The following is a 72,089-nucleotide window of genomic DNA, read 5'->3' as shown; positions in this document are numbered from 1 at the left end:
CACTTGGCATTCTTCTTCACGTTGACCACCTCAAGTCCTCCAGATTTCCTTATTTTGCATTTGTTTATGGAGGACTCCTGTAATAAGTACAGGACATAAAGAGGTGAATGGGGGTGTTGTAGCACGTAAAACTAAATTTTGCATGGTCTGAAGATCTCTTCATGGAGCCCAGATCCCTCCTTGTTCTTGTTAAGTTCAAGAAATAAGCTTTAACTTTGCTTTGATTAATGAGTAGTATTGAAGCTGTAGTCTGCATATTTCTTGGTTTTGTCTGTACAGTTAAGCTTGGAGAAGGTCTTGTTACTGGGATCAAGGTCCCAGATAGTCATTGGGAGACCTTTTATACCAAAGGCTTTTGTTCATACAGTTGTTGAAGAGCAGGTAACTCATTGGATTAATGTGGGACTGATCTCTTTTGTTTAGGTTTAGAATCGAATGATACTGATATTTCTTTGCAATCATCATTTGCACCTGCAACAGCAGGTGCTAGATGCCAAAGTTATAATTTTCAAAAAGAAGAGGAGAAAAAACTATCGTAGGACTGCAGGTCATCGGCAGGTATGGGTATCAAACAACGAGCACTCCATAGCACAATTATTATGTGTGCATCAAGCTGACTGGTTTTGTGAGTGAAAACTACGCAATGCCAAACTGTACAATATTAAATTTATCCCATAAATCAAACTGTAAGCTCTTTACAGACAAACACCTGCTTGTTGTGGAGATCATGTCCATGGTTGTGTTGGCCAGGTGGTCAAGATGAGCCTGCCAGTATGTGCAATCATCTTGTCTGGAACGGGCCTTTGTGTTGGCCATTTTCCACTTGAGCTAAAAGCACATTTTTCCAATGGTGACAGGAGCTGACTCACCTGTGGATTCTTGACATTCGAGGACTTGGGGAGGCTCGGTATCGCCTAGGTGGTCATCTCTTTGCATGTGTTGAGGTAGCCTACTATACAAGCTTGTAAGGACATGAATTATCCCAACAAAAGGACGTGTGAGAGCTGAAATCTTGGGGTTTGTCAACTCTGATCATGGCCAAAGGGAGCCTTGACATGAAAGTATCAGTTTGTCGATCTTTTTCGATGAAATATGATCATTGTTGGCATCTATTTTCTTTCCTAATACATCAAGTTGAATGTGCTATTTTGGCTTCTACAAGTGTGCACGGCTTGCTTTCAACTGCGTGTGATGGCTTGCTTTGTTTATTCAACCTGTTGGGTTAAGACAATGGTTCTTGGCAATGAGGAAAGCAAGGCCGAACTGCATGCCACCCGAGCTCATGTGAGCTGTCCGTAGGTGGCATTATGGTGCCACTGCATTAAAAGGTATCTTTTCTGAGCCAAAATTCGTTTGAATGGGATCTGCTATACTAGAGTGGTTTTGGAGGGTTGTTTTAAATAATGATTTATCGTATGATTGCTACTTAAAATGGTGTCTATGTTGTGGTAAGTATGCTTCAAGTTCTTCGGTCTTGCTGTACTATGAAAGGTAATTTTCCACTTATTCTTGGCAATGAGGAAAGCAAGGCCGAATTGAATGCCACCCAAGCTCACTGCTGTCTGCAGGTGGGGCATCGTGGTGCCACTGCATTAAAAGGTATCTTGTCTGAGCCAGAATGTGTCGGAATGGCATCTGATGGTAGAGTGGTGATAATTCTATTGTATCATTGTTTACCAAAATGGTGTGTATATTGCAGTAGTGTATTTCTTCACTTGAGCAAAGCTTGAAGTTTTCAATGCTTTCAAAGCTTGAAGTCAAATGTCACTGAACTGGACTTCTTGACAAGGGGAAGGCTCTATTGCATTGGTCCAACCTAGGTAAACTGGATGGTGAAGATAGGAGTACAATCAAGATCTACATGTTTGCAATAGGTTGGAATGGCCCAAGGTGAGGGGATTGACATGTCCCTCCAAGGGAGAATGCCAACACTGGAGCAGACATGAAGATGCAGTAACTAGCAGGTGTTTTAAAACTAAGCATGAAAGTGGGCAGTCCGTGACTTGGTAAACACCCTCATAGTAGATTGGAAAAACCAAAAACAATCTCAAATAGAACTCCATGACTTAGTAACACCCTTGGAAGAAGCAGCTCTTGGGATAGGAAATTACGGTATGCAAACTTGAAAAGAAGAAAAAGCATCAGGATAGGGAACCTTAAAAAGAAAAAAAATGCTGCATGAGAATATACAGAGAGGAAACCTTGGTTGCAAATCAAATGTAATTTTGGCAAAGTGGCAAAGTTCAAAAGAGTAGGTTTCCTTTTATAATGGAGTTAAGATTAATCAAAAATTATTTCCTTGGTAGGACAAAAGCTACATAAGAACAGGGTGGAGCTTTTGATGTTTGATGCATAGCATAAGCTTTGAGGGAGTGTCACTAACGTTTATGCATTGGAGCACAATCTGATAACTGGTAGGATGAGAGTGAGAAACGCATCCCTACTTGCTTTTTTTAAAATTTGGTTTGCTATCCACCAAGACATCAATTGTATTTCAAAGTATCATGAAAGAAGAGCAAGTTTGCAGGTTTTGAATCAAGTAAATCGTAGTGCTATCAGAGTTATTGAATACGAATTCATTGGCCAAGCATATGTCTAAATGGATGCAAAGGTTGACCACGAATCGTGCGAACATAGGCTCTTTTTGAAAACTCATTCTCAACAAGTGCCACTTACATTGTCTTGTGGTAGGTTAGAAAACACCCAGGAGCTTGAACGTGCTGTTGTGGATGCATTGCATGACAGCAATAGACAACAATAAAACATTAAAATTTAGCATGATTGAAAATGTAGTGGTTTATACTTGTGAAGTTTTTGTTTGTTGACTTAGTAGTGCTTGTGTGTGTGAGAGAGAGAGGGCAACGTTGTTTTGTAGAAGTAAGATTTACTTTCAATATTACTTCGAAAGTAAAGTCGGGACAACTGGTTGTGCTGCCTTACAAAGGATGGAGGTGAAATATGCATTGGTCTTTGGTACAAGGAGCGGAAGCACATTAGAGGATCTTGGCTTCCCCTAGACTTCAAAAAGGACCTCATGAAATTTGTGTATTAATTGATAGTTCATCATGGATCCTCGTTTTATAAGGGCTTTCTCAAACGGCAATAGAGTAGGTAGAGGAGTGAGATGTGTGATAACATGTTGCAATGTTATGTCCAAAAAGCAATACCTGATAAGGCCTCAGAAAGGTTGCGAATCATAACTTGAAATATTAGGGACAACGGCACATTTCTTCAAACCATAATTTAAAACAATTATATGCTTTGGGTCCATTATCTTCTACGCAAAGAGTTGTTAATACAATCGTTAGTTTTTCAAAGATTCCCCCCTCTAATTCTGAAAGATTCTTGTCTACAAATTTGCCATAAAAAATGTTTTCAACTCTATGCTTTTGGGATGAAGCTTCGGCTCGAGAAGACCAAGATGGTGTTCTTCTCTAGTATGAATAAAGTTTCCCCCATGTGCTTCATGCTAGAGGAGGCTTGTGGGCAGGAGAGGGGGTTGTAAGTAGCTTCATTTTTTGGTGCATGGGAACCATGAGTCGGAGTTTCAAGCATTAAAAATTTGGCAAGACGAGGTTAGCTTTGGTGTAGTAGAGACTATATGGATAGGATTTGTTCCAAGCTTATTGTTGGAGGTTTTGGGATGTAATATGTTCACAGTCCACTGTTGGGGGATAATGGGTGCAGTGGCTTCTGCTTATAAAGAAATTAATGACAAACGTTTCTCTCTTTCTTGTCAAGAAAATAATAACAGAAACGTTTCTTTGTTCGAGTCCACGGATGGCTCCAACTGCCCTTGACCTTTGCTCGAAAAAAAAACAAAAATTTAGTGCGTGCTCGGTTGGAAAACAAAAACAAAAAATTTAGTGCAACCTTGGCTTGAAAAAAAAAACAAAAAACTTATTGCATTGGTCAAAACCAAAATGATAAACACAAATGTCATTTGTTTGTTTCCAAACTAAATGCACATTTGAATACATGAGGTTTAATTATTGCACTTTGGAAGTATTTGCTCGTTGAAGTTTATCAACAAAGAATGCATCAATGTACTATAACACCATAGTCTTTTTTTACTACTATCCCATTAAAAATATCCTCAAGGGAATTATACATTCAAAATGCGAGATCTCAAAACAATCATCAATCTTAATGGGATGGACAAAGTTTTAAAAGCAAATCTCATTGCGACTTACTATAGGGATAGAACTATCACCTATTGTAGGCTAGCGTTCGTCCTATCCGTCATGCAGCCCCTAGGCAGCATCAAACCCAGGTCCTCATCATGGAACCCAATGGTTCTATGGAACAAATGTATTCTCCCGAAAAAAAAAGAACTATCACCTACTAAGTTCATCTCATCTAGCTTTAGCTTCTTAGACTAGCCATGGTTAGCAATATTACAGGCGTCATTTCTCCATAAACCTACATTTGTTGGTCTATTCATTAAGCTCAAAAGTTTGACGGCCATGCCTTTCAATAGACGGAATAGTAGCAGAAAGGATAGGGTCGCCTTCCTTATTTATGCCTTCTTCTATAGATAAAAAATCTTGGTCACTTTTGACCAAAATATAAGATCATCTTGCTTACAAAAGTAGAGGTGTGACATTCAAGCCACTCACTTGGACACCCAAAGCTTGATGAATAGTAGAGCCCACTTCATGTTTAGAGAAAAATTATATTAACACCAGTATCTGATCTCAACATGACGTCTAAAAAAACCAATTATACAATCAATATGTAAGATCATAAACTTAGTAAGTATGCATATTAACTACATAACTCACTAATTGTAATATTACAATCAATATGTAAGATAATAAGCCTTAGTAAATATGTACATTAGCTAGATAATTTACTAATTACAGTATTAGAAATCAACGACGATCACATGTATGATCATTAAAAAGTTCAAAAGAGGATATTATCAAATTGATTAGAAAACAAAAGATTATCCTTATTTCATATAACCTTACTTAGAAGTCGAGGAGTTGGGGAGGCTCGGTCTGCAATCGCCTAGGTGGTCATCTCTTTGCATGTGTTGAGGTAGCCTACATGAATTATCCCAACAAAAGGACGTGTGAAAGCTGAAATCTTGGGGTTTGTCAACTCTGATCATGGCCAAAGGGAGCCTTGACATGGAAGTATCTGTTTGCCGATCTTTTCCGATGAAATATGATCACTGTTGGCATCTATTTTCTTTCCTAATACATCAAGTTGAATGTGCTATTTTGGCTTCTACAAGTGTGCACGGCTTGCTTTCAACTCCCTATGATGCCTTGCTTTGTTTATTCAACCTGTTGGGTTGGGACAATGGTTCTTGGCAATGTGGAAAGCAAGGCCGAATTGAATGCCACCCGAGCTCATGTGAGCTGTCCGTAGGTGGCATTGTGGTGCCACTGCATTAAAAGGTATCTTTTCTGAGCCAAAATTCGCTTGAATGGGATCTGCTATAGTAGAGTGGTTTTGGAGGGTTGTTTTAAATAATGATTTATCGTATGATTGCTACTTAAAATGGTGTCTATGTTGTGGTAAGTATGCTTCAAGTTCTTCGGTCTTGCTATACTGTGAAAGGTAATTTTCCAATTATTCTTGGCAATGAGGAAAGCAAGGCCGAACTGAATGCCACTCGAGCTCATGTGAGCTGTCTGCAGGTGGGGCATCATGGTGCCACTGCATTAAAAGGTATCTTGTCTGAGCCAGAATGTGTCGGAATGGCATCTGATGTGGTAGAGTGGTGATAATTCTATTGTATCATTGTTTACCAAAATGGTGTGTATATTGCAGTAGTGTATTTCTTCACTTGAGCAAAGCTTGAAGTTTTCAATGCTTTCAAAGCTTGAAGTCAAATGTCACTGAACTGGGCTTCTTGACAAGGGGAAGGCTCTATTGCATTGGTCCGGCCTAGGTAAACTGGATGGTGAAGATAGGAGTACAATCAAGATCTACATGTTTGTAACAGGTTGGAATGGCCCAAGGTGAGGGGATTGACATGTCTCTCAAAGGGAGAATGCCAACAGTGGAGCAGACATGAAGATGCAGTAACTAGTAGGTGTTTTAAAACTAAGCGTGAAAGTGGGCCGCTCGTGACCTGGTAAACACCCTCATAGTAGATTGGAAAAACCAAAAACAATCTCAAATAGAACTCCATGACTTAGTAACACCCTTGGAAGAAGCAGCTCTTGGGATAGGAAATTACGGTATGCAAACTTGAAAAGAAGAAAAAGCATCAGGATGATAGGGAACCTTAAAAAGAAAAAAAATGCTGCATGAAAATATACAGAGAGGAAACCTCGGTTGCAAATCAAATGTAATTTTGGCAAAGTTCAAAAGAGTAGGTTTCCTTTTATAATGGAGTCAAGATTAATCAAAAATTATTTCCTTGGTAGGACAAAAGCTACATAAGAACAGGGTGGAGCTTTTGATGTCTGATGCATAGCATAAGCTTTGAGGGAGTGTCACTAACGTTTATGCATTGGAGCACAATCTGATAACTGATAGGATGAGAGTGAGAAACGCATCCTTGCTTGCTTTTTTTAAAATTTGATTTGCTATCAGAGCTATTGAATACGAATTCATTGGCCAAGCATATGTCTAAATGGATGCAAAGGTTGACCACGAATCGTGCGAACATAGGCTCTTTTTGAAAACTCATTCTCAACAAAAGTGCCACTTACATTGTCTTGAGGTAGGTTAGAAAACACCCAGGAGCTTGAACGTGTTGTTTTTGTGTGTTGGATGCATTTCATGACAGACAACAATAAAACATTAAAATTTAGCATGATTGAAAATGTAGTGGTTTATACTTGTGAAGTTTTTGTTTGTTGCCTTAGTAGTGCTTGTGTGTGTGAGAGAGAGAGGGCAATGCTATTTTGTAGAAGTAAGATTTACTTTCAATATTACTTCGAAAGTAAAGTCGGGACAATTGGTTGTGCTGCCTTACAAAGGATGGAGGTGAAATATGCATTGGTCTTTGGTACAAGGAGCGGAAGCAAATTAGAGGATCTTGGCTTCCCCTAGACTTCAAAAATGACCTCATGAAATTTGTGTATTAGTTGTTAGTTCATCATGGATCCTCGTTTTATAAGGGCTTTCTCAAACGGCAATAGAGTAGGTAGAGGAGTGAGATGTGTCATAACATGTTGCAATGTTATGTTTTAGAGGCTCCCAAAAAGCAATACCTGATGAGAGGCCTTAGAAAGGTCGCGAATCATAACTTGAAATATTAGGGACAATGGCACATTTCTTCAAACCATAATTTAAAACAATTATATGCTTTGGGTCCATTATCTTCTACACAAAGAGTTGTTAATACAATCGTTAGTTTTTCAAATCTTCCCCCCTCTAATTCTGAAAGATTCTTGTCTACAAATTTGCCATACAAAATGTTTTCAACTCTATGCTTTTGGGATGAAGCTTCGGCTCGAGAAGACCAAGATGGTGTTCTTCTCTAGTATGCATAAAGTTTCCCCCATGTGCTTCATGCTAGAGGAGGCTTATGGGGCAGGAGAGGGGGTTGTAAGTAGCTTCATTTTTTGGTGCATGGGAACTATGAGTCGGAGTTTCAAGCATTAAAAATCTGGCAAGACAAGGTTGGGATGTAATATGTTCACAGTCCACTGTTGGGGGATAATGGGTGCGGTGGCTTCCGCTTATAAGGAAATTAATGACAAACGTTTCTCTCTTTCTTGTCAAGAAATTAATAACAGAAACGTTTCTTTGTTCGAGTCCACGGATGGCTCCAACTGCCCTTGACCTCCTTTACTCGAAAAAAACAAACAAAAATTTAGTGCGTGCTCGGTTCGAAAACAAAAACAAAAAATTTAGTGCAACCTTGGCTTGAAAAAAAGACAAAAAACTTATTGCATTGGTCAAAACCAAAATGATAAACACAAATGTCATTTGTTTGTTTCCAAACTAAATGCACATTTGAATACATGAGGTTTAATTATTGCACTTTGGAAGTATTTGCTCGTTGAAGAATGCATCAATGTACTATAACACCATAGTCTTTTTTTACTACTATCCCATTAAAAATATCCTCAAGGGAATTATATATTCAAAATGCGAGATCTCAAAACAATCATCAATCTTAATGGGATGGACAAAGTTTTAAAAGCAAATCTCATTGCGACTTACTATAGGGATAGAACTATCACCTATTGTGTGCTAGCGTTCGTCCTGTCCGTCGTGCAGCCCCTAGGCATCGAACCCAGGTCCTCATCATGGAACCCAATGGTTCTATGGAACAAATGTATTCTCCCGAAAAAAAAAGAACTATCACCTAAGTTCATCTCATCTAGCTTTAGCTTCTTAGACTAGCCATGGTTAGCAATATTACAGGCCTCATACTTGGATACAATTTTCTCCATAAACCTGCATTTGTTGGTCTATTCATTAAGCTCAAAAGTTTGACGGACAGGCCTTTCAATAGACGGAATAGTAGCAGAAAGGATAGGGTCGGTTTCTTTATTTATGCCTTCTTCTATAGATAAAAAATCTTGGTCACTTTTGACCAAAATATAAGATCATCTTGCTTACAAGTAGACGTGTGACATTCAAGCCACTCACTGGGACACCCAAATCTTGATGAATAGTAGAGCCCACTTCATGTTTAGAGAAAAATTATATTAACACTAGTATCTGATCTCAACATGACGTCTAAAAAAACCAATTATACAATCAATATGTAAGATCATAAACCTTAACTACATAACTCACTAATTGCAATATTACAATCAATATTTTAGATAATAAGCCTCAGTAAATATGTATATTAGCTACATAATTCACTAATTGCAATATTAGAAATCAACGACGATCACATCTATGATCATTAAAAAGTTCAAAAGAGGATATTATCAAATTGATTAGAAAACAAAAGATTATCCTTATTTCATATAACCTTACTTAGAAGTTCAAAACAACACGTTAAGATTACCAAAGTATTGAATGAAAGCTTCCCCTAGTTCATCTTGCAACTTACCGAATCTGTTACATATCATCAGAAGTCGATCTATGTATTCTCAAACTTCAAGATTAAATGTATGATTAATTGATTAAAAAAAGAGAAAAAAAAACTCTAGCTGCAATTGAATCAAATGAGGCGTGTTGGATCTCTCCTATGAAGCTAGAGCCGCCTCAAGGCTAGTCTAGATCTAGACTTCAACAAGGCATACTCAAAAAATTAAGTCATGAGCCGTCTTCAATTGTTATATAGGTATTTGGTGCTATTTTTATCCTCTCTCAAAAGCCAATTGGCACATGGACATCAATCCATGTCCATGTCCATGTCCATGTGTGAGGGATGTAACATAATTTCCCCCATTAAGAGCTCAACCTCGAAAAAAGAGTGAAGTCAACTGGATGGATCCATCCATCCATGACTCATTCAAAATCCAAAGTCCATAGATGCACTAGGGAATCTTTGTGTTGAGATATCAAACCTAACAATAGTGTTCCAATCTCAATAGCGTAACCATCCTTTGGGCTTATTTGGATTACCCCAAGTATTTGACTTCTCTAGAACTCTTTAGCAAATCATACATGTTCTCTAACTTGATGATAGCTTTCAACATCCATAGTTTGGTAGAAACCTTTAAGTCCCAATACTCCCCCGATGTACTTAATATTAGTCCTAGAGTCAATTACTCAATGTCAACTATAAATTTTAGAGTCTCATACTCATATCTGTGTTTATGCCCTCGAAAAGTGCCATTCTCTTATCGATGGTTCCCTCCATGCATTCACGAGTGACCCACCTAACATAATTTGAGAAACCACACTGAAATCTCACTTTTTTATTACCATTAACCTACACGATGGAGAGGAGAATCTTTTTTTTTTACTACTATTAACATACATGATAGAGAGGTTGAGATAAAGCATTGAAAAATTTCTTAAATCTGAAACTTCAAACCTTCACTAGGATGCCATAGTTCAGAGTTTGAGTACTTCTTTGTCCAAATTAGTGTCTTGCTAGAATCATTTTGTTCTCAATGTGAATTGATGTTGAAAGCTAAGATCATTAAGCTGTGCAAATGTGGAGACACATGTGGTTGCGCTTGTTGTTGTGCAAAAGAGCGAAAAATGATAAGTTTCCTCAAGGATTTCAAATATGGGAATTAGGAACATAAGATTCTTTTAAAACCTGACAGTTGGAAGATCAAAAGCACTTTTCTTTGCAAATTTAATAGAAAATCTACTGAACATTTGATCAACACTTTTTGCAAGTTTTTGCTGCCCTATGCTTTGTTGTTCTTGATGAATCTTCAAAGCATGTTAAATGGCATCTACAAAAAAAAAAATCTTCACATACTAAATATGAATACAAATGTTAAAATCATTCTAAATCATTATAGCTTACCTCTCTCCTCTTTGGTCTTTTGGTTCTCTCACGTTGCCTTTAATTCTGCACAAATCTGACATACACCCATCTTGGTCTTTTTGGGAATTTTCAAGTGTGAAAAGTATTGCCTCCAAATATAAAGGAAAGATAGAACCGAGAGAGTGTTTGCTAGGGCATCCCTAGATGATTCTACGTACAAAATTGTAAATTTCTTATTGAAAGTGTCAAGAAGACGAGTGAACCTAGAATTCGAGATTATTTCTCTATTCACCATCACAAAGTTTTATAACCATTATCGCACAAAAAAAAGTTACGGAGTTTCATGTGAACCAATGCCAAGCTTGAATCCTCAAAACTTGAATATGTTAATACTTTTTGAATCCTTACATTACCAATTGCATGAACTAGAAAAAAAGCATCTTCGACAAACATTGATGGTAAAAATAGTATACTTTAGTGAAGAGCTACCATGTAATATGGATATTTTCAACAACATAAGAAAGAAAGAAAGAATCTTTGCTTCATGTGAGAACTAACCCATTCAGTGATCAAGGCCTATAACTTCTAAACCACATGATACAATTGTGACTTTGGCTAGTCAGGTTGGTGTTGTAGAGAGAGGATGTGTAACGCCTCCGCTACGACTGCGTCTTCCTCAAGCCGCCATAGCCTAGGCGTGGAGAAGAAGAGAGGGTGGAAGTCGGTTCACCTCCCAACCATATAATGACGAGTTAGGGTTTCTCGTTGGGTTTTATACCAAAACCCTGGCCTGTGTCCACACCTCCTAGCCCGGCCGCCCATCTTACTTAAGAGCCGTGCTAACTTAGATGTGTACACACATGGACCAAACCCTAACGCCCATTAACCCCTGAACCCCGCTAGCACTAATAATACTCTCGAGACTCCGAAAGCTATTAACTTATGCTAGGGTTCGACTTCCGTAGGACCATAGTCCTGACATTACTCCCCCCTTCGAAAAGAGTTTTCGTCCTCGAAAACAAAAGTGGGGAAACGTTTCCTCATCACACTAATGTTTTCCCAAGTGGAGCCTTCCTCTGGACGGTCCTTCCACTTGATAAGAGCTTGTTTCCGAACTTGGTGGCGAGTACGTAACATGTGATAATCCAATACTCTTTCTGGTTCATGAGGCAGTATTGGGGGTTCCACATATTCGACCAAGAAAGAATCATCCACCGGCCTTTCATGACCCATAAGGCGTTTCCTCAAACGGCTTACGTGAAAGATAGGATGAACCTTGGAATGTGCTGGTAACTCAAGTTTATAGGCTACTGGGCCCACCTTCTTGAGTATCTTAAACGGTCCACAAAATCGGGGCGACAATTTTGGTACGGGACCCGTTTTTAAACTGATGGAGTTTTCTGGTACCTTCAGAAACACCCAATCAGCTTCTTGAAAGTGAAGTGGCCTACGTTTCTGGTCCGCAAACTTCTTGTAACGATCTTGCGCTTGACGAACATTTAATCGTGCAAGGCGCAACATATCCATATGGTCTTGGATAAAATCCTTAACCTGACTGATTTTCTCATTCGCCAGTCCCACCGACACTGGTGAACGTGGCTGAAAACCATACATCAACATGAAAGGGCTAAAGCCTGTCGAGACATGCTTTGCACTATTGTAAGCAAACTCAAGAATAGGCAAATAAGACTCCCAATCAGATTGTTTTTTGCTGACATATGCCCGAAGCATATCTTCCAGCACTTGATTAACCCGTTCAGTCTGACCATCTGTCTGCGGATGATCAGCTGTACTAAGGTTCAACATAGTACCCAACTTACTGAATACTGCTCGCCAAAAATGGCTGTTAAACTTGCGATCGCGATCACTGACAATATTGGATGGTAAGCCATAAAGTCGGTAAACATTCTCCACGAAAAGGCGTCCCAATTCTGGAGTTGTAACTGTTTTCTTAGTAGGCACAAACCGACAAAGCTTGGTTAATCGATCCACGATTACCCAAATGGCATCATGTCCACGATTCGTTGTGGACAAGCCCGTTATAAAATCCATAGAGATACTTTCCCACTTTCCGTCAGGAATCTCTAATGGATGCAGTAACCCGCCAGCTTTAAGACGTTCTGCTTTGTTCACTTGACACTTCTGACACTGCAGAACATAGTCAGTAACATCCTTGTGAAGTCCAGGCCAATAGAAATGCTTTCTTACGAGAGCATACGTTTTGCGAATGCCCGCATGACCTGCACTTGGACTATCATGACACTCAAAAAGAATTTGGCGCCTAGTGTCTAAGTCCAATGGAACACAAACTCTCCCCTTGTGGAGTAAGTATCCATCATCGATGGAAAAGTTTTTCCATCGCTGTAGTTCATCTTGTGATAAAGAAGAACCATGTGTGGAAGAACTGGAAACACTACCGTTTGAGTGAGAGGGACCCCTCATTTGAACATGATTCCACACCTTTGAGTATGTTGAATCCTGCTTGCATTTGCCTCGTAAAGATTCTAACAATTCGCTTTTCAACTCTGTGAATAGCAGCGAATTAATCTCCGGCATACGACTCAAGGCATCAGCTACAATATTGTAACGTCCTTTGCGATAGCGTAGTTTGCAATCATACTCCTGAAGGATCTCAGCCCATCTGGCCTTTCGACCCTGCAAATCTGTTTGGTTCATAAACCACTTTATGCTTTCGTGATCAAAAACAAGCTCGAATTGTGCACCATATAAGTAATGTCGCCATTTTCGTAAGGCATATATGATGGCAAAGAGCTCACGCTCGTAAGCTGAGTAGTTTTGTTGAGCACGATTGAGCTTCTTGCTCTCATAGGCAACAGGATGACCATCTTGAATGAGAACCGCACCCACTGCCTTAGCACTGGCATCCGTTTCAATCACAAATGGTTTTTGAGGATCCACAATTGCCAAGATGGGAGCTGTAGCCAAAGCAACTTTAAGCTTATCAAAGCTACGTTGTTGCTCCTCACGCCATTGAAAGGTAATTGCCGCACCTTTCAATTGATCAGTCATGGGAGCGGCAATCTTTGCATAACCGTTCACATATTTGCGATAAAATCCTGCCATTCCCAAGAAGATTTGAAGTTCTTCCTTACTTCGAGGTGTTGGCCATCGCATAATAGCATCAACCTTACTAGCATCCATAGCAATTCCGTCTGCAGAAATTACATGACCTAGGTATTGTATGCTATCCTTGAGAAATTCACACTTACTTTCTTTCGCGTAAAGTGCATTCTCGCGTAGTAACTGAAAAACTTTTCGTAAGTGTTCCAAATGCTCTTCTAAAGTCGAACTATAGACCAAAATGTCATCAAGAAAGACAATGACAAATTTGCCTAAGTACGGCCTTAGTACGCTATCCATAAGCGTCATAAACGTTGCCGGGGCATTAGTAAGCCCAAACGGCATAACCAAAAACTCATAGTGTCCAAAGCGAGTTCGGAACGCAGTCTTGGTTATATCATCAGTGTTAATACGCACTTGATGATATCCTGAACGTAAATCAATTTTAGAAAAATACTTCGCACCGTTGAGTTGATCAAACAACTCATCTATCTTAGGTAGCGGGTATTTGTTCTTAATGGTTACCGCATTCAAGGAGCGATAATCCACACACATGCGCATGGATCCATCCTTTTTCTTCACCAAAAGAATGGGCGATGCCCATGGTGAAGCACTATGGCGAATGAAGCCCTTACTAAGGTAGTCAGCAAGCTGACGTTCCACCTCAGCTGCTTCAGTCGCACTAAGCCTGTACGATGGCTTACTAATTGGTTTGGTGCCCGGAACGACATCAATGCGATGAGGCAAAGCTCGTTCGGGTGGCAAACCCTCTGGTAATTCATTAGGAAAAATATCTTTAAATTCTTGTAACAGTTGTTGCAAAGACAAAGCATTAACTGGTTGCTTAAGATTATTTAAAGAGATTTTAGAAGAAGGTAAAGAGAAAGAAGGCATCGCTGAGGAAGATTCATTTGAAGAAGAAACATCATGCACATCAAACCCACTAGTTTGAGACACAGAATAACAAAAATAGACTTCTTCTATTTGATTACTATGCTCCAAAAAAGAGAGTTCGGCATTACATATGAGTGGTGTTGGGGGTACATCACGTTCCCCAATAAGTAAAACATGCTTACCATTGGCCTCAAACGTAAACGTATTATGTTCATAACTCCTTTTGAGTGATGACCCTAACCCATATAACCACTCCCGTCCTAAGATGACATCTGCACGAGACATATTCATCACTTGGAAGTCAAGAACCATAGTGTGTTCTTGCACAAACACAGGCACTTGCCGTACTAGAGTATCCCACACATCGTGATCATCCCCCTGAATGGTGGACACCACATAACGATGAGAACGCTTTGTCTCCGGCAACTTTAATTTCTTAACTAATGCATAGTTCAAAAAATTATGCGTGGCACCATCATCAATGAGAATACGTACTCGATGACCATAAATGGAGCCATGCATACGGACCAAATCATGTGGTCCAACTTTCTCTTGCCACATAGATGCAGTGAGATTACACTCATGCATCTCGGCAGTGTGCGAAACCTCTACCGCAGAATACTTAGGATCAGCATCCAAGGGAAGTGTTTGCACCATGTGTACAGCCTTCTCCTTGACCTTCTCCTTATCCTTATTCTTGCGAGGCAACTGTGGACAATTTTTCTTCTCATGATCACTACCTAAGCAATGAGAACATAGTTTCTCCTTCTTGGCCCGTTCAAAGTCTTGTGAAGACAACGGACCACTTGACCCTTTAGACTTCTTTGTGTTTTCAGTAGAATTGCTGGCAAGTTTACGCTTATTAGCATTAAATTGCGAGCCATTGAATTTGGCCGGTCTATCCATGCCCTTCTTATCCATGGTGTCATCAAAGATAAGGGCACTTTGGATAGCCGCTTCCAAAGTTTTAGGATATTGGGTTTTAACCTTTGCCTGATATTCTTTATCAAGGCCTCTAACAAACCCACGAACCTTTTGAAAGTCGTCCAAACCATCTAGCTTGAGAATGACTTCACGGTATTTGGACACATACTGATTAAGTGTAAGACCTTCCATCTTGCACTTGTCCCAGGCTGTCCAACTCCGATCTTTCTCGTTTTGTGGTAAGAACTCCTTTTTAAATGCTGTCGCAAACTCCTCCCAAGTCTTAGGGCGAGTTTCAATAGGTAGACTCATCCACCACTTGTAGGCTTTACCTTCAAGTGTGAGACTCGTCTCAGTGACCATAACAGCAGCGGGAGTGCGGCGTAAGCGATGCAAGTCCGTCCACTTGTGTAAAAATGTATGGACCGCATCCTTGTTACGATCGCGCTCCTCTCCCTTAAACACAGGCGGCTTCACGTTTTTCAACATAGCCCCTTCCTGCGTTGCAGATGGTGCAATAGATTCTACTATAGGATTTGGAACAAGAGGAGGCATAACTATCGGAATAGGCCCTCCACTTGCCGCCGATCCACTTGCAAAACGTGCCATAAATTCAGTAAAAAGCGTGCTCACCGATCGCCTTCGAGGACTGCCGGTCTGCCTTGGTCGCCGCCTTAGGCGTCCGCTGTGGTGGCCGTCTGCAAGGGCCGTACGGACGACGGGTAGGTGGCGGCGCTCGCTATGGGCTGTTCACGCGGGCGCGTGTAGGCTGCGCTCGTGCAGGTCACCGTACGGGCGGCGGCGCTCGTTTCTTTTGCTGCAGCGTTTAGCTCTTTTTCTCGTGCAGGTCACTCCGGTCGCCGCTAGCTCTGATACCAGTGTAACGCCTCCGCTACGACTGCGTCTTCCTCAAGCCGCCATAGCCTAGGCGTGGAGAAGAAGAGAGGGTGGAAGTCGGTTCACCTCCCAACCATATAATGACGAGTTAGGGTTTCTCGTTGGGTTTTATACCAAAACCCTGGCCTGTGTCCACACCTCCTAGCCCGGCCGCCCATCTTACTTAAGAGCCGTGCTAACTTAGATGTGTACACACATGGACCAAACCCTAACGCCCATTAACCCCTGAACCCCGCTAGCACTAATAATACTCTCGAGACTCCGAAAGCTATTAACTTATGCTAGGGTTCGACTTCCGTAGGACCATAGTCCTGACAGGATGTGACACATAGCAAAGAGTGCCATTGATTATATCTGTCATCTCTAGAGAGAGAGAGTGGGACTCCTTGAAGGAGGCTGAGGTCACACATCTAAACGGTGACCTTGATCAATACGAGGCAGCATTTTGTGTGCTCTCAAAGTCATCAGATCCCTTGATATATTAGACAAAGTTCCTCAAGCTCCCATTTGAAATGTGACACAAGAGGAAAGTGCCATTGAAACATAAAAGAACTCTTGTCTGTGCGTGACAAAATATTATCAATGTAATGTGTTGGGCTACTCTTGTCAGAATATCTTGTAAGCTTTTTTTTAAGTTGAATGTATATGAAAGCAGTAATAGTTCAACTAGTAGTTTATCTCTATTATAATGTCAAAATCTCAAGTACACAAAATAGATTCATGATTATTACTCTTACACTAAGACAAGAGCCAAATCATCTACTTCATCCATCTTTAAAGAATGAATGAAAATTCTCTCTAATCTTCATCTTCAATTGCAATCATTGCATCATTTGCCAACTGAGGAGGCAACTCACATTGCAAAAAATATAGCACCAAATTAGCAACTCGTGAAGCCTTTAATCTATTTTGATGCTTTTTGTGAATGAAGTCTCTTGTAGAAACAATAGATACTGCATCTCACCACTATACTCTTTCCACCAAACTAGTGCTGATTCTCTCTCAAATGCATCCAACATCAAATGCACCTTTCTCTATTAGCGAATTTCACACATTGATGAAAGGCCTTCCTTTGCTGATCCCCTGGTAATATTTAACTACATACTACTTAGAAATTAGAACTAATCTCTGTATTTGAAATCTTGGTTCCAAAGCAAAGGTGCCACACCATGGAAAGAAGTATGCAATTGATCACATCAGATCTTGGCTTGAGCAACAATATGTCGATGCTCTCTATTACATTATGGATGGCCTCAGACATGTTCAAATACACTTTCCAAATATAAACTTGTATGCACCCCCTACTTGCAACCAACATAACAAAGGGCTTAACAAAACCAACTATTCTCTCAACATTTTGCCAAAATTTTGACTTAGTGAATTAGTTTCAGAGTGGCCATAGCATGCTTTGGATTCTTTCCCACCCAAAGATCCCAACGTCTATCACTCATAGCATCTTGCAATGTTGCTTGAACCCATATAAAAAATATATAAGCATCGGTCTGAGCGTATACCAAATAATGCAAACATAAATCGATGCTCTCTAACAATTTTGACAACCATCCATCAGTGTGGGTTGAATGAGAATTCAATTATTAAACAAGCAAGCAAGCATAAGAATCCAATTATTAAACAAGCAAGGCAAATGAGCAATCTATCATGAGAGTGGGAACACTTTATTAGGATTTCCAAAAACTAATCCAAAACCTAAAGCAAAACCAATTTTCTTTTAGTTGACATGAATGTATGTATTTGATACTTGGATCCATAGCTAACTTAGTTGATTAGTAGGGTTCTTTTCTTTCTTTCTTTGGGTGTTTTTGCATGTTGGACCACAAATTTGGCTCAAGATCTTCATGCTTTTCAAGTTGTGTATTTGGTGTCATAGCTCACACCATTTGGGGGTTTATAATTTAGATTCTCCTATGCATTTTTCTTCCCTTAAAGATCTTTTCTTGGTGAAAAAGTCATACCTTAGTCATACTCAATGAAATTTGAGAAAATTGAGCCCATGAACTACCCTGGTTGTGAGATTGTATATTGTACACAAATTGATGAGTACTTGAGAAGACTGGGCATATTTCCACATAATCCACATGATCAACATTAACTTGCCAATTCTTCATTTAACTTTCCACTTGCCATTTTTAAAAAATTGCTCGCAATTCCAAGATTTCCGTAGTGCAAACAAATAGCAGGTATTGAGCCTGGACACGTATTTTTGTCCTCTTCTTTTTTGGCTTTTATGAACCCAAAATTGTGTATCCATGCCAATAGGGCCTTTGCTTAAAACTAGGAAGTAGTGAAGTTATCAAGCATAAGCTCATGACAACATTCTTGTGAGAGATTCGCACCATTCTTTTAACATGCATTTTGGTGCAAGCTATGCCAAAGATCCCTCTCTATAACTCAAAACACACTAACCAAGCCATAAGCCTCTTGCTCTAATTATTAAAATCTAAAAATTCAATTAAGAGCAAAAAACATTGAAACCTGAGCGTGTGTACGTACTTGTGTGTGCAAGGAATCATAACACTTGTACATGACTACAACTGCCTATATAATCATGCACCTAGTCAGTTTTTGCACTAATAAGTTGCATGCCTTTCCCATATGTATTATATATGATCTAGTATACGTCAAAAACTGCAGTTGCCATTGCTCTGCAGTCCAAGAGAAATCTCCTGCCTCAAAGCCAATGAATGCTGACCAAATGATCAAGTCATTTACCAAAGCTCACTTTCAAATAACCCACCCCCCCCCCCCCCCCCAAAAAAAAAAAAAAAAAAAGGAAGCTCTCTCAATAACTAGGCAATCTAGATCTCAATATGTAGCTAGCTGATGGATTCTTAACACCAAAAGAATGTGAATTGATGATGCTGGCGATGATAAGGAAGGCACAAATTCAGATCCATACTGTTCAAAGCATCTGGTACATTGGATTTGGAAGTTTGAATGTCCGGGCACCCGTTGCTGGGCCAATAATGTCACTCCACTGGTCCCCCAAGACACTCTTTATTTCATATCCTTGCTTTTCAAGCTGAACTCTTTTGCTTGACTTGTACTCCTGAACAGTCAAACCAGCTTCTTCACTTGATCTACAAAAGAGAACCCAATGAAAGCTTTCAGCCTTTGTACATAATTTTTACACTATAGAAAACATTACTAATTATCACTGCGATGCCAAAAAGCCTCTCTCTAGCAAGCCAACAAATCTAAAAGGCACAAAATTATGCATTGCTGAGGAATTGACCCCAATGCAACTCAAGCAGAAGAGTTCAGATGCCTGAAATCGTAGCTGTAACACACCCCTATAGCCAGGCGTGCAAGTCGGGCAGCAGTAGAAGGCAGCAAGCGCAGGTATTAGAGGCAGCCAGGCATCAAATAAACCAGCACAATAGTCGGCCAAATCATAAACAGGTTGTGGGCTTGTCCTCACAGCAAGCCAACAGCAGTAGGAGAGCAGGCCGATGCACAGCCCCCCCCCCCCCCAAAAAAATACACGTATATTGGAAAATTGTCATGATCATCTGCGAACTCTGAGTGCTAGTCTTCCACAAGAGCCTTTCTCTACCTGTGTGGGCTGGCCAGGAGAACTTCAGCAGGCTTAGGCTGTGATTTGACATCTTCATTCATAGACATCTTTTGTACCGGAGATTCAGTTGTATTATTTTTTCCTTGTACATGATATAGACCCTAAATTCAAAGAGTGCACAAGGTTGGGTTTGGTAAAAGTCACTATTTGGGTTCTTTCTAGTAATTCTGGTGTAGGGCTGCTCCCTTGTCCCACCCACCCTTCCTTAGTGCTAAGGGTATGCAACCCTCACCATCCTTCTCTTGCATCACTGGTTATACCAGTTGTTCACATGGATACAAAAAGTAAAGTTGCCACAACGGTCGACATGAGGGACATTCGCAAGATTGTCATGCCCATCGTCATGAAATTCTTCTCGATACTGCTGGGCAAGTAAACATCTTTCTGACTACAATCCAGAGAGGCTTTGTGAAAGCATGCATCACCATGATTCTAGTCTAGAGAGACATCATCGCCATGCAACCCCCCCCCTCGTCTTGATCTCCCTAGGCAGGTGTTTCCAGCTTTTGGGCAGTCTCCATTTCGGCAAGTTTTGGCACCTCTGGTCTCTAAACCCCCAGGAGGGCTCCATGCCGCTTCGTGATCCCCGACCAAGGCTGCCATCCCTTGCCTCTCCTTTTTGGAAGTGGGCCTCCAGCTCCTTGCTTTGACAGTTGCATCGTTGGAGGCCTCCACCTTGGTATGCAAGATTGTGGGTAGCCGCTTGGCGTAGGTGGAAAGCTCGGGGATTTGTTACAGGCAAGCCTTCTTGGTGCACCAGGAAAGATCACTGATATTCATCCCTTGGGGCATGGCTACTACTAGGTTGAGTTTGATTCACCTGCAGCTTCAAATAGAGTCATGCAGCTGAGCCTCGTCGCACTGCGTACGGCCAAGCCTTCTTTGTGGGGTGACATCACAACTTCGACCCAGCTTCAGACCCTTTGGCTAGCATCTCAGGCTTTCCCGTGACAGTATGCTTTCCTGGTATTACGAAGGAATACCTTCCTCTCCTCCCGATGATAGGTGGTGCTATCGAGAGTGATGGAAACCCCCCCCCCCACCACTTCAGTTCTTGCTCGAACGGCCGGGATTCCATCCCTTCGTATTTGCATAGCCTCTCCGGAGTCAGTGCCTCATGCCATATGGCTTCCTTGCCTCAAGGGAGACTCTATTTTGCAGAGAGTTGAGTACTTTGGCCTCCCAAGCCAATGTTTCATCTTCCAATAGATGGGACACCTCGTTAGAGCTTGTCCTCGCCATCAGTCTAGGAGGGCGCCTCCAGTATCCAACCACCCCCCCTCCCCCCCCCGCCGCCTCTCCCTTCCCACTTTAGATCCTCATCAAGGGGGTGGAGGGATACCAACCCCCAAGCACAAGGACCTGGCCTCGATCGATCCCTGGTGCACGAGAGTGGCAGCCAGTTGACTACACCTTCTTCCAATGCCTTCCCGTCGTCGAAGGAGCTCGTATGTTCAAGGAGACGGTGGCTCCCATTTGTATATGTGTGGTGTTAATCACTCCAGGCCTTCCACCCCAGAGAGTGTTTCACATTGAGGACGGATTGGAACATGGAGTCGGTGTCAGCCGCTATTCACGGGCAGGCAACACCATTTGCATGATCTGCAGATCATTGACGTGCTTACCCAACTCTGGTCCTTGGCTCGGATGGAGTTGGGTGGCTCGGGCCACAGAGATTAGGAAGGGGAGATGGTGTCCTCCTCTAGCTTGGAGGTGCTTCTTTTTGTGTTTCATGTTTCAGTGGCAATACCCCTTCCCCCCTCCTATAGATACATGCACTACGACAAGTGGAGTCTAGAGTATGCATATTCTACGACAGGTGGAGTCTAGAGTATGCATATTCTACGGCTTGGACAGAGTGGCTCCACATGGAGGGCAGAATTCATGTCCATCTGGTGCACCTTCGCCCTAGGACCAACAGTGACTACTCTCCGTCGAAACCCACGCCCAAGACTCTTCGAGTGGAGGGCAGTTCCGACAGTTCTGCCTCCCATAGATCTTAGTTATGCATATTGTCTCATGGAACATTCAAGGTTTGGGGGGTCCACAATGCTTTCAGAGGTGTGGTGTCCTTAGAGAGGAGCTTCACACAACAGCAATTGGTGGACCCATTGACATTCTCTTCATCTAGGAGCATCATCTTTCAGAGAGGCATACCCGCCGCTGCGTGAAGATCTTGCACGGTAGGAATCACATCTTTTGGTCCTCCGGGACATAGGGTGGAGCATGCATTTCCGTCAGTGAGCAGCTATTGCCGGTAGTGGTTGACTCAAGCACCAAGGTCACTGGATGAGCTCAATGGGTGACATCACGATTGGAGAGGACTCAGTGGGCTATCTGAACGTATATGCGTCAAACGTCCACAGCTGCAGGCAGAGCCACCTTCTTGAGTACAGTACGTCAATCCCTTCTGTAGGCGGATTTCAACAGAGAACAGTACTCTTTTTTGGGGTCGCCATAGTGGGAGCAGTTGTCACCAATCTGGTCCTCTCACCAGTCTTGAATAGTGTTTCACACATTGTCCGGAACCAAGGTGCGAGTGGGGATTTTCCACAGAAGAAAACTGCAGCAAGTACTGGCAAAGTTTTGCCTGAGAAGATGGCTACAGGACCTGAGCAATATGGGATTTTTATCCTATAAAGTGACTTAAAGGATTTATGAGTCAATGGGTTCACACCATCTAAGTGTGGGCGGGCTTATTATTATTTTGGGCAGGTATATGTGGAAAAAAGGAGGCGCCTATGGAAACTTGACCAACAAGTTTGGGAAAAAGCATTTTAGGCATATTCAGCACTTTTGGTCAAAAAGGGGAAACGCACACCTATTTCAGGGGCTGGTCGACTCCTTTAAAAACAGAAGGTGCAGGATGCGCATAAGGCAGAGGTGGTGGGCAGCAGCAGCTTCTCTCTCTATCCAGGCCAGAGTCGGTGTCTTCTCTCTCTTTCTACAGCAAGCTGGGCAGCCTCTTTCCCCTTCTATTCTGTGCTGGCCATACTGAAGACAGCAAGCCGGCGAGCTCTTCTCCCTTCTCTCGCGATGGTTGTACTGTGGACAGAAGACCGGCCAGCTCACCTTCTCTCTCTTGCGCTGGTACAAGCCGTACAGTAGGTGCAGAAGTGCTGTACAGCAGGTACAGCAGCACCGTACAGCATGAACAGCCACCTTCTCCCTCTTCTGGGCGACTAGCGGGCAGCAGTTTGACATTCTCTCTCTCGCTCTCGCTCTCGCTCTCGCTCTCGCTCTCGCTCTCGCTCTCGCTCTCGCTCCTGAAGTGCAAGCCGTACAATGGTACAGTGGTTGGGCGGGTTCTTCTCTCATTTGCTCAGGTTGTACAGTGGTACAGCAGCTGGGCCATTTCTTCTCCTCTCCTCACCACCCCCTCTTGAGCATTAGAGCTCCCACCAAAATCCCAAGAACATTGCCCTCATCATCATATTCGGGCTCCCTAATATCACCATGAACTGCCGAAGAAGACTCAGCAATGGAAGCATCCTCAACTCTAATCGCTGCGGGGGTAGAGCTCCGACTCGTGGAGCCACGTCTGACGCAGGTAGCAACTGGGCGATCAGAGCCTCGGGAGCCAAAAGTAAGAATAGGCCGAACCTGTACTCCACCTCTAGCTCGGCGGCCACGACGAGTGCGAGAGACTCGTCTATCAATCTCCTCTAGCTCTTTGTAGAGCTCTGCGTATATGGCCTCCTCCTCTACATTACGCTCCTTGTGGACACTTTTAAGATTGTCCACCATCAACTTGAATTCGTTGACGTGTATCTACAAGTTTTATAATTGATTAGGGGCTAAATAATAAAAGATTGAAAGTTAGGTAAGTCTAACATGTTACATAACAATATACCTGTCTAGCTTGACTCATATCGTGCATTGCACACACCATGCGCAAGTTATTGCGGCAATAGACCAGCCGCTCTAACTGTCTCGTGCTCAATCGATTGCGTAACTTTGTGTGTATAAGTGAGTAGAAACTCCAGTTCCTCTCACATGTACCTGAAGAGCAATCCTAATCCACAATAAAAATAAACAATGTTCAAGATTCTAGTATCTACACATAATTTAGTAACTTGGTGCCAAGTGGTTAGTGGTTACCTACGCTAGAATCCTCAAAGCCACTCTTTGTAGATGAGGTTGTTGGCAAGCACCAAAAGAGAAGCTTCACCATAGAATCCCTCCTCCAACATATTGCATTGGCGAATGCGGGGCCCCTCTGATCATTATAGTTGATGAGCTCCTGTAAGAACTGAAATTGTCCATTCTCATCATCGGGTAATGCTTTCGGTAAGAAAGCATCCCTAGCTGAAAGCAACTCTTAATCAGTGAAAAGTGAGAGTGCTTTGTAGGTAGGATGCAACAAAGCAGCAAGGCCATGAATAGGCCTCTTCATCCACTTCCATCTCCTCTCTACGAGTGCCAAGATAGCATCGCGTCGAGGAGCAACCTCAAGGGGATCACTGTGAATTTTAAAATAAAGAAAGAATATCTTATATGATAAAAACGAAAGAACAAGTATTTAGATTCAACATTCTATTTTAGTTTATTACTTATTCTTGAATATTATTTACCTTGTTAGCATATACTCTGGATCAAGCTCATCGAGGACTGTGGTGCGGGTAATAACGGCAATGGCCTCTCTCATAAAGTGAGTGAGGAGCCCCATAGTAGCTCCCTCCATGTCTGTCATGCGTAAAACCCTATACAAGGGAGTAACCGCAATGACTAGGGCGTGGACCTGACGCCAAAACTCCTCTCTCAAGCATAGCCGTTGAATGGCTCTTGCCTCATCGACACGCGAAGATATCTCACCTTGTATCCATTCTTGCCACTCCGGTGAAACCACTGTTACTTGGAGCTTAGGCATGACATCATAAAGGCGCTCTAGAAGAAGCCACATGTAGGCAAAGCGCGTCGAGGATGGCCTCTTCATCTCTAAGTCGTCGTGATGGCGGAAGATAGCAAGGGCCTTGACTTTTTGACTGAAAATAGTGACAATTTGAGTGGCTTGTGTCACCACACTCTTCACCCACTCTAACTTGCCTATGTCCTCCATAAGCAAGTCAAGGCAGTGAGAGGCATAGGGTGAAAGCATGAATAGGTGGAATAGTATTTGAGTTATATAGCTCCATCTCATAGCATACCTAAGGTGAGAATTGAAAAGAATCTTTATTTTAAAATGATCTTTTAAGACTTAAAACATATTCAAATTTGGGACTGGTAAAATTATTTCTAGGAGTGGTGTCTTTTGCGCACGAACGACTCTCCCCTTTCCCTTGCCAGAGTTTCCCTCTATTCTGCCTCATTCTCCCTGTCCTCCATAGCCAAGTTGCCATTCCTTATTCTCTCTTCTGCCATCCCTGTCCTATTTGGCTTCACGTTTGACGTCTAGGGCTCCAAGTTGTCAGGTAACTTACATGCATGTCCACAGAGGGCACTTTCATGGTTAGAGAGAGAGAGAGAGAGAGAGAGAGAGAGAGAAAGAGAGAGAAGCATTTCTAGCCTCTAGAAGCACTTCTAGCTCTTCAACATCAAGGTGCATAGAGAGAGAGAGAGAGAGAGAGAGAGCGCTTAGAACTGCTTCAATGTGGAGGTCATGGTTGCTTTGTGTAGGATGGTGAAAGCTTCTTCATCAAGGCTGGTATCTGACAACTCCATCATCAAGAAAGTGGTGCCTCCTAAACAAACGAAGTTCTATCGCTATGCTGACAAGTTCCATCAGGAGCGCGGGCTGTCACTCAGCGGTATAGATCCCCGTACACTGTCTGGAAACAAAGGCATTCTGGAGGAGGAGTGGGATGCAGTGTTTACGTGCCCGATGCCACTTCAGGGGAGCAATAAGAAGGTTAAGGCTTACCACGTTAGACCAGAGTTTGCAGAGAAGCTCGTGCATCGTCACTGGGATGTCTATCAAGAGGGTCCATTTATGTATGAAGCGGGCCAACTATTTGCAAAGGCCTTTGTGGTGGAGAGCCCCGCTGCCACGACAGGTCCAACGAAGGAGATTTACACTATTGCATGGGATCCATTTGCAGAACAGGCCATGAGAAGCTCAGAGGAAAGGCACAATATTGAGACAGTTACCCCATTCTACTGAAATGCAGTATATAGCACACATTGAGGACTATAGCAGACATACAAGCGCTATACATTAGTTAACACAAACAAGCAGAAAAAATCAAATAGAAACCTAGTGCTATATAGCACAAAATAGCACATATGCTTTTGATTGCTATTTTGCATGCAATAGCACAAATGCAAGTGGGATGCATTACATAACACATAGTAATAGACAATAGCAACGAAAGTTAGGACTGTGACTCCTTATTACCTGAGATTCATCTAGCAAGTGCACTGGATGCTCAATGTATTGCTTGCGGCCAGTACGTCGTCGAACGATGTCTTTCTTGTTTGGAGAAACCTTGGTCTGCTCTGTCCAAAACTTGACAACTAGCTCCTTCACCTCATCATCTAACTTGCCATGCATCGATTGTGGGCCTTCCATAGAGAGAGAGAGAGAGAGAGATTAACGTCTACGAGAGGCCAAAGTCGGCCTATGAGAAAAAAAATAATACTACTGTGTTCTTCCGGTCATCGGAAGAAAAGAAACAAAAGAAAAAGTGTGCATGTGTCTGGATACAACTGTGAATCATCATGGATCGGTGGAGCCCATATACAAACAATATAAGGGGGGTGGGGATGTGGATGGAGTGCTAAGGCAAGATGCATCTCTATATGCTGAAGGGGTAGTACAAGCATGCTATGCAGATCTATGTCTAACTCCATCCCCAGTGCCATAAGAGGGATATAAGATATCATACATCGCCGATGCTGAGGCTGTGAATGGCATGAACATGTACCCTGAGTCTGAATGAAAGCGAGCTAGCCTCTCTTGTGTCTCCATCTGGTGTCTCATTCGGATAGCTGCTATCTCTCGGTGACGGAGTCGGGGTGCTCTATGTCCGGTTTGTCTAGGTCTCCTCCTGGCTCTCAATTCCTCTGCTCTCTGTGCGGTCACCCCACGTGGTACATCAGCTGGCACTGGAATAGCTCTCTGGAAGAAATCTGTGAGCTGGGACTGTCTCCCACCCCTAGTGGGAGCGGGTGTCTGGAGGAGTCTCTCTCGAGAACTATGAAGCTCTAGTAGTAGTCTGCCAAGCTGTCGCTGGTCCGAGGCCTCCATCAACTGATGTAGTGGAGAGTGCTCCTCAAACAATCCTGCATATCTATCTCTGACCCCCTGGTGGGCTCCACATCTACATACAAAGTGATCCTCAGTCCCCACCTCCTCGTGGCACAATCTGCATATCCGCTCAGCTCTAGAAACCCGTGCCGCTCTCCTAGCCTCTATCTCTAGCTGATGTGATGAGACTCGTAGCTGTCCAATAGCAACGCGAGAGCTGTGTGGCATGTATACATCCATGTACCGCGATCAATGTATAAACCCATCCCTTGAGATGCTCATAAAGTGGTCTCTGTAATACAGCATCTTCGGTGGTAGTGGGCTCTCTGGTGCTGTCCATGTCTCCTGTATGTAGTGCTGCCATATGTCCTGTCTCATCACTCTGTTCCTCTCATTGAGAGAGAGGTAACCCCGTGGAGCAGACTGATCATACTGAAAAGGTGGCAACCGCTCAATGTCTATACCATGATGTGAGAACCACTGTAGCATCTGTGCATACCAAGATCCAATGTGTCCAGCCTCGGCCAGCTGGATGCCTCAAAAGCTCGGCGGGATAATCTTTCCATGGCATCTCCCTCATCCTGTATATAAAGGAGATCGTCTGGAACAATGCCTCCACTGCCATAGGTGGTGCAGCAAACTCAGCTCGAACAATGTCGTGCGGGACGGATGGTTTGCTGCGTATCATCCTCGAGAGCATCAAGATCTGTGGTCTCTCCAGCTGTACCCATGTGGAGGCTGCAAGCCCTGGTGCCCAAACCGCTGCTGCATACATCAAGGCTGGTGTCACTAATGTATCAAAGAGCCACCCTTCGTGCGGGGTTCCTGAAAATGTGCCTGATGACACTGACGCTCAAGGCCAGCAAGAGCTGCATACCCCCGGATCACTCTGTCTCGGACTGCCTGAGCCATGGAGAAGCGTCCAGCTGAGCTAGTAAATGTGATGCCAAGGTAAACATAAGAGCTCACCACCTCGACCCGCCCTCCTGCTAATGTGAGAGTAGTGTGGCTCCTGACTGCAGGTGAAGTGTGGAAGATCATAACCTTGGAGAGAGAGAGAGAGCTCCAACACTAATGAATTCTCTCTTGCACACAGAGATTAGAATTGAGAGTGAGAGAGAGAGAGAGAGAGAGAGAGAGAGAGAGAGAGAGAGAAATGAAATGATATATTAACGTCTTCAAAAGGCCAAAATGACCTATGAGACCAAAAAGGTTACAACAATTGGTGGATCTGATACACAGAGAGAGTATCTCACGACCACTACTCTTAGAGGAGTGGAGTCATGAAGACGTTTCAATTGGCTCCACTTTTTTCAGTTGGCTTCACTTTTTTTTAAATGTTTCTTTAAAGTCTTTTTTTAGAGGAGTGAAGTCGTGAAGACGTTTCAGTTGGCTCCACTTTTTTCAGTTGACTTCACTTTTTTTAAAATGTTTCTTTAAAGTCTTTTTTTAAGATTGAGGCACCCTTTAAATTACTAGTATGAAGTGCCAAATAGCTCTATACCTAAGTGTCCATGGACACCAGCTATTGAGCCACCTATTCATGCTTTCACCCCACAAGGAGTCCATACTATGGACTTAAACTCCTCCTCAATTAAGCGGCCCATCTTGCGGGAATTGGACGAATTGTCCATAACCACTTGAATCACATTTTCGGGACCAACCTACAAGGATGATGGATGCACGAAAAAGAAAAATAAATAAGACTTGAAAGTTGAGTAAAAGGCAAAGGCTAAACTTTTAAGCTTCAAACTCAAAAATTAAAACTGTATCTCACCTCGATTATGGCTTGTCAAATGTGGCGATAGATGAACTCACCCAAGGTTTTCTTCCCCGTCTTTCCGGCATCCACGGCCTCCTGCAAGAAGTACGTGCCAAGAGGGCAAGATACTAGAATGTTGAGGATGCCCCTCTTCTTTCTATCGGTCCATCCGTCAGAGAGGATGGAACACCCATACTTTACCCATCTCGCTCCGACGGGTCGAGGGTCTTGTTGATTCTCTCCTTTTCTTCATCAAGTGCCTTCGTGGCATGTCGTTGTAAGTGATACCATGCCAAGGGCCATGGCATGGTCCTACTTCGGCAATGGCCCTCACCATCCTTTGCCATTGAGAAGTTTTAAGGACACGAAATGCGAGATTGCACTCAATGACCGTGCGTGCAATCTCCACATTTGCGTCTTGTTGCTTTGCTTGGACCCAAGAGAGAGAGGCCACATTTGCTCCAATGGAGCCTCCAAGAGTGGCTTGCCTCTTGTGTGGAAGCTTAAACTCACTTGGTCTCTTTGATGAGGGGTTGAAGTTGGTGAAGAGGGAGAAGGATGCGGAGAAGAATGAAGAGGATGTATAGAGGGAGAGGGAGAGGGAGGGAGAGGCTTGAGGAAGACTCAAGAGGGAGAGCCTAGAGGCTTGAAAGTTGAGGAAGAGGGAGAGGCTTGGGCCTTGAGGGGGAGGCTTGAGCCTTGAGGAAGAGGGAGAGAGCCTAGAGGGGACTCAAGGGAGAGGATAGAGTCTAGACTTGAGCAATGAGCACTTGTGAGAGGAGGGTTGAGCAATGAGAACTTGTGAGGATGGGGTCGAGAGAGGGCCTATTATATAGATAATAGGGAGAAGCTCAAGGATCAAGCCTCGAGCAAAGGCAAGTTGGCAACCAAAGGACCAACTTGCCAAGTCTCAAGGCAAGCAAGCAAGAGCTAAGGAATGAACAACCCCAAAAAACGCCCAACAAACAGCTCTCCAAACGGTCATAAACCGCCAAAAAAATGGTGAAGAAAACGGTCCAAAAACGGCGAAAAAAACGGGCAAAAACAAACGATCGCCTGCCTGAGATCCATATCGAACTAAACCGTACCGGATCGAATTGAACCGTACCGAATCAAACTCTGACGGCAGTGCGCGAACCGGGTGCAACTATGTTGTCAAATGTAGTTTAAGTTTCCCCTGTTTATTACCAACAGAGGGAATGTCATAGGAGGGGAAGTCCAATCTTTCATGTCAGTAGACTAAAAGAGATGCTCGAAGCTGAAGATAGCATTGTGACTCGTCGCAAGAGCTTGTTGAGGTTGAGGACTTGTAACTACTCCCTAATTTCTTGGGATTCATATTGTAAATTCTCTATTATCCATGGACATGGGTGTTGGGACACTACATGTAGCCATGGAATGTTTATGGTTAAGCTTCCCATGTATTTGTATGCTAGCTATATCTACGAGATCTTGGTTGCATAGAAGCATGTTAAGCATTTAATGGATCTTTGAGAACCAAATGCAATACATAATGCCATGGATATTTGATGGATCTTGGAGAGCCAAATACCATAGCCCTTGACAATATCAAGTACATATGAATAGATGGGGTTTCCTCCAAAATATGTGTTTAAATGCATATATTTGTGTGCATGGCTTATTTTTTTTTTCGAGTATTGTTTTGTTTGTCTGGACAATGCTTGGATTTTATTGCATGAGAAGCTCATGGATCTGGGGCAACTAGATTGCACCCATGGTTGCATTACCTGTCTTCAATTAACTTGTATTGATGGATTTGTACAAGAATAATTGACATTTTGAAAGCAGCCACTCTTATGCGGGTTTTCTATCTCCACGCATGCATGCATGCATGCATGACAGTCTAGCTAAGTATGGTTGATAAACTTCTTCTCCATGATGAGAAACCTCCATGCATGTGACATGCATGGTCAAAACCCCTCATGCATGTGACATGCATAGCTAGAAACCCCCATACATGCGACATGCATGGCCTTTCAGCTACATGCATGCATCATGCAATGCTTTATCTTTTCATGCACCTAAAAATGTGCCATGCAAGCTTACTTTTCTTAAAAAGTAAAGCATGCAAGCTCACCTTTCTCCAAAAGAGTCATGCAAGCTAGTTAACTCAAAAGAAAAGGATGCAAAGTAAACTTTTCCTCCTTCCTTAGCTACACGAGTTGCTACTTTGCTAATAGCCATCCTTTGTGATCAAAAGACTTGCACAAATCTCTCTCTACCACATCCACCCCTTCTCTTCTTGTAGGCGCCTCCTTCTAGGCTCTATAAATTCAGATTTCCCGCCTCATTCAAGACGCTTCTTGGCCTTTGTTTATTGCTCTATCTAATGCACTTATCATACGGTATTTTTCCAGCCATACCATAGTGTTTTTACCTCTCCAAAACACTTAGAAGCTGGCTGAATTCTGATTTCCAAAATTGAAAGTCTCTGTTCAAGCTAAAGGAAGAAGAAGAAGACTATTTCTAAAGATTGAGGCAGTGGAAGAATCATCTTGGCTCCGGTTGCTACAAAAATGCTTTGTTTTAGTTTGATCCGGGTTCTACTGACAATTTCATTTCTATTGAGATGGCAAAAGCACTTAAATTGCATCTTGAGCAGTTGGGTTTGAGTTTGCATGCAGAGTCTGCTTTTGAAGGATTGAATGCACATGTAACGCTCAAGCTTCGAATTTAAATTGGCAACTATGGTGATTATGAGGAGTTGCTCATATGTCCCACTTCTTCAAAATATGATGTTTTACTTGGCATGCCTTGGCATTTTCACATGCTTCCAGTTCCAGACTTTGAAAAGAAGACGCTTACCTTTACTCATAAGGGCAAGCAGCATTGTATTCATGCAGGCACTACTGGTGCAACTATTCCCGCTGTAGGCCATATTGCCATTAAAAAGCAAATAAAGAAGTCTATTTGTTCATACTTGGTTTTTGTCAAAGAGCAAATTAAGTCTAAAGATGAAAGCATGTCATATCTAGATAAGACTGGAGTGATTATCACCAAATAAGAGTAGCTCCTCAAGATGTACACAAGACAGCTGTCAAGATACATTTGGATTGTATTAGTTTTTAGTGATGCCTTTTGGTCTTAGTAATGCTCCTGCTACTTTTAATCGCACAATGGATCGTATTTTCAGAAATCACAGAATGTTTACAGGAGTTTTCTTTGATGATGTGCTAGTTTTCTCCAAGTCCGAGGAGGAACACAAGCACCATTTGGCTATTGTTTTTGAAGAGCTCCGCAAGCATAAACTTTATATCAATCCCAAAAAGAGTGAATTTTCCTTGGCTGAAATTCATTATTTTGGCCATATTGTTTCTAAGGACGGTGTACACATGGACCCTGCCAACATACAAGCTATTGTTGATTGGCTTGACTTGACTTCTGTACATGAAGTTAGGAGCTTTCTTGGTTTATGCTCATATTATCGCAAGTTCATTAAGCATTTTGCTCTTTTGGCTAATCCATTGCATGATCCCACAAAGAAGAAGATTGCTTTTGTTTGGGGTATTAGACAAAAGATAGCTTTCCAGAAGCTAAAAGATGCCATTAGTCAACGACCAGTTCTTGTTGTGCTAGATTTGCATAAACCTTTTGTTGTGGGATGTGATGCAAGTGGTGATTGCATAGGAGCAGTGTTAAATCAAGAAGGCCATGCTGTGGCTTTTGAAAGTCAAAGATTGCAAGATGCAGAGACGCATAGTACCATCCATGAGAAAGAATTAATGGCTGTGATTCATGCTTTAACCATATGGAAGCACTATCTCTTAGGTGCTGAATTTATGGTCAAAACAGATCATCAGAGTCTCCGGTACTTTCTCACACACATAAACCTTTTGTTGTGGAATGTGATGCAAGTGGTGATTGCATAGGAGCAGTGTTAAATCAAGAAGGCCATGCTGTGGCTTTTGAAAGTCAAAGATTGCAAGATGCAGAGACGCATAGTACCATCCATGAGAAAGAATTAATGGCTGTGATTCATGCTTTAACCATATGGAAGCACTATCTCTTAGGTGCTGAATTTATGGTCAAAACAGATCATCAGAGTCTCCGGTACTTTCCAGAAGTGTGAAGAATCTGAAAACTCTCAGAGAAGCAAATGCAGTGGGCTAATTTTCTTTCCATGTTTCATTTTCAGATTCTTCACACTTCTGGAAAGAATAACTCAATAGCTGATGCATTATCTCGTAGGCCCAAGGTGAATGCTATCACCACTGCCTATCATGAGGACCTTTCATCTATGCCTCAAATGTATAATATTGATGAAGATTTCAAAGAGATATGGGCTGATTTATAGGCTGTAAAATCAGTCTATCCTTTCTCCATCAAGAATGATTATTTATATCACCATCAAGCCATTTGTGTGGTCAAGCACCTTCGTCAAAAGGTCATGGATGAAGCACATGCACCCTCCCTATGCAGGCCATAGAGGTATTTTGTCCACTACTAGTCAAGCTTTGGAAAGATATTTCTATTGGCCTTCTACTGATATAGAAAAATATGTTCGTGAGTGTGTGGTATGCTAGAAAGTTAAGTATAATAGGCATAAGTTGCCTAGTTTACTTCAATCTTTGCCTATCCCTCAAGCACCAGTAATGGATTTTATCACAGATCTTCCTCGATCTACTTATGGTAATAATTCTGTTTGGACTATTATTGATCGCTTTAGTAAGCAAGCTCATTTTATTCCCGTAAGAAAGACTATCAAGCCCAATCATATGGCTCGACTCTTTCTTTTTCATGTTTTCAAACATCATGGAATGCCTAAAGTCCACTGTGGATGACAGAGATCCAAGGACTACGAGCTTATTTTGGAGAGCTCTCTTTGACAATATGGGTACTAAGCTCAATTTCTCTTCTGCCTATCATCCCCAAACTCATGGGCAAAGTGAAATAGCAAATTCAGTGGTCCTCGATCTACTCCAATGCTATGTTTCTGATCAAAAGGCAACATGGGAGAAGTATTTACCCTTGGTTGAGTTTGCATACAACAATACAGTCCATTCCTCCACTGGCAAAGCTCCATTTGAGGTTATCTATGGCAAGGTAATACTTCCACCCATTCTTCGCACTAAGGATGAGATTTTTGCTGTTGATGAATATGTTAGAGATCTGGATACCACCTATGCACGAGTTTGGGCAACCATACAATGCTCTCAAGCAAAGCACAAGAAAGCTGCCAATCGGCATCGACGTCATATGGACATCAAAGAGCAGGATTAGGTTCTTCTCAAGTTTGAAAAGACACGTCTCTGCAAGAGACCAGGGCAAGAAGGCAAAGCTCTCAAACTTGCCAACAGGTATTATGGTCCATTTCAGGTTACTCAAAAGATTAATGATGTGGCTTTTAGGTTGGCTTTGCTCACTCATTGGAAAATACATAATGCTTTCCACAAGAGCCTGTTGAAACCATATATTGGAACTTCACCTTCTCAACCAATTACAGAAGATCCACCAGAAGTGGATGATTTAGAGGAGGTGCTACAACCTGAACAGCTTGTCTTCCATCAAGAGCGTAAGCTTAAGGGAGGCAAGGTCATACGCAAGTATTTGGTTAAATTCAAAAACTATTCCCCTATGGATTCAAAGTGGATACAAGAACAAGATCTTAAAGAATATCCCAATCTCCTCAACAACTATTGAAGCTTTTTAGTTGAGGACAACTGTTTAGAAGTCGGGGGAATGTAACTACTCCCTAATTTCTTGGGATTCATATAGTAAATTCTCTATTATTCATAGACATGGGTGTTGGACACATGTAGCCATGGAATGTTTATGGTTAAGCTTCCCATGTATGTGTATGCTAGTTGTATCTACGAGATCCTGGCTGCATAGAAGCATGTTACGCATTTGATGGATCTTGGAGAACCAAATGCAATAAATAATGCCATGGATATTTGATGGATCTTGGAGAGCCAAATACCATAGCCCTTGTAAATATCAAGTACATATGAATAGCAGGGGTTTCCTCCAAAATATGTGTTTAAATGCATACATTTGTGGTGCATGGCTTATTTTTATTTGCGTGTATTGTTTTGTTTGCCTGGACAATGCTCATGGATCTGGGGATGCCTGGATTGCACCCATGGTTGCATAACCTGTCTTCAAATAACTTGTATTGATGGATTTGTAGGAGAATAATTGACATTTTGAAAGCAGCCCACTCTTATGCGGGTTTTCTATTCCATGCATGCATGCATGCATGACAGTCTAGCTAAGTATGGTTGATAAACTTCTTCTCCATGATGAGAAACCTCCATGCATGAAAATGCATGGTCAAAAACCCTCATGCATGTGACACACATAGCTAGAAACCGACATGCATGGCCAAAAATCCTCATGCATGCAACATGCATGGCCAGAAACCCCCATGCATGCGACATGCAAGCTTTTTCAGCTACATGCATGCATCATGCAATGCTTTATCTTTTCATGCACCTAAAAATGTGCCATGAAAGCTTACTTTTCTTAAAAGTAAAGCATGCAAGCTCACTTTTTTCCAAAAGAGTCATGCAAGCTAGTTAACTCAAAAGAAAAGGATGCAAGCTAGTTAACTCAAAAGAAAAGGATGCAAAGTAAACTTTTCCTCGTAGTTACAGCGCTTTTTCTTTTCAGGCTTGTCCTCTGTCTTGGGAGGATCCGATGGGCTAGATTTAGGCCCAAAACTATTCCCACAAAAGGGAGCAGCCATTGCTGACTCAGCAGACATCATGTTGTTCCTATTGGAACGAGATTACTCTTCACTGAGCAAGAGAGTCACAAGGTTGTCAAAAGTGACCGCATTAGGTGCATTGCCAACCAACAACTGCAAAGTGGTACCAAATGTCTGATAAGAGTCAGGCAAATTACTAATATACGAATTACGATGCAGCGCGTGTAGCCCGCTGCCCCCTGCGCCTCCCCCTTCGCAGTCGCCGCCGCCTCCTCCCCCTCCTCCTTCACCCGCCTGTCCCCGCAGCCCTTCCTCCCCTCCGCCTTCACCCGCCTGTCCCCGCAGCCCTTCCTCCCCTCCGCCTTCATTCCGCCTGCCCCCCTCTGCCCCCCGCCTGAGCCAGACCCTTCCGCCCCTGGCCTTCCTCTTCCGCGCCGCCCTCCACTTCCCCCCCCTTTTTTCTCGCCTTCTCTGCGCAGCCCCCCCCTCGCCATCTTTCTTCCTCCGCCTCTCTCCCTGCCCCCCGCCCGCCTTTTTCCACCTCTTTTCCCCCCCCTCCCTGCGTCGTCGGCTTCTCCGCCCCCCGTCCCTGCGTCTCCCTTTCTCCCTGCCTCAGCCCCCCCCATCCCCCCCCCCCCCCCTTTTTTGTTTTTTTCGGCGTCTTCAGCGGAGTGGCGTGGTCTTTCTTGGGTTCGTCTCGTCGATTCAGCCAGTACCTGGTCTTTTTCCCCTAGGAGGACTCCATGGCAGCCTCTCCGTCAGCCCCGACCGATACAGGTCTTCGACTAGACTTCTCAGATGCAGAGCAGCAGCTTCTCGCGTCCTCCGTTTCTTCTTTGGAGGCCTCCTCCTTGGTTTGCAAGGTGGTGGGTAGCCGCCCAATGCGGAGAGAGTTACGCGACCTACTTCAGGGTAGCCTCATCGGCGAGACTGCCAGAATCGTCAGCGTGGATTTTTTAGGCCGCGGCTACTACCAGGTGGAGTTCGAGTCCCCACCAGCAGCTCAGAGGGTGCTGGCTCGGAGCCCCATTGCCCTACGCTCCTCTCGGGCGTTCTTGGCGCGATGGACACACGGTTTCGACCCATCGTCTGATCCACTGGCAGGCGCGACTGGATTCCCCATCACCGTCTGCTTTCCAGGTCTCCGAAGGGAGTACTTGCCCCTCCTGCCGGCCATAGGCAAGGCTATCGGGCAGGTGGTGGAGGTGCCACAGACCGCGGCTTCAGTGGTTGCTCGGGCAGCAGGACTCCCGGCCATTCGTGTTGTTGTTTCGTCACCGGAGTCCCTCCCGAAGACGATCCTCCTCCCTTGTCTTTCTGGAGGACATCTGATTCAGCGCGTGGAGTATTCGGGCCTCCCCGGTCAGTGCTTCATATGTCGGGAGATGGGCCATCTCGCACGCTCCTGTCCCCGCAAGGGGGCTAATCCTTCACGCTTTGCTGCCTCTGGACCCCCTGCGGGAGACCCGAGAGGTGGCCATCCACCTCCGAGACCGGACATCTCTGGCTCGTCACAGCAGGCGCCACCATCGGACGAGCAGGCTCCGGCGGAGGACACCGCACAGACTCAGGAGGCTGGAGGCTGGCAGGAGGTTCGCCGGCGGAAACGCCCGGCTCGCAGGGACCGTCGCAGACGCCAGCAGGCAGCGCAGGCTGGCGGACAGGATGGTGGACGGGCGACTCCGGCTGGCCCACAGGCACCTACCCGTATTTATGCTCCAGTCAGGGATAGGCGGCCGGTAGGTCCCACCCCGATGGACGAGGATTCAGTCTCAGTGCCCGTTGCTGAGGCCGATGGAGGAGTCTCCCACGTGGAGACCCCACTCCCGCCTCCCCCCGCGGGGGGCCCCGCCCCCTCCTTGGAGCAGTTCCCTGAGGATCCCCGGCCGCACTCTGCGACCCCCGGCTCCCCGCCCCCCCACCCGGAGAGCACTCTTCCCTCCTCCCCCCCTCCCCCCCCCGCCCCCCCCCTCCCTCCTCCCCCGGCGGCCCCCCCTGACTCCTATCCTCTGGCAGATGCCTTTCCATCCTCCCCTCGCTCTCCCCCCTCCTCGCCGCGCGCCCCCATCCCTCCTTCAGCCTCTCCAGGATACTTCGCCAGACCACCCGCTGCCCCGGGGCAGCGCAGCTGGGTAGGCCAGAGTTCAGTCCAGCGGCTGTTTCACCGCCACTCCGGGCCGGTGGAGATGGCGATCCTCGCTTCACCCGCCACAGAGTTCGCCCCAGCCTCCCCTGGGGGGCCCCCGCGAGTGATGGGGCTACCAGTGGATTACAGTTTTTTCAGGTGCCTCCAGCTGGATGCTGGCCCATTCGAGACTCTGGTCGCGCCCCTGCGAGTTTGCGTGGTGTGCCATCCCTCGCGTTCTCCTTCAGTGGTGAGCAGCATGGTGGCCTTCTCCTTTCCTCTCAGCGTTGCCCCAGACACAGCCTGGGATTGCAGCTCTGTAGAGGAAGTTCTGCGTGACCAGATACTGGAGTTTTCTCACCACTTCAGCGACCTGGGGCTCACGGATCTACTGCAGACCCGACTTCACTCAGCCCGCATGAGCCTGTTTGGTATAGGAGATTGGCGGGTGGATCCGGTCCACACATCAGTTGAGGCGGTGCTACTGATTCTCCTCCATGCCGCCCCGAGGGTGCAGCCTTCCTTTAGGTACTTATATGCAGAGGATTGGTCTCACGCCTATGCTCTGGATAGGGCGAAGGCGGAGTGGGGCTGGACTCAGACACAGGTCACCCTCTTTCTGGAGAGACTCCGCACCCGGACAGACAGTGATTATTCTCCCTCCAAGCCGGCGCCCAAGACTCCTAGAGTGGAGGGCAGATCATCCGGGCCGGCTGAGAGGGGTGAGCCAGTGGCGGCTTCTTCACTTGCCTCAGCTCATCCATGAGGATCCTCTCATGGAACATCCAGGGTCTCGGTGGACATCGCTGCCACATTGGTCGGGGCAGACTTCGTCAGGAGATCCAGAGGGCTCTCGTTGGAGGACCCATAGATATTCTTTTCATCCAGGAGCACCACCTTTCTGCCGGGCGTACCCGCATCTGCGGGAAGATCTTGCCAGGCAGGAGTCACACTTTTTGGTCCCCGGCATATGGCCCCCAGGGGAACCAGGGCGGAGTATGCATCTCAGTCAGCGAGCAGCTTCTTTCTGAGGTTGTGGACTCTGGCACTTTGGTTCAGGGTCGAGCGCAGTGGGTCATCCTTCGGGTTGGGGAAGACCGCATTGGCTTCCTCAACTTCTACGCCCCTAACGGGGCGTCCGGGAGAGCCGAGTTCTGGAGCACCATCAGGCAGTCCCTCCCCTTGGCAGACCACTGGTGCCTAGGAGGGGATTGCAACATGCTGGAGGACGCAGAGGATAGGATGGGGGGCAGCCAGGAGACCATTCATGGGCCAGAGCTAGCTGCCTGGGAGGAGCTAGTGCTACAGGTGAGAGGCCAGGATCCGTGGACTCTCCCGGAGTTTGGCAGGTTGCAGGGGAGTCTATCTTTCTCGCGCTCGGATAGACGAGCCACAGGCGTTAACCTTTCCCGCATCGACAGATTCTACATTGATGAGTGGGCCTGTGATAGAGGCGGCACTGTGGGCATACTTGCTGGCTCCTCCTTTTCAGACCATTTCCCAGTGCTTCTCCAGATTGAGGACCCTACGAGAGGAGAGCGGGGCCAGAGCGTCCGGATTCCTGATTGTCTCATAGAGGAGCCTGACATCGCACTCAGAGTTGAGCAGGTCTGGCAGGAGCTACAGTTCAGGAGAGGCTCGGCAGCCAGTGATCTTGCCAGTGGCTTGCAGGAGATTAGTCGGATGCTCAGACTGGCTGCCTTGGACCGTCTGGAGGCCTTCAGGGAGCAGGAGAGGAGCCTTCGGAGGAGTTTAGCGTCCCTCCAGAGACTCCAGGAGAGAGATCCTCTGAGCCCTTGGATCTCTGAGCAGATGGAGACAGCTCGCACTGAGATCAGATCCATCGAGGAGAGGCGGGTGGAGTTCCGATTCCATTCTCGGTCTTCTTTTTGGACTCAGGCTGGAGATAGAGTGACTCGGGATTTCTTTGAGGCGACTGGGCCTCGCTTCAAACGAGAGGGTCTCAGGCGGCTTCGTCAGGCTGATGGCCAGGTTGTGGTGGATCCCCCCAGGGTGCGGGCGATAGCCACAGATTTTTACAGGGTTCTTCTCTCTGCTGAGCCGGCAGACGACAGGGTGAGAGAGGCTAGGGAGGCAGTCTGGAGCTTCACGAGACCGGTTGTGCCGGCCCATCTACAGCACTCCCTTCTCTCCCCCTTCTCGGATACGGAGCTGGAGGAGGCTCTTCTGGCATTACCGCGGGGCAAATGCCCAGGAGAGGACGGTCTTTCAGTGGCTTTCTTCCAGAGGTACTGGGGCCTCCTTCATAGGGGTTTCAGATTGGCATTCCAGGAGATTATGGAGACGGGAGTCATGCCGGACAGCATTGCAGAGGGGTTGATTCACTTGATCCCCAAAGAGGGCGGAGACAGACTGGAGATTAGACAGTGGAGACCGATCACCTTGCTAGGCACGGCCTACAAGGTCCTAGCTAAGGCGATCAGCAGGCGGCTTCAGCCTCACCTTCCGGACATCATCCACTCCACGCAGACAGGCTTCATCCAGGATCGGAGCATTCTGGATAACATTTTCTCTTTCTGGGAGGCTACGGCCTTGGCTAGACTTCGGCAGGAGGATTTGGCGGTGCTCCTTCTCGACTTCGAGAAGGCATATGATCGGGTGGACTGGGCCTTCTTGGAAGGCACTATGGAGAGGATGGGCTTCCCCCCTCAATGGATCCGTGGGGTATCTGCACTCTACACTTCGGCTCATAGCCAGGTGCTGATACAGGGTGTGTGCGGAGAGAGGTTCCAGCTTTCGCGCTCGGTGCGGCAGGGGTGCCCCTTGGCGCCCTTTCTTTTTCTTTTTGTAGCGGAGGCCATGAGCACCTTCTTGACGGCACAGGATACAGGTTTGAGGGGCCTCCAGCTTCCCATCCGCACCTCGGAGGAGCTCCTAGACTCGGAGTTTGCGGATGACACTGCTGTCTATCTTCAGGGAGGTGAGGAGAACCTCCGCCGCTTCGCCTCAGCCATGGACAGGTTTTGCAGAGCCTCGGGCGCTTTGATCAACTGGCACAAGTCGTGTGGGCTGTGGGTCAGTTCTATGCCCCCCCCGACTTGGAGGCCAGTTGATGGTTTTCAGTGGCTGCCCCCCGGCACTACAGTGCGTTATTTGGGCTGCTATGTGGGCATTGATATATCTCCGGAGCAGCAGATAGCCCCCCTTCTTCTGAGCATTCGGAAGAAGCTTCTGTATTGGAGTACTGCTCGTTTATCTCTGGCTGGCCGCGTAGTGGTGGCCAACCAGGTTCTGCTCGCTACCATGTGGTACATCACTTCCTGCTGGGCCTTCTCTCGGGCGTGCATTGGCCAGGTGCAGAGGCTCATCAGGAACTTTCTTTGGTCCGGAGGCGATGGGCGACCCGCTAGGGCAAAGGTGGCATGGGCTGTGATCACTCAGCCGAGGGAGAGAGGCGGCCTGGGCATTGTAGATCCTATTTGCCAAAGCCGAGCTTTGCTTGGCAAGCTGGTAGTTCGTGGTCTCCTGCCAGGTGTTGAGCCGTGGAAGGAGCTTCTTGTTTCCAGGATGCTCAGCCGCACTCCGTCTCTTAGCGGCCCCTGGAACCCCAGCATCAGGTGGATCTTTACGGAGCAGCGCTCCAGAGGAGTGGGCCTTGGCTTCGAGGAGCGTTTTGCAGCCAGCCTTCTGAGGGCCTGGGCGCATCTGAGGCCGGCACTCTTCCAGACTCCCCCGGGCACCGATGAGGAGCGCCTGAGGCAGCCATTGATCTGGAACCCCTTGATTCGTCTCCCCAGTGGCCATATGGTTGGCTCGCGGTCTCACGTGTCGTGGGGCCCGTTGAGCTCCGGCCCAGCCCAGTCCCTAGACGACTGGATATGTTTTCAGCAGCTGCCTCCAGAGGCTCAGGAGAGGAGACTCAGTGGGATGAGGGGCAGAGAGTTGATGAGACAGGATATTGAGGCGGCCATCCCCCGGGAGTGGCGGACCCCAGTACAGGACCCTTCACCTCCACAGTGGATGGGTGTCTTTACTCGGCATGAGATCCTCCTAGCGGTCTGCGGCACAGCGGAGAGAGTCGCCCCACTCACTTTCGAAGTGGGAGAGGGTGGCCAGCTTCAGAGGTCACGACTAGATTTGGATGGGTTCCAGGGTTGTATCCTTCAGAGGGTTCGGGTGGTCGGCTTTCATCAGAGACAGTGGTATGTAGACCCCTCACCGGCCTCGATAGGGGAGGATTGTTCTTGGAGACTCTGGGCTTGGGACAGCAAGCCTCTTGTTCGCCTTCAGTGGGACCCAGGGGAGTGGTTTTGGCGAGATCCCTACTCGGCCCCTACCAGCCCTGCCATTCCCTTTTTTCAGTACACAGCGAGGCTGGGGCGGCGGATTCAGAGACACAGGATAGAGAGCACCCCGGCAGCGGCCGAGCATTGGCGGCGACAGGGGCTCTCCCCTGCCTTTCTTAGGGACTTCTGGCAGCGCCTTTGGGCCAGCTTCCGTCCCCGGAAGGTGACACTTTTTCTCTGGCTCACAGCGCATAGAGGATTGGCTGTGGGGGCTTGGCTTGCTTTTGGTAGACACCCAGCGTCCTGCCCTCGGTGCGATCATGCACAGGAGTCACAGCGGCACTGCTTATGGGATTGCCCACAGGCACAGCAGGTCTGGCAGCGCGCTCTCAGGATGGTTTTTGCAGGTTCTCCAGGGGAGATGTTGGTGACATGGGGTGCGGTAGCTTGGGCCACGGATAGCGGCCCTGCACTTGGATATGAGGACGCTCCTGGCAGTGTGACCATCCAGGTCTCTGACAGGGCGATGGCGGTGGTTCCGACGCCAGACTTCTCCTCGGCAGCCTCTCAGGAGGGGGTCGGGCAGAGATGGGAGTTGATCAGCAGCATGACGGCCTGGCACATATGGAGAGCCCGATGCAGGGAGGCCATTGACCACCAGACGACTCCACCGGCGGAGGTCATACAGGCCCTCTGGGTGGACATCATCCACACCTTGAGAGGACACTGGGGGAAACTCCAGGGAGACTCGGATCGCATGAGAGGGCGCCGCAAGGCTTTCCTCCGCACTTGGCAGCCTGGCCCTTTCCTCACCGCGAGGGACGAGGATGTCATTTGGCACTATCGGCCGCCAGTTTGGCTTTTCTCACCTCCTTCATGTATTACTAGGTAGCCCCCCCCAGAGAGCGGCCAGCCACGGGGGGGAGCTCAGGTGTTCATTGTGTTTTATCCCTCCTTGCGAGGTGAGCTTTGTAGCCATATGGCGTTTTCTCATTAACTAATAGAAGGATCTTTTTTCCGGAAAAAAAAAAAAAAAAAAAAAGAGTCAGGCAAATTACGCAAAACTGTCTGAACAAGATAGCTATCTGTCAAGACCTCATTAATGTTAATGACCTGCTCTCGTAGGTCTTTCACGTGCATAAGGTACTGATCGATAGAGTCACCTTCGAGCATGCGGTCAGTCTCAAGCTTGCCCCGAAGGTAAGCTACACGAGCCTCATTGCTACCTGAATACAACGCCGCCAAGGTATCCCAAGCACCCTTTGCAGTGGTGCAAGAACGAATGTGCGGAATGATATGCTTGCGGCACGAGAGAGCAATCAATGCATGGACCTGAGCATCCCTAGCATCCCAAGTACGCTGCTGCTGAGTAGGAGGAAGATGAGGAGGTGGACCTACAGGAGGGTGAGCGGGAATCACTTCACCTTTCGCTGGAGTAGGTGCAAGAGGACGCTCCTCAGTGCCATCCACATATAGCCATACATTCTTGGCAACCAAAACATGACGCATCATATAAGCCCACATAGGGTAGTTGTCCCCATTGAGCTTGTCCTCTTGAGATAGCATTCCAAAGAGGTCATTATTACTGTTGGCCATGATAGCACAGCAAATCTGTCACAAATCTGTCCCAGCAAAACCGTAAGAATGCGGGAGATAAATAGCAAGATAACCAATGGACTGAAAGGGAACTCCTTCACCACGAGAAATACATATGCATGTCCCAAATCTGCAAGTGTACTGCATGATGATGCAAATCTATCAGTGTCCACAATGGCATACATATACTGCAGCAAACCACAAATGTATACATGTGCCGTGAAAAACACAATCAGCTGACACCTGTAAGAGCTGCAAGTGCGCAAATCCTGTAAATCTGCTAATGTGATTGTCACCTGTACCAAATGCTATAATGCCCAAAAATTGGAAGAAATGCCCCAATGCCAACCAAATGTGCCTGTAATACCCAAAATTGCCTGCAAATAGTGCCAATTTCTACAAAATCCCCAAATTTCTAGTGCAATTATGCACCAAATCTGCTGATATCAATGCCAAAGTGTGCCAATGTTGCAATTGCAAGCTCAATGGTGAAAAGCTCCAATTTTTAACAAGCAAAATGTGCAATTTCAGGCTTGCAAATTTCACAAACCTTGCAGATCTGAGATTTGAAGTTGCTTTGGGCAGATCAGGTTCTATACAGTTTGACCAGAGCACGTACAGTCGGTACAAGGCACAAGTACGATCGTACGACGGTACAGGGCGGCGACAGCAAGGCGTCGTATAGCGGCGCAGGCGAAGACGGCGTGGGCGGCGGCTGCCCATGAGGGTGACGACAGAGGTGGCGGCGCACAAGGCGAAAGGCACTACGCAGAGGACAAGCGAAGCAGATCAGGGCGGCACAAAGCAGATCAGCACCGTACAGGCGCAGGACAGAGGACCAGCGTAGGTACAGTCGAGGCAGGGGCGGCAGTACGATACATGCGGCGCTGTACGGCGGCGGATCTAAGAGGCGATGCCACCTGAGGGCGACGGCGACGGTGGCTGAGGGCAAAACCCTAATCCTAAACATCAAAAACCTTAATGCTGCAAACCCTAATGCCAATAGGCTTCAAAGCTCAAGCTCTAAAGGGTAGCAAGGAGGCAAACCCTAATGCTAACCCTAACCCTAACCAGGCTCTGATACCAATGTTGGGTGGGAGGGAAGCTAGCCTGCGCGCGCGCGCACACACACACACACACACACACACACAACCTCAAGCACAGAGAAACGTGCGAGTGCTAGAAAAGATGTACTCAATAATGATATGAAATGAAAGTACAAGTGAGTACTAAAAGGCCTAGGGCAAAGTGCTCAACACACATAAGTGTGTTCACACGGGAAAAAACCTGTGTCCGGTCACACGAAAAAAGTGCCCGTGAGTAAGCTGGGTTCACACCTCAACTAGCCGGGAGTAGACATGACCAACAACCATAGTGTTTTTACCTCTCCAAAACACTTAGAAGCTGGCTGAATTCTGATTTCCAGAATTGAAAGTCTCCATTCAAGCTAGAGGAAGAAGAAGAAGACTATTTCTAAAGATTGAAGCTGTGGAAGAATCATCTTGGCTCTGGTTGCTACAAGTTCTATGCGGGAGAACCCTTGGGAAGTGTTGGGCATTCTCCTAAGACTGAGTTTCAGCCACTAGATGGTTGATCTCATTGAAGTCAAAGCTACATTTGTAGAAATCGGGATTGCTGCGCAATCTTGGTGAAGGGTGATGGGCACCATATTGCTAGCTTGTAGCTGGGCTACTTGTGAGCAAATATAGTTTTTGTAAGTTGTTTTCATGTTCAATAATTTTGGAAGAAACAATGGTGTATGACTGGGCCAAGCTACCTATTTTATGTACTTGTAAAATTCTTACTCCCTTAAGGCAATACATATCCTTCAAGAAGAAGGGGGGGGGGCGGGGGGGAGGGACGAGCCCATCTTCTGGTCCCTAGTGCAGTATCGTTTCTTTTCAATACTTCCACATTGTATAATCTATCGTTATGGCTATATATGTAGGATATGGTAGTGATCAAGGATGATAATCTTGTGATTTCAGTACTAAATTCTGTATAACCACGCACCCGTTTGTGACAGGATTTGTCTTATGTTCCACATGAACCGGAAACGGTGATTGATTTCAGGGAAAGGCAACTTAGAAATAAGTTGATCCCTGAGTATAAAATTAAGAGGAAAGATAGGATAGAGGAGGACTCGAATTGGGGTTTCCCAGTTTTCTTTCTTAGAAAGATTTTGTTTCCAAGAGTGGAAACGTCTGAGGAGGAAAGTATGTTACATACCTAGTGCTAATCCTCGAGATTAGTGGTTAATAATAGGATGGTTATTTATAGCAATAGTGGGTACTATATAAGTGAAACGTGGATTATTATTGTCATAACCTCACTATTGGTCAGAGTTTGACCAAGACTCCGGCCACACATGTGGCAGAGCATAGATTGGCATACCTAGGGCCTCTATGGGACAGACTCGCATGGATCTGTGGGAGTCATACTTTGGCCCCTGGCTTGGGGGTGGTTCAAAGCATAGAACAAGGTTGGGAGGTGCGCTAGCCTGCACCCCGCTTAGGGGGTTTGTACTAATCAGCTGTGTTTTTAGGAGATTCATGGGGTTGTAACATCGCTTGTGTTTTTAGGAGATTCGTGGGGTTGTAACATGAGACTACTTCGTGCTTGCAACGGAGGGGTGGTCGTATGAACGCCAAGGTTTGCGCATGGAGCTGTAACTTGGTTGAACACAATGCTAATCAATACACTTAAATACACTAAGATTTGATGGACACTTGCTCAAAAATACAAGAAGTAAATTGCTGAATTGACAAGAGACACACAATGAGCCGAAACGGCCGACCCCTCCCTCAAATAAAGTATATTGATCTTGGGAGAATCAAGTACATAGTGTCATGGGCATTTCTAACCAGATTTCCATACCAATGCATATGAATACAGTATTGCAAACAAGTGGTTGTCGATGTAGACTTGCAACCTACACTACCCTCTCAAGTGCCCATGTTCCCTACCATCTGCTCTCTATTGTTTCACCAACACATGGTAGCAACAATCTGCAAGAGAGCACGTAGGACAAGAGAACACTACACAAGGTATGTGATCTTGTAATCCGATTCCTCCCTCCTGCTACTTGCTCCCATATTTAAGCATAAAAGCTTACCAATAGCAAGTAGAGTCGATGACAGCAGAAGTCTTCGCGATGGAAGTCCCTTGGAGTGTTGAGATCTTTGATTTGTCGCCTTTCTTTGCGACAAAAGTCTTCAAGAGGATGAAGGGAACCTTGGGAAAGCTTCCCCTATGGTTCAACTTAGAGAAAGGAGAGCTGAAATTAGGGTTTTCAGCAAAAAGACCAAAAATTACAACAATAAAGAGAGCTGTTCTGCTGAATTTCAATCATTGGGAGTGTGTAGGACAGTGATTAGCATTTGGAAACACTCTTGGAAGCTTGGAAAACACCCAAGCAAGTTGGGTATGGCTATGGAGAGCTTGGAAATGGAGAGAAATGTTGGAAAAACATTGGGGTCCAATCAGGTGAAGGGACATGGGGAGATGCCCATTTATGAGTAAAAGGGGAGAATCAGGTCTTGGACATTGAGTCTTGTCTGCCTCGGGACTTCAGTGAGTGTGAACTTGGAAGCGATCATAATCTATAAGTGACTTTTGGGCACCCAAACTTTAATGAAGTGGGAACGCACTCACTTATAAATATTGGCTAAGTCCTAAGGGCTATTTGAGCCTAGATTGGGTAATACTTACCACCTGTTCACATGCCACACAACCATGTCAGTAGACAGTTTCACACACACGGTTCACAAGCGGGCGTCTCCTAGCCCGAAACTACACATAGGTCATGCAGACATGAAAACAGCATGCAATTTCATTTGCAGGCAAGCACATAAAGATGCTATGCAATGCAGCATTGGTATGGACAATCCCCGTTCATGAGACTATAACAAAATAGACGTGCTCCAGGCAAGTACACGAGGTACCAGACCCAATGGAACACCAATCCACCAAGCATTTTCGGGCATGTACACGGAGGCACAGGTCCCAACGGAAAGCCAAGTCTACAGTATCACATGAGTGGCATCAATCCCCGGCATAAACAACTGCCATGGACACCAGTCCAATGTACATACATGATAAGAAAGCACGGGTGGACCAATTGGGTGGCCAAATGGTGACAAGAGCCAAGTCTCTAGATGCTTCTAACCTCAGCTCACAGGTGAACCACATGGGCTCTATGGTTAAGCGGTGATCTAGATGTCAGACTCTTCATGCTCCCCATATTTGTTAACCACGAGTGGTTTTGAGAGAACATGGTTCATTGACATCAAGGATTGTGTGAGCGCCACATTGGCGTCTCAGCAACTCCAAGAGCAAATAGGAGCTGCTGGTCTGGTGGCAGCTGCTCAAGGCCCGAATGGCGACGTGGGTAGAAGCACGTGATGTGGCCCTACTTGATCCCTTGAGAAAATGGGAACTGTCCAGCAATGGGATCGCGAAGTGTCAAGTGAGGTTCTTCAGAGAGGCTATGAGCATTCAAAGGTAGGGAGTCCTACTTTGCTTGGGCGATAGTCTTCAACCCCTTTTTTGGGGGAGGGGTGGGGGGAGGAGGACAATAGAGCCCTCGAGAAGCTCAAAATATTCCTTGGGTAGGCTCGGGAAGTAGACTGTGACCAAGAAGCAAGTCGTTCCAACCAGCAGGTCAAACTTCGAAGTCTAGAGAGAAGCCGTGTCTCCACCTAGTGAAGTACACGAGTAGCCCTGTGCTCAGTGACATGGTCTTCTCTATGAGGGAGGCTGAGTGGAACTCAATCCAGATGTACCCATTGCCAAGAAACTGGATGTCAACAAGGTCTCAAATCCACCGAGAAATCGGGCGGATTGCAGGAGGTCTCAAATCTGGCCACACGCAGGTCTACTGCCAACGAACTTGCAAACCAAGGTGGTAGTAGTCTCCAAGGAAAGCCACAAAAGAGGACAAGAACTGGAGGTCTGCATTAGAAAATTGGCAATTGACGATCAAGGAACACGGAACCGCTGCCATGGAGACCTCTGAAGGGAAAAAGGCCAAAGTGGTACTCGCAACTAACACGTGAAGAACTGGCGCTAACAGGGACAAAATACGGAGGTAGGGGTGGGGACGAAAGCAGGAATGGAGGCAGGCTGGGGATGTCAGTACAAAAACGGGAGGGGAGGAAGGAATGCGCTTGGGGAGTAGGGGAGGGGGAGCAGGGAACAGAAACACGGGGGTGGAGGAGCACTCACGGCAAGTAGAGGTCCAACACGGCGGGGAGCACAGTAAGCAGGGAACAGAAACACGGGGGTGGGGGGGCACTCATGGCAAGTAGAGGTCCGACACGCAGGGGAGCACAGTGAGCAGGGAGCAGAAACACGGGGGTGGAGGGGGGAGAGAGAAGGAAGGGGGGGGGGGGGGGTGGGGTGGATGGGGAGGGGCGCTCATGGCAAGTAGAGGTCCTCTAACTCTCTTAATCAGTCCGCCACTCAATATTATACACATCTTACATTAGCATGACACATGTAATTAAACAAGTGAAATAGATGTAGTTTATTAGCACTGATATGATTAGCAAAGGCAGCCTATAGCGAGCCTCTCACTTGTTGTAGTTTGAGACCATACCTTAAAATCAACGACGTCCAACTGTCATAACCAGCTGCTACCAAATTCTGCACAGTAGCATTCCAAGCACTATCTGGTCTTTCAGAAAGAAAGACAATGCTCCAATTTGCAATACGAAGTTCACGATAAAAATTTAACAATGCAACCATTGGAAAAGATTTGGATCTGTTCAGAGAGACACTCCAGATGGGATCCACAAAATTCTCAATACTGAAACATGCATTTCAAGAAAGTCAGATCTAAGCAATCTCTCTCTCTCTCTCTCTCTCTCTCTCTCTCTCTCTCTCTCTCTCAGCTATGGCGTGTACATCGGCTCCTGTACCCCTGGCATGAGGTGACCTGCGCAGCTCTCTCCTCTCCCAGCGATGGTGTGAGGTGACCTGTGCACAAGCTTTTTGCCTGCTGCTTGCCATCGCATAAGTCGCATATGTCAATATGGCCTAAAGCCTCCCTTCCCGCTACGCACACGTGGTGACCTGGCTGCACACGCCTTTTCACCTCTTTGTATAGCCCTTTTTTCTCTTCACACAAACACCAAACACAACTCCCCTTCGCATAGCACACCCGCTCCCACTTCTGCCGACCTGCAAAACCCTCAAATCGATTTTTTTTAATCTGCAAAATTTGATTTTTCTCTTTGCTCCCTTTTCCCTTTTTTCCCTTCTCTCCATCGATTAGGCTCCCTCTCTGATTTTCCCCCAATTTTGGGGAAAATCGATTTTGCCTTTCGTTTTCATCTTCTCCGTTCTGCCGCCTTTTTGATCCCTGCCGAAATCAGACATTCAAATCCCACTCTGATTTACTCTCAATTTTGGCCTGCAAAGAAAAATCCCAAAAAATCAGAAACAAAAAATAGGCAGGCGTATTGATCCCCCCTACTACTCTATGCAGATGACATCGTCCTCCTTTCAGATTCAGCCAAGGGGCTTTAGAGACATTTGGATGCCTTACAAGATTTTTGCACTCAACGGGACCTCAACAATTGACCTTGGTAAAACCAAGGTAATGGTCTTCAATACCACCTGCCCCTTCACATCCAAATTGAGCTTCACATATAAAGGGGGATGTTGTGGAGATTGTCTCATCCTATGTCTACCTTGATGTCACTTTCAGTGGCCCACCCTTCACCATGGTTCCCACAGCACATGCCAGAGTGACACGGGGATATGCAGCCTTGAACTTACTTGAGCGGCAATGCTTCTAGGCACATTTTGGGATGCATGTGCAAGGAGACGAGTGTTGTTTTCCTTGAATTTGTTTCAAGAAGACACTTATCGCTAAAAAGTTTATCTTTGAAAAATTCTTGGTTTACGGAACCATTTTGAATATGTCAATGGAATGGCCGCAATGTCTATAACTAGCTTTCTTTTGGGTTGAAATACCTCCTACACCTAAGCAAAAGAGTTTTTATTTGAAATTTGGATCATTCCATATCAACGAAAATTCGATTCTTCTGGACTTTATGTCTTCTAGACTTCTTTCGTATCTATCTTGATGAATACTGATGACTCGGACTGAACCCATAGAGGGTGGTCCCTCGAGGAAGTGCCTACAAGATTGAGTGCTCATGAAGCCTCAAATAGATCGAGCGGTGCATGGTGACTCCATAAGCCACTGGTGGGAGTATTCTTTAACTTGGTGCTCTCATTCATGGCTATGGCGGGATGCTACAAATAGGAGTGGTACTCCTAATTGGACGAGCGAGGCTCGTATGACTAATACCTGTCTGACTCTTATACAAGGCATATGAACCTATGAAAAGATTTATGATGGTCTGCGAATGTATATGGATCATATGGGTGGGTGCCCATATGGAGTCCAAGAACGTAGCAGAATGGCTTGTGCATGCGTATGGATCGTATGGGCGGTGATCATATGGAGTTCAATGGCATGGCAGAAGAGTTGAAAGACTCATGAACAAGGTGGAACCCTGATAAGCAATTGTTGGGATGACTAGTATGGATTCATGGATTTCAGAAATACGGTTGACTTCAATTTTTTGGTAGCTAATCTCTTATTCTATGGAAAAGCACAGTTGGCTCTTATGCATGTGCTTGACAAGAATTTTGATTTGGATGGATCTAACATTATGAGATATGCTACTCAAAACTGAAATTTCCTATGAACTATTGTTATTTTCTCAGTTGCGGACAATTGTTTATGAGAAGGGGAGAATGTCACCATTTGGTCCACCCTTATGATTTGGACATTGTCCAGTGATCCCGAACTTATGTTTACAAAGGATGTGAATGGGGAACTTTTCCAAGGTATGATCGGTTGCCAGGAACTAGATCTCATGTGGACTATGGTTTCACATATACATGGTATGATATGCACAAGTACAAGCTCATAATTTATGAGATATGGACATTTTACATGGTAGAAGACACCTGCAGAAGTCAAGATTTGATATGGAGCCTTTAACAGAGGTTTAACTCGCTTGGATATGCCTAAAAGATGGCCACAAAGCATAAGTTTTTGTTGGACATGTCATCTCCAGCTCTCTTTTACTCCATTTTATGCCCCTTTCTATCCCCATATTTATCTGATATTTTTAGGGATTTCTCCCATATTTCTTAAGGCTATTTTAGGCATTTTTATAAGTCGTGGACATTTGTCCTCCAATCCTACTGGCCGACTGCTCTACATAAGATGTATATAAGCATGGCCATTGTGCCTTCATAATTCATTCAATATTTTTCAATTCTTGGCTCAAGTGTTGGATCTCTCTTGGCTGTCTACTCTCTCTTGTGTGATCTCTATTTGCTTCCGCTTCATATTCACATATTCTCACAGTTTCAAGCAATTTTATTCATTTATATGGTTTTTAAGGTTTATAAGTATATGTGTACACACTCACTGAAGTTTAGGTGGCCAACAATTAATAACTTGTAAGTGAATACACACCAGAGGTGGACTATTTTAATGAATTATGGACAAAACACAAGTTTGGGAGCCTAGAAGAAGCTACAAATAGCTCCACGAGTTGCTAAAAAGAGCCTAGAAGTTATTTTGAGCTGGTTGACTTGTAAAAGAAGGCGAGGGAGCTACTTTCAGCTGGCCGACTTGATGAAGGGGGTAATTTCAGCTGGTCAATTGCATATGTGCATACATCTGGCATGAGCATGGGCTTTTCCTTTTATCTTGCCCTGATATATACGCACAAGCTCTTCTTGCAAGTGTTTTTGGGCTGAAAACAGAAATTTCAGAACTGGACAGCATGGTTTATCACAATAGATGTGACTCATTATGCATGCTTTTGGGTGCCAAGGATGTTTTCATGGTGATGCATAGACGGTGCCCCACAGAGTGATTCTGGAAAGTTTCATCGCGAGAAGATGCTTGTTTTGCAAGATCTCTTGAAGACCTAGCCTTGGGTTACAAGCGTAGACTCCTCGAAAACCTAGCCTTGGGTTGTTACAAGTGTAGAACTTTATGAGTTTGTGGCACTCTTTGATTGGAAATCTTGTGTACTTGGAAAATTCCGGTGTTTGGCACCCGCATACTTTGTTTGAAAGATTACTCATGAAAAATAGAGAATTTTGTAGAAGGGAGGCCGATCGTTCCGGTCCCAGTGTGGTGTCCTGTGCATATGATTTTATTTTTCAGCATGTGTGATTATGTTTAATGGATGTGGCCAGTTCAGATTGATGGTCATGCAAAGTGTGTCGAAGACCTTAGTGCCCCCCAGCCCAGTTTGGTTACAACTTGATCTTACCACTTGGCTCCAGGAATAGTACTGCTTGAGCCTCTAACTCACCACTCGAGCTAACACTAGCCCATGACTTGAGCTAACACACCTAGACTTCAGGGATCATACCACTTCAGCCTACTAGTGTAAAACATATCCAACGCCTAGAATTGTACCCATTGAGTTTACTAGTGTAAACATATTCATGGATAAATTGGCCACAAATAACTATTATCAACAAAATAAGAAATATTACAAAGATACTACTCCATCTAAGTCTCTAAACATAGACAAGTAAGTCTACGGACCCCAGATCCTGTATTTATCCTTGGATCGTGAGCACTTGCTCCGAAAGACTCCAAGGTGGATGGAATAACCGTCGGCTAGTGGAGATAGAATCAAGAGTGAGGAGGAGGCAAGAGTAGATGTAGACACAATCGTGGTGTGGTCACCGCCCTTATTAATCTGGCCCTAGCTCTTCTAGGTGACACCTAGAAGTGGAAGGAATGGACAGATTCTCCAGCTCCCGCTCCCGGGTAATTGCACCTACTTGAAAACACATCCTTCTGTGATCACGTCTCTCGAGAACTCCTGTCTTAAAAGCTCTCCCTTTCTTGGGTCAACGCTCTCAGTATTGGGTTGCTTCACAGCCCTAGGTGATTCCTCCTTGGCGTTTACAGATGCTACCAAGAATTGTGCCCATGTTTCCCTGATGTGTGCCCAACTTTGCTCATACAAAAGCTGGGCTTGACGTGCCTCTTCGTGAAGCTTTACTTGACGTGCTTCTTTCTCGTGTCGCCGACGGTCCTCTTCTATGAGTTGTTGCTTATACTTGTGTAACATGCGGAAGCTTCGGGGGAGATTGGTAACTTCAATGCTCAAAAATCAGCACACTTATCGCGATGAAAATAACGTACAAAACTGAATATAGATGTGCAGAAAAATAGAGAGAGAGAGAGAGAGGGAGGGAGGGAGGGAGAAGAGGACACAGTATTGGGTCCCGAATACCCTCTGTAGGGCCCCCACCACGGATGGTGTATTTGCTTTTATTAGAATGATGCAAATCTGAAATAAAAGACTGAACCTGAACCTTCTTGGCTGAGGAGAATCCTCTGCCCTTGACCTTCAATCCTTCACCCCTTTGCGTTAGCTTCTCCTTGGCTGTCCTGGCCCCTTGATTGGCTTCAGCACTTGGTGAAATATGAGATGGGGAGGACTGATTTATGCTATGGGTATTTATACCCTTCTCTAATGCTGGTCGGCTGGTTTTACCCCAGTCGGCTGACTGAAAAAAGGCCCACGACTGGTTAAAAGTAGCATTAAATGCTAATATTCATGCGTGTTCATACCTGGGCTGCCTGGCCACTTGCGCAGGCTGCTGGACAGCCTTCTGGGCTCTGGCCGCCTGCAGTCCAGGCTGCCCAATGGGCTAGCCAACTGGTTGCGCTGGCCCAAGGCTAGCCAGCTGCCTGGCCAAGCCCTCTTGGGCTGGCTGATAGCCTTCCCAGCTCCTCCTGGGCTGGTGGGCAAGGGCCATGGGCCCCTAGGGGTGGCCTAAGGCCTACCCCCTACCCAAACATGGGGTATAATCCCCTTTTTGGGGTAGCCCTAATGGATGCCCCCTTCTACATGCAATCTACACGGCAGTCTGGCATCTAGCCACAGACCAAACACAAAGCAACTGACATGATTCCAGAGGGAGACTCACAGCGCGGACTGGCACTGTTTCATGTGCAGGACAATGCGCACCTGACCTTGGACGCATGTGCAGGACAATGCACACCTGACCTCGGACGAATGGAGTGGAACCTTGACTGACTCGTCTCGGACTGGGCTCACGTGGGACTAGTTTTCCACCTTAAGTCTTGCACCTTTGTCACGATTGTGACTAACTCTCCTAATCTCTCCCTAATTACTCTTTAATCCCTCATTAACTGTAAAGACACCTGTGAAGGATCACACCCTTGCACATGGGTCACTATCAAAGGACATGCCTATTCATTAAAGACACACCCCTAAGTCCTAAGGACATAACTATTGATTCAAGAGCCACACCCCTTCATAGGAATGTGCCTCTTCAATTGTACCTTTTCGGCCTCTATTTAAGAAAGGCCCTTGTCTCAATGCAATCACTCAGTCTTTTCTTGTAGCGTTTGTCTTATGTTCATTAATCAAGTCTTAATCATGTTAATAAAGCTATAAAAGCTTTACAGTGGTATCATAGCAAACTTTTTTTCCGCCATGTGACATGCGCAAACCCTAACCCTAACCCTAAGGTCATACCTAATCCTAACCCTAAAATCAGTCAGCCTAAACCCTAAAATTGGGTGTAGCAAGTATTGAATGGAAGAGCAGGAGAGAATGCCCCATCAAATTCAGCCCCAAACTCCCAATTTTTGCTGATTAATGCTGGGCCAGTCATATGTAGAAAAGTCTTGAATAGAGACAAGACAACATGCAACCTAGCAATAAGGGAGCTTACCTCTTCAGCCGGTACCCCTTCATGGAAAGGCACCCCTCCTACCCCTCCATCGAATAGCCACACCCCCTCGTGGATTCCCTCCAACCAGCAGCCCGTTTGAGAAGCAAACGACGAATTGATGTTTTTTTTTAATTTTAAAAAAAACAAACATCACACAACCAAAACAAAACGTTACGAGTCTAATTGCCATGCATACAAGAAAAAAAAAACTATACGTGAGCCATAACGACCCGGCGCCACCTGTTCGTGCCGGTTTCAACGTGCGCCAGCCTGCAGTCACCTCCTTGATGGCTTCAGCCCGCCTCATCCCTTCGCCGTGTGCTTCTTGCTGTCCACTCCCTCTGCTTGGACCAGCCGCTTCTCGTTGAAGATTCTCATATGATTGACGGCCACATTCTCTTAGTGCTTCTCCTACAACAACAGCATTTTTTATGGCAATATTTTTCAGGTGTGATTTTTGCATTTTCTTGGGCATTAAAATCTCACATAATGTGGCGCATTAGAATATCGGAAACCCGTCACTTCATTCTTTTGCGTGCTCTCCACCCATCAGGGACCAATATCACTTTTTACAGGTCTCCCACATCACGTGGACTCACATTACCTCTTCTCCGACGGCTTATGGCAGAGGAAACCTATGAATTCAGTTATTTAAAGGATACACCCTCACAATCCATAGTGCCCTCTCCTACCCGTGTTTCTCCACCAGTCTCTTCCCCTGTTCCAGTGAGTGTGCCCCCCTCTTTACAGCCCACTCATTACCGTGTTCAGATAGCCACACCGACTTCTCACCTCCGAGAGTTCGATCTGTGGGTGATCCGTGTTCGTACTTTCGCACAGGATCTGGATCATTACTGTTTTATACACAAGCGTCATCCTTATCTGGGCGCTGTCCTTCCCGAGCGCAGCATCATTTTTCATGAATATTGCACCTATTCTTAGAACATTTATCCATCTTCGTTCACGGTGCGTCCTTCTACACCAGATTATACACCTTTGACACCAGCAGCTGCCCCTACCCTTATACCTTCTTCTCCAGTAGCAGCCTCTCCTCACTGGATTTATAGATGCCGCACCCTCCAGCCGATGGTTCTTACTAGAGAACAGCGGCGTAGTCAGCAGCAAAAACCCCCAGAGCCTCGTCACCCTGCAGCCTCTACATCAACATCTTCTCTCATGGCTAAACATGTTGACACACCGGCTCCTCCAGTATGGCAGGAAGCTTTGCAGCAACTTCAACAGCAGCTCCAATAGCAACCTCCAGGAGTCCATGGCATCCTTGGCTTCACAGATCCAGCAGCTCCACCACACAAGTTGAGTACCAGCAACAGATGTTTCAACAACAGTACCGGCAGACGAAGACGTCATTCCTTCTGAGGTAGAAGGTGACGACCTTAAAACTCTGTAGCGTCTTTTACAAGCCAATAAAACAAAGAAATTGGAAATTAAACCCCTTGAATCTTATGGTGGTCAGCGTGATAAGCGTATCTTAGACCAATGGCTCTACAAACTGCGGTTATACTTTGAAACCATGACCCTTTCTGATTCCAAAAAGGTGATTTTTTGCGATATCCCTCCTCAAAGACACTGCTTTATTGTGGTGGCAACGATGACACCACGCCAGAAAATCGATTACAACGTGGAAAAAATTTGAGCGGGTCCTCCATAAGCAGTTTATACCTGTCAATGCGGATTTCCAAGCATGTACTCGCTTACGCCATTTGGACCAAAATGGTTCCTTGGCCTCTTATATCTCCCAGTTCACCAACTTGATACTGGAGATTGACTCCTTGTCCCCATCGGACGAACTCCATGCCTTCGTTGAAGATCTTAACCCCACACTACGTGCCGATGTTCAAAAATATAATCTTGTCGATCTTGCCGATGCCATACGTTACACCGAGCGCGTTGTAGACATTAATTCTCGAAATTCAGCCTCTTCCAGTCGAGCTAATGCCTTTCAGAAAGCCAATGGGTCTCGTATGAACCAAGATAGTCGAAGAGAATCTTCTGGCACTTCTACCTCCCGGCCTAATCCCCAATGGAATAATTCTCAACAACCTCGCTGACCAGAAGGATCGTCCTCTTTTCAGTCCCGACGTCCTCAGTCCTTCCAACCACGCAATTCGGATCGTGGACGTGACCAATCTCACAATCCTCATCCTTCCACTGTTCCTTCTGTACGGAATCAACAAAAAACAGGATTGTGCACAATTTGCAATGGACCTCATCGTTGGTTTGAGTGCCCTAAAAGACCAACCCATTGCCAGAATTCTAATGTTGAACCCTCCACTTTTGAGGAGAAACCCCCGGTTGCTGACAAAGGAAAGTGTGCGGTTAATCACCATGCTATTGCACATGCTTCAGTGATCACCGCTACCGCCACAACTCAATCTACCTCTTCACCGTTACCCCAACGGTCTACTCAGGTTTTGGTCCTTCAAGGTTCTATTTCCAATCACCCCATTCATGTGCTCATCGATAGTGGGTGTTCTCATAACTTTGTGGGAACCACCTTGACCTAGAGATTGAAGATTCAGACTTCTCTAAGTGTTGTTATTTATGAAGTAGAGCTTGCCGATGGTTCCACATCCTTGTGTAACACCATTGCCAAACACCTCTCTTTTTGAATTCGGCACTATCGTGACAAATTGGATTTCCAAGTCATGTCTTTGGCACATTATGATATGATTCTTGGTCAAGAATGGTTGTATCAATATGATCCCCTCATCAGTTTCCGGAACCATTCCATACAATTTGCTCAAAATGATAAGCTTGTGGCACTCGAAGGCATCAGAGACCAACTCTCTACACCAATGCTTTCAACTCTCCAAGCAAAACGGTGGGTCCGCAGGAGTGGTTGTTCCTCAGCACTTTTAATGGTCTATTCAACCAAAGATCCTCCCGAGGACATGGATACGAAGATGATGTACCTCAAGCAACCTTTCTTTGCTCCGTACTTGGATCTTTTTCCTCGGGAGCTTCCCGCGGTTCTCCCACCTCGGTGACCAGTCGACCATGCTATTGATCTCCTTCCTGGCAATGCTCCTCCTACTCGTGCTCCATATCGAGTTTCTTTTACGGAATCTCAAGAGATCCAACGACAACTTACTGAACTTTTGGAGAAAGGACATATTCGACCAAGCAAAAGCCCTTTTGGAGCTCCAGTACTTTTGGTGAAAAAGAAGGATAAGTCTATGCCCCTATGCATTGACTATCGTGCCCTTAATAAGTTGACTATCAAGAATAAGTATCCTCTTCCGCGCATTAATGAATTGTTTGATCAATTGCTCCATGCAAAGGTCTTCTCCGAAATTGATCTTAAATTTGGATATCATCAGATTCGCATTCGCGAAGGTGATGAATGTAAGACAGCTTTTCGCACAAAATATGGTCATTATGAGTACCTGGTCATGCCATTCGGGTTAACCAATGCCCCTGCAAAATCTATGAGTCTGATGAACAATCTTTTTCATCCTTTTCTGGACAAGTTCGATTGTCTATCTTGATGACATCCTAGTGTTCAATCGTAATATGGAAGAACACAAGGCACATCTTAAGATCGTTTTCCAAGTGCTTCGTGACAATGCTCTTTACATTAATCCAAACAAAAGTGAATTCTTCAAGACATCCTTGGAGTACCTCGGACATGTTGTTCCAGCATACGGTATTTCTGTGGATCCAAAGAAAATACAGGTTATTGTCAATTGGCCAACTCCCACAAACATCCATGATGAGCGTTCTTTCTTGGGACTTGCCAACTTCTATCACACAAAAGTTCATCGATTTTCAAAAATAGTTGCTCCTCTCACAGAACTTTTAAAGTCCACTCCTACATTCAAGTGGACTGAAGCCGCAACTCAAGCTTTTGAAAGTTTAAAGACAACTTTGACCACAACTCCTATCATGGCTATTCCTGACCCTACTCTCCCCTTTGATGTTTATACGGATGCTTCTCATATTGCCACTGGTGCCGTCTTGATGCAACAAGGACGTGCTATTAAATTTGACAGTCATAAGCACTCTGTGATTCAAGCAAGATACCTAGTATATGCCAAGGAATTTTTGGCTATTGTTCATGTCTATCGTGCATGGAAACATTATCTCCTTGGTGCGGATTCAGTGGTGAAAACAGATCATCATTCTTTGAAATACATCTTCACGCAGCCAGTTATGAATGCTAGGTAAGCGCGTTGGGTCGAATTCTTAGCCAATTTTCATATGACAATTGAGTATGTTCCTGGTCTTACCAACGTGGTTGCGGATGCTCTCAGTCGTATGCCGCCAGCTTCGGTCTTGGCTATTTCTACAATTGAAATGGATATACCTCAAAGTTTCAAGAACCGTTATTCAAAGGATCGTGATTTTGGAAATGCATTTCGAATTCTCAATTCTCAAAATGCAACTCCTTCCGAATTGAAGATTTATGGAGCATATACATTAGTGGATGGTTTACTAAATTATCAAGATCGTATTTGTGTACCTCATGATACTCATGTTCGAAGAGTCTTAGTGAAAGAACATCACGAGGTCACTTATGCTGCACACCCATGCATCAACAAGACGTATCGTCTTTTGACGGCTACATACTATTGGCCTCAAATGAAGCAAGATGTTATTAAGTTTGTCACAGCATGTCTTTCGTGCCAACGTATGAAAGCTAGCAAACAAGTTCTAGCTGGTCTTCTTCAACCACTTCCAGCTCCCAATGAACGCTGGGAAAGTATGAGTCTGGATTTTATCACTTCATTGCCACGTTCTTTTAAAGGAAATACACAGATTCTTGTGGTGGTTGACAGATTTTCTAAGATGGCACATTTCATTCCGTGCAACAGCCCAATCTTCGGATATTGCAATATTGTTCATACAAGTATATCTTCAAACTTCATGGGTTGCCAAAATCTATAGTTTCTGATCGAGATCCAAAGTTTAAAGAACATTTCTGGACTTCGATATTCAAGTCTCTTGATTAAGGATAAGATGGCCAGCGTACAAGAGCAATATCAGCGCACAGCTAATAAGCATCGTCGTCACATTGAATTTTAAGAAGAAGACTTGGTATTATTATATATTGCCCCTCATTGATACAAGACAGTGAAATCAATCTTTCCAAAGCTTCGCCCAAGATATTATGGACCCTTCTCAGTTATAAGTTGGAATTACTGCCTTCTTGGGGTAGAAGTCGTTCAACTTTCCATATTTCTTGGCTCAAGAAGTTTGTGGACGGTGATTTTCCAATTTAAGATGTTTTGGATTATGTTCCAAAAATTGAAGATGAACACATACTCTTAATTCCAGAGACAATTCTTGATGTCAGACAAAAAGAAACACGACATAAGCTCACTACAGAAATTTTTTGTTAAATGGAGAGATCTTGATGATTCTGATTAATTCCTCATTAATTGTAAAGACACCTATGAGGATCACACCCTTACACATGGGTCACTATCAAAGGACATGCCTATTCATTAAAGACATAACCCTAAGTCCTAAGGACATAACTATTGATTCAAGAGCCACACCCCTTCATAGGAATGTGCCTCTTTAATTGTACCTTTTCGACCTCTATTTAAGAAAGGCCCCTGTCTCAATGCAATCACTCAGTCTTTTCTTGCAACATTTGTCTTATGTTCATTAATCAAGTCTTAATCATGTTAATAAAGCTATAAAAGCTTTACAACCTTCTTGTACAGATATGTCTACGTGGCATCCAAGTGCAGAATGCACGTGACATTCCCTTCTGCTTAACTTGACAGAAGCTGCGTAGCCTCCAAATAGTCCGTCAATAACGTCAGATAGTCGTCGAAGAACTCTTTGTCAAGCCATACCGCTTCATGGGTCCCTCAGTCTTGAAACTTTGTGAGGAACTGTCTTTGTCTTCGGCTTGAGCTATGCTTGAAGCGGTGCAAAAGGATCTGTTCTGGAACCATCACTTCAGCTTCATCAATGATATCTAGTTCCACCTTATCTTTCACTTCTGAAGGGATCGGACCTACATATGGTTTTAACCAACTGACATGGAACACATCGTGCATAGTCCAACTCGGAGATAGCTTCAACTTCATTGAAACCTCATTAATCTTTCTCTGGATGGGAAAAGGTCTGAAGCTCCTCAATGACAACTTTGGGCATCGCTTTCCCACCTTTGCTTCATAATCCGAAGATACACCCAATCACCTTCCGAAAACTTCATATCCCTTCGATCTTTGTTGGCCTGTCGAGTGTAGGCTTCCTGCGCTTTAGCCAACCTGAATTTCACTGACTCCAAAATCTCCTGGTAAGACTCCGTCAATCTTTTCGCTTCACGTATTGAAGACGAGGTTTTGGTCAATAGCGACTCGAATGGTCTTCCAAACGCTGCCTCATATGGAGTCCTGCCAATAGCTGAAGAAAAAGAATCATTCAAAACAGCTTGAACTAAAAGCAAATATGATTCCCACTTACCTTGCTAATCGTTAACATAACACTTCACCACATCAAAGGCCAGCTGGTTGTAGATTTCTGTCTGGTCGTCCGTCTGTGAGTGAAATGCACTGGAAAAATTCAATTTAGTACCAAAGTTATCAAACAATGCCCTTCAAAAATGACTCGTAAACTTGGCATCTCGGTCTAACACTATGGTCCTAGGACCTAGGGATCCCGCCAATCGCTCAACCTACAAGTGGCTGATGAGCGGAAAGTTCGAGATTCCTGGCTCACACTTAATGGTCACTGGGACATTTCGGCTAATCTAGAAAGTGTGCTTGTCCCACTTGACATCACAAAGGAACTTTGGCCAAAATTGTGTCTGCTCCTACAAGAGAGGCAACCATAAAATCACGCACAAACTCCGTGCCCTGAATAACTAACTTAGCACCAAGAGCTTCATACTTGATGCTCGTCGTCATGCATGTGCTAAAACCCTCAACTGGCTTGTCCACCGAAGTCAGGACGAAACGAGCACACCGAGCGGCCTGTTCCATGATCATGTCCTCCGTGCTGCCGCTGTCAAACAAGACGACTCTCTGGCCACCTATGTAGCCAAAGGTCTTGAGCAATTCGTTGCGCTCATAATCTGGTCATGGGCACCCTTCTACTTATCTTCAAGCTCCCGGCTAATGACTGCTCCAACTGAAGCATTGGATTCGAAAAACTAGGGACAGCCACTGGGGTCTGTGGGAGCTGGGCTCACCACTGAAGCCGTGGAGATTGGGGCGGCGGTCTTTGGAGCGGTAGTCTTCTTAGGACACTCCCAAGAGGTGTGTACTTTTGTATGACAAGAAACAACTACCCTCCTTGTACTGAGCAATCTCCTCAGCACTCAACTTGCCATCGATCTTGCCTCCGCTTTCTGGTCTGGAGTAAGCTTGGGCACATTGGTCGAGTTCTGGATTCAGAGGCCCCTAGGGAAGACCCCATCTGGTTCTAGCCTTTTCTCCCCAAGGTGGTAGCCTTGGGAGTAGCCGGCTAGGAAGTCTCGGGCTTTCCACCATTGTGCTTCATTTCAGCACTCTACGCAAGCAAGACAGCGTCTTTGAAGGTGGCTGGCCTAAACTACCATGTGCACACACATGTACATTCTAATCTCAGGGCTAATCCTGGAGGCAACATGATAAAGACTCACTAGAAATACAGATTTGGAGCATTGGTTGTTGTTTTGGCAAGAAGAGTTGACCAGTAGCGGACATAGGGGCTGTCGGCCAGTACACACAAGAGGAGACTCCAGTCGGCTGCAACATATGTTTATTTATGTCCAAGAATTGGCCGACCAGCAGTCGGCCAGTTCACATAGTCACTTCAAGGCCTATAAATAGGCATGGTTGCTCATCGTTTCATTCATTCAACTCCTTTGAGTTGGATCATAGAATTAGGGCTTTGTTTAGGTGATCTACCTTTTCATGGAAGGCAGCCTATGATTGCAAGATAGATGTACCTTTTTGTACCATATGAAATACTGAATTTCCAGCTCTCTCTCTCCCTCTCTACTCTCCCTTCTGTCTGCGTTTTTGCATCAGCATGTTCTAGATGGTGTTTAGGGCTAAAGAAGCATCCCAGAGCTTCCACATGTAACATAAACATACGCACCTCCCATTGGATTTGCGTGTCAAGGCCATACAGGAATTGCCCTTTCTTGTCTGTATCAGATAAGCCTAACTGCAAACATAAGTTCAAAATTTTGTTGGCAAACTGAAAGACTGATTGCGCATTCTGACGCGCTCCCCTAAACTCATCTTTGAGTCGCTCAAGGTAATGGGGCAATAGAAACCGCTACTTAAGGTCGCGGACAAACTCATCCCAAACACAAGCTACCACACCTAATCTGGTGTGGGCATGAGCCCACAGAGTCCAGACACTCTGTGCTTTGGCATAGTCAACCTCTGGTAACTATGTGACGAGAAGTGCTAGTCTGTGTCACCAATTGGCCAACCATTTGGTCCATCTCCAGATTTGTGTCTCGTTCACTTGAGGCCAGGCCGGTGTCTCATGTGAAGGGGCCAATATTTTGCATAACATGGACGGGAGCCAGACTGGTGCCACCCGTGTATAACCTGGACTATTTCTATCCATGGATTGTCACACCATGGAAGAGCCAGTATTTGTGCCGTGTCTTGCCTATGGGACTGTCACTCCATAGGGAGGCTCGTGCCTGGATCTGTGTCTTACCTATGGGACTGTCACTCCATAGGAAGACCGGGATTTATACTTTCTGTCGTGCCATCACTGTGTCCGACAAGAATGTTTAGTACTTGTTCCATGAACGGGAGATATGTCCATGATACTGTTTGCACATGCATTCATGTTTTGCATGCTTGGAACTGTTTTCGTGTGACTTGTATTCTTGTGTTTGCCTGTTTGACGTGCCACTTACTTAGCGGGGACGCCTGCCAGTGAGTCGTGAAGTTTGCTCTGTCTTCTGACGAGTTTTGTTGTGTGAGAACAGGTGGTAAGTGTGTTCCATTTGTTTATTTTATGGCATTATTTCTAACCTTTGTTTTTTATAAGGTTGCAGGTCCACACTCATTAATGAGTGGGCGGCCTCCCCAATATCTCATGGTGCCCTTTTCTAGGGTGGGCACTCATTATGGGCACCCACTCTTGGACCATGGTGGGGAGGGGAGCCCTCCCTTAACCGTATGTGGGTGGTGGTGGGTGCATGGTCACCTAACCACCCCCCCCCCCCCCCCACCCTTTGGAAGCCTTCAACTAGCCGCTCCCCATGCAAAGGGTGAGTCGGCCAGCTGTACGTGGTCGGCCACCTTTGCCCGCAAGCGACCCTCTCCACTTTTGCGTGCAGGTAACCTTCCCTTCGCTTGCCCAGGCACCGACCATCACTCTTGCCCGCAGGCGGCTGTGCCCAGGCACCGACCATCACTCTTGCCCGCAGGCGGCTGTGCCCAGGGACCGACCATCTCTCTTGCCTTGCAAGCGGCTACGCACAGGTTCCCCCATCTCTTGCCTTGCAGGCGGCTGCACACAAGTCCTCTCTCTCTTGCCCGCAGGCGGCTTCTCTCCTGCTTGCGCACAAGCAGACTGCACAACAGGTGACTCTAGCTCCCCATACTATCGGGTAGCTGCTGGCGATCCATCCTCTGTCCCTCAAGCTGGCAGCAACATCAATAATGGAGACTTCTCCTTTCATACGTGGGTGCCTAGTACTACTGAAGGCTATATTCATTGTTTTACAAGGTACATCGATTGAGACTCAAGCAAAGGTCTTTGGTGTAGATCTTACAAGGGATATTCACTGCTGCTAACACTCGTTCGGTGCCGAGTAGTCCAAGCTTTTGGAGAACCATGGTCCATGGGTACCGAGATCGGGAGAGCCAGGCGTTAGTACGGGAGCGCCTGTTTATGCGTGGTCCTGGAACACCAGTGGGGCGCTCTCTGCGGATTCCAGTGAAGGCACGGGACCGTAGGGACTAAACTTCTTCAAGTGGATCGCCCTTCCTCAAACGTCTACTTCAAGTCTCTTGTTTGGTAACTGTATTCATTTCAGTTGTACATGGACATCATCTGGTTCATTGAACCCATGGAGCATTGTATCACTTAAATACTCCCAATAATATATTATATATTGAGGAGGGGGTCGGCCCGTTCCGGGCCCAGTGCTGGTGTCCATTGATCATCATCTCATTTCAGCTTTTCAGTTGTTATTGAGTTGTCCATTTATATTGTGATATTTAAGTTGTGCTACGCGTGTGGATGTCCAACGAAGTCTTCTCCCACTTGACGAGATCGGTTTCATTGGTATCAGAGCACGGTTATTTCCCTCTTCTTAGTGGCGAAACGAACCTGTGTATTGGACACCCCGCTTCTAGCACACTAAACACAATGGACAGCCAAGGCAACCCTTTGGAAGTGCCTAATTCGAGGGGCCCATCAAGTGCCTCGCGTGGTTCTGATGCTTTGCAGGGAAGGCACAAGCCCCTTGAGAGGGTGAATGATAGTGATTTGAGGAGGCAACCATCTCGTGGAAAGACAGTTATGCAAGAAGAGGAGCCTAATGCAATGAGGGCTGAATTGGATCCTATGAGAAAGATTTTGCAGGCAAAAGAGCAAGAGCTGAAATTTTGGCATGAAGATCCCCATGTACAAAGTGCCATTGAAGCAAGGAAAGCCGATGCAATGGTGGACATGACTTTTGAGTCCATGGCACGAGAAGTGGGCAAGAAGCCAAGGGAGTTGGCACTTTCTTACCTCCTCCGCAAAGGTGACATCAAAGAGGGGGAAGACGGAGAGCTGAAATTCAGAAATCCACCTCGCTTGAAGCATGGAGATCCCGCATCTCAAAGGTTGAGGTCATTTATGCAAAAGGAAGAGGTGACAGTCACCTCTCGTCATGCATCTTCTCCACAAGGCACAAAGCCTGACAGGTATATGTATGCTAGTGCTCATGGAGGGCATGAAGGTCACATGCATTCAAGACATGTATCCCATGGTAGGGGTGACAGGTCTGCCACTAGAAGAGTTTTGCCTGCTGAGTTGTCTCATGGAGAGACATTGCCTTATGCAGGAAAGTCACATGCATCTGATTCTCAAGTTCGTGGAGCACATGCCACCGTGCTTCATGAAACTTCCATGAAGGCCCATGGAGCCCATGCAGATAGGGCTATCCCGTTGGATAAGGGGAAAAGAAAAAGAGAGGACCATGAGCCTCATGCCAGAAAGCTCAAGGAATTTAAAGCAGGTGACAAGTCTATTAAGTTTGATGTTTTTCATGGAGAGCATGATGCTTCCAAAGTGTTAGCATTTGTGACACAGTTTGACATTCCTTTCAGCGATGAGGACTTCACTGAGAAGTCTAAAGTACGCCATGCTAGCATGTTTTTGAAGGGGACCGCTGCTCATTGGTGGATCACTGAAAAGATCACCAAAGACCCCATTTGCACCTGGAAGGAGTTTAAGGATATGCTCAGATTTTGCCACCAAATGCGGAGCAAACTCTCACCCAAAAGTGGAATAGACTTGAGCAAAGAGATAATGAAAGTGTGCAACAGTATGTCAACAAGTTTTGGAAAGTGTTGCTGGAGGTAACTCCTTTTATGCAAATCACTAAGGATGAAAGAAAGAGGAAGTTTCGCTCCGGATTGCAACCAGCTTATCGTTCGGGCATTGAATTGCACCCGAAACACACTTTGCAACAGTTTATAGCCTGCCACTTGCAAGGTGACAAGTTTTATGATTCATCACTCTCTCTCATGACGCCACTAGGCCGAACCACCCACCTTGGAGCTCCATGGCCATGAGATCCTACACGCTTCCTTGGTAGAGCCCCAAGCCATTGCGTGACTACTTGACCTCTTGTCTAATAAGTGACCCCAAGGTCACTTATGTAGTAATAACCCGGCTATTATTGGCCCTTGCTTTATTTATTAGGTTCCTGCTTTATTTATAAGCTTTTAGCCATTATTAGCCCTAGGCTATTAATTATAAGCTTTTAGTAAATCTAGACCTCTTTTTGCTAGCGCTCCAAGCCCACATGTGAACCCTCCAAGTCCCCACGTCCTAGCTAAGCCTTAACCCTAATTTTGGATTAACCCTAACCCTAATCCCGAGTTAGCACATGCCCCTAGCCCTAATCCTAGGCCTATCGAGACGTAACATACTTCCCCCCTTCTGTTCAATTCACGTCCTCGTGAATTGAATAAGGAGACAAGCCTATGTAAGCGAATCCCCAAATTTGGACATCCACTACTCAAGTCCACTGCCTCTTGCCTAGGCCAGTGTAAGACTCCTCTTGTAGCCCCGCTACTATCAATCCAACTCTCATCTAAGCTGAATCCCAATAGGACATCCAGTCTTAAAGTGCAACAAACTCTACCATAACAATCCTAGCAGAGACCCACAACACAACACAACTGCCATACCAAATGCAATCCTACATTAGTTGTCGGCAAATAATAGTCCACTTAATGCACAAACACGTCCTAGTGCCATGTACTTCCAGTACAATATTCCAACCACAAGATCTCCCCTGTCCAATCCTCATCTAAGAATGTGTTTTCACACATAATTAGTAGATACTCATGTCTACTTTTAGAGCAAGCATAAAACTCCCCATCAATTTCTGCGTGTGTCCCATGTCCTCAAACAGCATGACGACAGCAAACGCTATGAGCCACTTTCACCCCACCAAATTGGGACGAACCAAAGGTCCACGCAATCCCATTAAGAGAGATCCTAAAGGACAATGGTTATAACATATTCCACCTCTAACATGTCCGTGGGTTACACCCCATCGAACGGGCGGAAAATCCACATGACTCCAAAGTCCTCGAATCAAAATAACCCCATGGAACTACGTCCACCCTCGAGTATCAAACGGTCCAACCCTCAACTAGTCTAGACATTCAATCTAAGACTAAGAAGTTCTCAACTTCTCATCTTTCTCATCTACAATTTTGAAGCTGCCTCACGTATCAATATCATTTGGCTATGGGACGCTAGGTTGGGGCCATCACTACCAAGCAAGCTCGAGGTAATTAGACCTCAAGCTCGGGGGTGGTTCGAGGCACTGAACCTACAATTGGGTGGTGAGTCGCTAGCCACAATCCATCGTGGGGTCATGCAATGCGTACGATGTCTGGCCTATGAAACTTTCGTTACGGTTTCGGTTCTAGGCCAGATAATCCTTGGGTGTGGTCTGTGGAGACCTTACAACCAAGGTGTTATAACTTAGACTAGAGCCCGTTGGCATGTCTTTATATCGTTTTCCCAATAACTAAGATTTTTCTTTTCTTTTTTCTACTTTTTAGATTCCCACCTATGCAACCCTCATGTGCAATCTGCAATATGGATCACATGCTTTGTATCGAATCCACGCACCATGACGTTGCATAATAAAATTCATGTCTAAAAAGCATGGCTCCTAACATCCACTTGGCTTCTAACATACAATTGATCTGCATTGATAGAGGATAGAGAGTCAAGAGCCATAATCAAATCCCCCTTCCTCAAAAGATCATTATCATCTGCTTAGACCCTATCATTGTTGCAAAGGGTTCTTTCTTTTTAATCCCCATTGCCAAAGTCATCATCCTAATGCCCAATCTGCTTCTCAAGAAAGCACACATGCACTCTTTTCATCCTCCCAAAGAAGGGGGGCGCATGCCACCTTTGTTATTGTAATGTTCTTTCAAGAGTCATATGTATCCATAGATCCATAAAACATCAAATCTACTCGGCAGCAAAACAAATCACACATCTTTAACGCATTTGCCAAAATCCAACCCATTCAATCATAGCAATCAGTATCCCAAACATCAATGGCTTTTAGTTCTTTATTTACATTGTTTGAAATTTGTTGCTTGTTAAGCATGCTTCCTCCTTCCAAACACCCACTCAAACAAACTTCATGACTCACCATGAAGCAATTGAGCTCCCTCTCAATCTCGCATATAAAACTTCCTCTGAAGATTAAATAAATAGCATGCAAAAGTGAATCCTCACGTGCAGTCCATCACATTGGCTTTCCTAAAATCTACTTCCCTTTCTATAAAAGGAAGAAAGGCAAGAAGAGTACCTGTTACCATCGTAGAACACGTTCGAGAGTGCTGTCTCATCAATGTCCAAAACCACAGTGTATTTCTTGTCACAGTCTACCACCAGAGCATTGAGATACCTTCTAGCTGAATCAACTGCAGCTTCAAAGTCCTTAAGATACTGTCCTCCATGAACATAACCAAAAATATGATGTTGACACAGGGAAGGAACTGCCCATCCTTGAAGGTTATTCATCTCCAGGTTCAATTGGAAGCTCGAACAGTAATTGTCCACCATTCGTGGAGAATCGGAATTGAAAGAGGAGTGGTGCTGTTGTTCACATGCTGATAACATCACAGCCAGCGTAATGATGACTGTGACTAGAACAATGGCTACAACGGCTATGGCTGAGATGATTATGGTCAAAGCCAATGATGAAACATATATGCCCGATCCATCTGTGAGACTGAACCGGCTGCCAAACAAGCTTCCATACAGGCTTCCGAGCTGGCTTTCATACCCTACACAGTTCACAACCAGAGTACAGGCTGTCTCATATGGGTGCCCGCCAGCTGTGCTGCTAGACAAAGATGATAAAATGAGGGAGGCAACCTCATCTGGTCGGAGCTGGTGGACCAAATGAGGGCTACTCTGATACTAAAAACCCAAAAAAAAGCCCTACTCTGATGCTTAAAAGTGCAGGTTGGATGCGATGAAAGGCATAGATGCATGAGTGCAGCACAAAAAGTGTGTTGTAAACATATCACAAGTTTGCCTAAACACGATGGCTAAGGTTGCCAAGAGCATGGAAACATAATGCACATCGTTTACAGGTAAATTTGAGCTACGCCAAGAGAGACTGTAGTAAATTGTGGCATGCTGGAAACTAAAAAAGTCACAGTAAGATGGTTGCACAGGAGAAATCCTCATGAAAAGCGAAACTCACCTGAGCCACCCCTGCTGAGAAGGCTCTGTGTAGACATGTTGTTCTCAATTCTAGAAGAAGGAGGAGAAGGAAGAGTTGCTGTGGTTGCAGGTTCATCTGGCTCTGAGGATGCCATGATTTCAGAAAGGCTTTGCAGTCACCACCACCACCACCTGTTGGGCCACAGAGTATGCTACCCGTGTCGTAACCTGCAAGAGCGCTCAGAATCCCATGTGTAGTGGTGCTTTTTATTGAAAACTGACGGAAGAGCTCGTACACATAAAGGCTAATTACTTCCTTCACATTGATTGTCTATAGTAGTGCTTGCTGAGTTATAGCTAAGGCTAATCACGTAAGATCAAGCTAATCAAGTTAATGATGGCTCCTTTTCCGAGGGAAAAGCGACTGATTAGACATGCTTAGATTGCCTTTAGTGCTTTTATGAAAAAATATTGGATATATATAGCTAAGGCTAATCGTGTAAAATCAATAAGGCTCTTAATTTCTTCTTCTTTTTTATTGGGACCAATAAATATATATATATATATATATATAATTCAAAAAGCATTACATCCTTTCAGCCTTACAACAGCTCTTAATGGCTCCTTTTCCTCTTTAGAATCCTAGCTCTCAAGTTTGATAGGGAACAGCGATCCCTTTTTCTTCTACACTCGCGAGAAAACTTGCAGCCTTCTTACTCCGGCACTCACAAGCTTGGTCTACTAAAGCTCGCAGGCCTTGTTCATGAACTAAAGCAGCTTTAGATCGTGACTCACAACAGTAGTTACCCAGTAGCCTCATAAATTGTATAAACTAGCCTTATAGCGCCTATCAAAAGCACACAAATGAGCCAATTAGTTCGAAAAGAGACGGGATGAAGCTCTGTAGATGAGAAAGAGAGAAGGATGGATGCAGCGAGAAAAGGAAAAAAGGGGATGGCAAGGGGAATATTGTTATGGAGGCTACCAAGGAGGACATTGAGACTCAAGAGGGAGGGATAGCTTGAGTAGAGAGGGAGGGATAGCTTATGATTATTCTTGGGTTTATGGCCCTCATTGTTCATTTGCAAAACAACACTATTTATTTTTGCATTGTCATATTTTTGGCCTCAACTTCATCTTCAAGCTTTCATAGCCTAACGCATTTTCGCCCTCCTAAGAGAAACACAATATACTTTGTTAATTAATTAAATAAATAAATAAAACAACCGTAGCACCCATACTCATGTAATTGATTTTTCCTCTAATATGTCCCCTCACGTTCTTTTTCATTAATTAATGAATAACATCAACATAGATCAACATCAAATTATGTTTTGATAAGGTTTAAGTAATACACTTTCTTTATGGAATTGACTTTTCCTCTAATATGTCCCCTCACGTTTTTTTAAATCAATTAATCACTAACATCAACACCAAATTATGTTCTTATAAGGTTTAAGTAACACATACATTAACATCAAATTATGTTCTTATAAGGTTTCAATAACATGCTTTCTTTTAGCAAATAACCCATACAAATCTTCCATAAAAAGCATATTTGGGCATGCATTAGATATTACAGTTTCATGCATTAGGGGTTGTTGTCTGTGTGTTTAGTGCCCTAAGCGAGCACACACGCACGATAAAGAAAACACTATGTTTATCTCTCAAGTGGAAGAGAATCATATGTGTCTCTATGTTTAGGAATCCTCGTACGAGTAGGTGTGGGAGAGACAAGGGATGTGCAAGGGCATCCCTTGCCTCTCAAGCGTAAGAGAATCCTATGTGTCTCGACGTTTAGGAATCCTTGCACGGGAATGTGTGGGAGAGACAAGATATGTGTAGGGGCATGTATGGAAGAGGAAGGGATGCATAGGTAATGGCATAGGTGGGGCAAGTGAGGTAGGCATGTAAAAGGGCAACAGTTGCGCAAGATTTTCTAGTGCACATGAGCGAGGCATGGGATTCATGGTTGCAAATATATATCATAATCATTTATTCACAATATACATCATAATCATTTATTCACAATATGTATGGTTCTCTTTGCTCTTGATAAAAAGCTTACATGAGAGCTCACAAAGCGATAGGGATATGTAAGCTCCTTAATTTATTCACAATATGTATGGTTCTCTTTGATAACAAGCT

At 45.2% G+C, this 72,089-nt stretch overlaps 1 protein-coding gene across 2 annotated transcripts; it reads right to left on the bottom strand.

Annotated features, from left to right (window-relative positions):
* Positions 1 to 18,890: 18,890 nt before the first annotated feature.
* LOC147636611 (acid phosphatase 1-like) lies at positions 18,891 to 70,360 on the bottom strand. 2 transcript variants are annotated; one of them, XR_015266173.1, is made up of 5 exons: positions 69,982 to 70,360; positions 69,076 to 69,556; positions 48,901 to 49,110; positions 23,817 to 23,967; positions 23,592 to 23,730 (listed from the first exon to the last, which is right to left on the bottom strand). XR_015266173.1 is itself a non-coding variant. In XM_086800056.1 (4 exons), exons 1-4 carry the CDS (start codon positions 70,094 to 70,096, stop codon positions 19,041 to 19,043), a joined length of 984 nt encoding a protein of 327 aa, XP_086656182.1. In that variant the 5' UTR covers positions 70,097 to 70,353; the 3' UTR covers positions 18,891 to 19,040. The 2 variants fall into 2 exon arrangements, 1 of the variants encoding a protein (XP_086656182.1); XM_086800056.1 differs by lacking the exons at positions 23,592 to 23,730; positions 23,817 to 23,967 and adding an exon at positions 18,891 to 19,218 and having other exon boundaries at positions 69,982 to 70,353.
* Positions 70,361 to 72,089: the final 1,729 nt, after the last annotated feature.

Source organism: Cibotium barometz, chromosome 7 (genome assembly GCF_041138505.1).
Source record: "Cibotium barometz isolate CiBa-2024 chromosome 7, ASM4113850v1, whole genome shotgun sequence".
In the NCBI taxonomy this organism is placed as follows: Eukaryota; Viridiplantae; Streptophyta; class Polypodiopsida; order Cyatheales; family Cibotiaceae; genus Cibotium; species Cibotium barometz.
The sequence above is the reverse complement of the archived record's forward strand: the minus strand, read 5'-3'. Positions and strand labels throughout refer to the sequence as shown.

Coding starts and splice junctions, on each gene's coding strand:
- LOC147636611 (XM_086800056.1), bottom strand. CDS start 70,096: ATGGCATCCTCAGAGCCAGATGAACCTGCAACCACAGCAACTCTTCCT. Junction 49,111..69,075: donor GTGTTCTACGATGGTAACAG/GTACTCTTCTTG, acceptor TGCATGTTTCAG/TATTGAGAATTTTGTGGATC. Junction 19,219..48,900: donor TGGACGTCGTTGATTTTAAG/GTATGGTCTCAA, acceptor TCTCTTTTGTAG/ATCAAGTGAAGAAGCTGGTT.